The sequence below is a fragment of the Patagioenas fasciata genome, chromosome 1 (genome assembly GCF_037038585.1).
Source record: "Patagioenas fasciata isolate bPatFas1 chromosome 1, bPatFas1.hap1, whole genome shotgun sequence".
In the NCBI taxonomy this organism is placed as follows: Eukaryota; Metazoa; Chordata; class Aves; order Columbiformes; family Columbidae; genus Patagioenas; species Patagioenas fasciata.
This window is the reverse complement of record NC_092520.1, coordinates 175883015-175949202: the sequence shown is the minus strand read 5'-3', so window position 1 is coordinate 175949202 and position 66188 is coordinate 175883015. Positions and strand designations below refer to the sequence as shown.

Sequence of the window (66188 nt, the reverse complement as noted above, 5' to 3'; positions counted from 1 at the left end):
AGCCTGTGACCCTGGTACCCCATTTCCCAACCCTTGTGCAGCTGGAGGAGTGTGAGCAGAGGGACACGATGACCAACAGGCTCTATCTGCCCCTCCAAAATGTCTCCCCTCTTAGGGACACAACTGAGCACACACAGGCTGTAGCATCACATCAGATGACAGGCAAAAGTGTTGACAGGCCCATCTGTTTCTTGATTAATCTTTGTTTGGACAAAGACCCTTCCTACAGTCCCAGCTTTTGGAGTGGAAGTGTTGTGGAGATATCAGGCCAACAGACAGGCAAATGTCTGTGTTGGCGACAGTTAGAGTTAAAAACTGCTGAGACAAAATGTTGCCAAAAGCAAGATGAACAAGACTCCAACATCACCAGTTTGTTTGTTTCTTGTAATCACGTCAAATCTCTTTAATTTTGCTTTCTGGTATTTCAGCTGGTATTTCATGACTTATGAGTCATGTTTTGAAGCTTCTCCCTGCAGCCATGACATCTACAAACACAATTCTATTAAAAAGTTGTTTTTTAAAAAAAAGTTCACGTAATCCCCGGATTCGAGGAGATGAGACTTTCTTTAACGTATCTCAAAATTCAATAAAATCAGATGCTTTTACACAATTGAAACAACCCCATTCCCCCCTCAAAAGCCCCACTGGCCTAAGGCGTTGTACAGACTCCCTTTTGCAGTGACATTTGGCTCTCTCCTGAGGAGATCAGCACTCGCCCACCATTCCCACCCCCCCTGGCAGCAGCTCTCCAGCTCTCTGGAGGGTGCTGGGGGAAGCAAGCTGCTGTTTCCAGCCCTCCTTTAATGCATGTTCTCTCTAACTGCACTACCTCTATTATTTTGCCTTTCCAGCCTGCCTGGGAGTAGCGGCCTATAGGGGAATGAGGAGCACTGGGGCATCTGTGCCCGCGGGCAGCATTGGGCTGAAGTTGCCAGAGGGAGCTGGGGGGAGCTCAGGTTGGAGCTGGGTGAGGCTTTGCAGTGCCACCCCTTCCACCCCCCCTTCCTGTAATGGTCTGTGGTAGAAGCTGGCTTGGTCAGAGACCCTTCTTTTTTTCCATATCACCTCCTGCAGACCTTGCCAAAAATCATGACTTTCCTTTCCAGCCCCAGCCTTCATCAGCAGCAAAACAAGGCAGAAGAAGAAGTTTCTAAACATATTTCACATGTGATCAGTAGAGAGACACTAAATGATGCGATTGCTTCTGCGGAGATCCCGTAATTGCTTCCCATCGTGTACAGTTTCCGAGCACCTACAACAGCCCCGCATGGGGGCTGCTCTGTACTCCCTGCTCCCCATGGCACACTGTTCATTCCTGGTGTTCATTTTTTATCCACTCAGCAGTGACCACGCTTCTTCCTTTTCTACAGAGAAAACATCAGTAAGAACAGGAAGGCAGTAGTACAGCTCGGCACCAGAAATACTGTGTGTATAACCCCTTAGCACTGGGCACAGAGAAGCAATGAGAAGCAATAAATATCAAGAGAGGAAGAAATCAGAAATATGGGAGTTAAACATGAGAGAGGGAGCTGTAGATCTGGTAGTCACTGAGTCATACAATTAACTTATTGGTGCATAGATGATGAGGTTCAGAGACTGATATCCCACCTTCTTGGGGAGATTTTGGCTCCATGAGAATACAGCATGGTAATTAGAGGATTTGCTGAAAGTAAGAAGCATGAATTTTAAAAAGGGAAAAAATAAGGTCAATCAATACAGCCAACAAAAACTGCCGGTGCAGTATTTCATCTTGCAAGTGCTGCATAAAGCTATCAGTCTCATGAAGTGGCACTCCAGGTTCAGTAGCACTTTCCTTTGGAGCACTGTGAAATGCTGGACAAATATTTATTTAGTACTGCAAGCAGCCTCGTTTGGTAAATCTTACTATTCACTTTTTGTAGGCCAAGCAGTTAATTGCCTCACTCAAGGTTAGGGCAGAGGCTCAGTGACAGAACCATAGGACTATCAAGACAGAATCTGGCATAAGTATTTTCACCAAGAGAAAAACACATTTTGCACCAGGTCTGTGTTCCAGTCCAAACAGGCAGGAAAAAAATAAACCAGAATGACAATGATTAGTGACTACCAGATGAAGCCAGACATTTAAATGAGGAACAGGGCACATTTTTAAATACTGCAAGAGATGGCTAGTTATTGTACATACAAACAAGGAAAGTGGCAGCTTTGCTATCTTGTATCTTGAGGAGTTGTTTTGCCCACTCATCCCTCTCTGCCCTTTTGCACTCATGCACAGACCCTGCTCTTGTTCATCTCAAAAGGACTCACTTAGGGATATAAGACGACAGAAGTTACACCTAAATTCCTAGTCCTGCAATGCGATAGATGCTGGCAGTCTCTGAGGACACCTGAAGCTTTGCTGATTTCAGTGGCGCTCTGTGCAAGTACAGGGTCTGCTTGCGTTCATCAAGGTGCATGACTGCAACCTTGAACGGCATTAAATAAGCATAAGCTTCTGCTGCAATGCTGAAAAAGTGACATTGTGTTTTAAAGCTGATAAACCCGCCTGTTGCTTTTTAATGACACGGGCAACGCTGTTCTACGCAGATTTCTGCAGCACCAGGAACTTTCCTTTATGTTGGCAAGAAAACAAATCTTTATTAATACTAAATCTGTCCATCCTACTCTTGATTTTAATGCAGACTGAAGCCCCATTCCTATAATTACTTGTACCCACTCATAGCTTTACCCATGGGAATACTCCAAATGGACATCAGTGAGACAAAGCTTATACAGAAAGCTAAACATGTGGAAGTTTGTTTGTAGACTGAGGTTCTAAATTTAGCATTTTCTTCTATCTTTGGCCAATATAACCTTTTAAAAAAAGTAATTCTGCCTGTGTACCTAAGTCTGCTTGAACGGCTGAATATCTGTGAGCCTTGCGTGAAGAGGAAGTATCTGTAAACTTCATATATTTGAAAGAAAGACATGTAACAAACCAATTGACAAAGGATTTACAGGAAAAGGAGCTGGAATCCTCTTACAGGATCCCCTGCAGCAAAATCCATCATTCCATAGAATTAGGTTAATTAACTGGCAATTATTTCTGAAGTGCACCTGAATCTAATGTATTTGCCACAAAGATGTCATTAAAAGAGTATCAAGCCACTGCTGGAAGTCAAGACTACTTAACACTCCTACCCTCATCACAATCGCACTGCTACGTGACTGAAACTGCAAGTCTCTCATATTGGAGCCCCTTCAGCCTCAATTCACACAGGGAAACACACTCTTCCACAGCCCCCTGCTGCTGCAGCCTGTCTGCCAGCCATCACTAACTCCAAGACATGCCACTCATACACCTGAAGGGTCCTTCCACTGACTTCAAATGTTAAGAAAGCAGTGGGAATGATGCTTGCATCTCCCATCCTGCTCCAACTGAGCTGGTTCAACAGAAACTGTCCCTCCAGAAACAGCTTACCTCAGCCTGGGAAGGTTCTTAAGGAGAAGAATCGGCCATCTCTGGTTTTATTTGCATCATTCAGGCAGGCACACAAGTGATTTTACTGTTGTGCCTGACTGGAGACTACCAAGGACTGCTCCAAACTGCAGTAGGTACTGAGAACCATCAGACTCCTTCCCATTGCTGGGCTGAGGGCATGGTCTCACTATGTTCTTGTGATGGCCTGCAAAAGAGGGTGGGAAAGGGCTGTGGGGTACCTCAGCAGGGGATGGGCTTCAAACTGAGAAAAAACGCTACCTCTTGTGGTGCCTACAGACCAGCAGTGCAGCTGTGAGCTAGCATCTTCAGCTTACCTGGTCTAGGTCTTCCCTAGAGGCTGCACAGAGCACGCTGTGGTGCTAAGAAAAACGTTTCAACACCAGCCCCCCACCACCCGGGCTCTCTGGTGCCCAAGGTGACCTCATTTCACAGGATCCTCACCACCTCTCTCCCCACACTGAAGGCCTCAAGGTAACGAACAGAGCTGCCACCATTCCCCTAGACAAGAAGGAGGGCTGACAACAACAGGAAAGTTTAAAAACATTTAACTTTCGTGGGATTTCCCTCCTCAGGGAGGTGAGCTGACTGCACTCCCTCCGCCAGCCACACAGGCGGGCACTGCAGCACAGGCCTGCAGGGGGGTGCGCCCTTCCCCAGGGCATAATTTCGGGAGCCTCAGAGAGCTCCGCCGCATCTCTCAGGCCGCGTTTTCAAGTGCCCTCAAAGCTCAGACGCCGACGCCTCTTCAAAGTTTGAAAAAAACCAAAGAGCGCGAAGCACCTCGGAACAAACCCCCCAGACCCCGCACGGCGCCGCCGCAGCGCAGGGGGCGGAGCCTCAAGGGTGCGCTCGAGCGCAGCTCACCGCTCTCAGCCATTGGGCGGCGGGGGGAGGAAGGGGGCGGAGCCGACACCGCCGCGGGCGAGGCGGGGAAGGCGGGTTCCTGAGGAGCGGCCGCTCTATCCGGCAGACTCGGCTGCTCTGGAGGAGAAGGGCGGGGGTGGGGGGAAGAGGAGAAGGAGGGGGGTGTCTCTCCTGCTCCAAGATGGCGGCGCAGAGGAGGAGCCTGCTGCAGAGCGTGAGTGGCACCTTCCCCCCCTCCGTGCACACGCACCCCCCCAGGTGGGTGCGAGGGGGGAACCTGGGCCTCCTCCTCGCCCGCTTCCCCACGGCGCCGTGTGGGAAGGGGGAGGCCCGGCGAGAGCGGGGAGCGCGTACTCTCAGTGGGGGGGCGGGGGCTGCCTGAGGGCGGTGGCGCCCAGCCTTGGGGCGGGGGGTGGCCCTGCGTGGTCGTGGATACCCAGCCTGGGCCGGCCAGCCGCGCTGTGGGGCCGAGGGGAGCGGCAGGTGGCCGAGGGGACCGTGCCTGAGCTGCGGGCTTGGGGGCAGCCGGCGTTCGCAGGCCCTGAGTGTGTGTGTGTTTGTGTGTGTGTTTGTGTGTGTGTTTGTGTGTGTGTTTGTGTGTGTGTTTGTGTGTGTGTGTGTGTGTGTGTGTGTGTGTGTGTGTGTGTTTGTCAGTGTGTCTGTCCGTTCGTGTCCTGGCAGAGTGTGTGTCAGTGTGTGTTGAAGAGAAGCTGCTAAATTAACGTACACTGCGATTAAGTTACAAAAGACGTACCCATCGTTAACCAATCGACATGATAAACGGTTTCCGATCACCGGCAAAATGAGGGGATGTTTTTCAAGTTTTCCATCCTTCTGCATGACAAGAGGGAGACAGAAGATTAAGTAATACATTGTTAGAAGCAGAGTGCTTCGTTTATATTTAATAATTAATAGATGTATTGTAAGAGACTAAACAATTGTAACTAACATCATCAATTATTTCTTAGTATAGTTATGTTGTATGTCAAAATTTTCATAAATTGTAATGCATATGTAATAATTATGTGAATATAAGCAATGCAAGAGCATCCAGTCTTTGGAGCACTTATGGAGGATGATCCCCAGTGTTCCCCAGTGCTGATAAAATAAAGAGTGCTGCTTAACAGTATAATTGACTCTGCTGTTAAGTTTATTTCTTTGTTTCAGTGTGTCCCCTGGCAGTGTGTGCCAGGGAGATGGTGGCCCCAGGGCTGCCTCTGGCATTGCTGGTAGCAACAGGGCCCCCGTCCCCTTGTCCTGGTGAGGTACTGCGTTGGGAAGCCAGAGCCTTCCCTACAGTCCTGCGCCATGGGCGCGTGAGGATCTGATTCACCACACAAATGGGTAGTGCTGTGCCGTACCAAGGGTAAAACTCCGGTGCAAAAGGGTTGAGAAGAGGGTAGAGATGAGCTTGTAATCTGTACTGGAGCAGGGTCTTCACTTCAGCCTGCTTAGGGTTTTCATGATCTCTTTCCATCTCCCAGGAACAGCAGCCCAGTTGGACAGATGACTTACCATCCTGCCACCTCTCTGGGGTGGGCTCAGCTCCAAACCGTTCCTACAGTGCAGATGGCAAGGGGACAGAGGGTCACCCCTTGGAAGATAACTGGTTAAAATTGAGGTAAGTGGATTGCACCTGGGATACAGATTCCTTCAGACACTAGGGCAGGTAAAAGTAGCATTTAGTTTGTCAGATAGGGCTTTGAAGAAGAGGGTGGGGTGCAAGCATGCAGGAGGTGTCTGGAGGAACTTGTTACGTATCTAACATCAGACATCATCCCAGGCATTTGTGACCTTTTTGGTCCTGCCCTCTTTGACAGGAGTGAGAACAACTGCTACCTCTATGGTGTCTTCAATGGCTATGATGGCAATCGAGTCACCAACTTTGTGGGTCAGAGGCTCTCTGCAGAATTGCTGCTGGGCCAGCTGCGCGCAGATCACAGTGATGCTGATGTGCGTCGAGTTCTGCTGCAGGTAAAGAAGCTTGGGTTGGGGATGGTTCCTGCTCCTCACGCAACCCACCTCCTCTTTTTGACACCAGGGGAGCAGCATCTGTGGGGCTTGGAAACATCTGTGCTCATCGTGAGCAGCTGTAGTGCTTTGTTTCACTCCCATCTCATACCCATCTGTCCCCCTGGCTCTGTCAGCGTAGTGTTGAGAGCTCTTCAGGAAACTGCAGCTGGTCTTCACTGGGCATGTAGGAACAAGTCAGCCAGTGAAGGAGATGACAATGAGTGAAAGGAGGAAGTTAATGTGTGGGGAGATGGGTTTGTGAGCGTGCTTTCTTGAGTGATAGACAAGTTCTTACCATCAACACGGAAAATCAGATAGGTCTTTGACATTGCTTTGAATGTAATTTTTATGGTTTTGTCTTCTGTTTTGAGTAGCTGCAGATTGTTTTTACAAACTGTTATCTAGCTGCACTAAAATAATTGTGCTTCAGTGTGACACAGCAGTCCTTGAATGTCTGTATGTACAGTGATCAGCCACTAAGAGCCAGTTTTAGGGAGGTGCAGATGGGTAGCCTCCAAGGTCTGTAGGTATTGAATAAGAACTCAATTTCTCTTTATGGCCTTTTTTAGGCTTTTGATGTGGTAGAAAGAAGTTTCCTGGAGTCTATTGATGATGCTTTGGCAGAGAAGGCCAGTCTGCAGTCCCAGCTACCAGAGGTAATGTAGCCTTGAGAATAGTGATTGCTGGAGGTCTCACCTTCCAGACTGCTGGATGAGTCTTGGGCATATGAGTCGTTCTGGTCCACAGGAGGCTGTAACTGAAAATTATTTCTCTGTGTTTCTCTTCTGGGAGCTTGCATAAAGTGGAGCAAGTGTCTTAGTGCATTTCCCAGAGTTCCCACTATTCATAGTGGCACTACTTAGACCCACCATTGGTTATCTTAGTAGGGAACTGAAAATACCATGGAGAGAAGTTCAGTCACAGAATCACAGAATGGTTGGGGTTGGAAGGGACCTCTGGAGACCATCTAGTCCAACCCACCTGCTAAGGCAGGTTCAACTAGAGCAGATTGCTCAGGAACCTGTCCAGGTGGGTTTTGAATGTCTCCAGAGAAGGAGACTCCACAGCCTCTCTGGGCAGCCTGTTCCAGTGCTCTGGCACCCTCAAGGTAAAGAAGTTTTTCCTCATATTCAGATGAAACTTCCTGTGCTTCAGTGTGTGCCTGTTGCCCCTCATCCTATCATTGGGCACCACTGAAAGAAGAATCTGTATATATGGCTCTTTACAAAGCCATATGACGGAGATGAGAGGCAAGGCCTCAAATTTGCACAGCATCTGGGCAGATGTGGATTGCGTTCTTCAGGTGAACTGAACTGTCATCTCCAGAACCTTATTGGAACCATGTCATTTTTTAGGATTGAACAAATAATTGTATATCTTGCACAGTCTTGGCATGAGGCTAAAAAGTGCCAAGATCAGTCCCCTTCCTACAGAATTTTGATTCCAGCTGTAGTTTCTGTGTTATGGGCTGTGTGTTTAAGCTTCTCCCTTGTTTTGGGTTCCAGGGTGTCCCTCACCACCAGCTGCCGCCTCAGTACCAGAAGATTGTGGAGAGACTGAAGGCTGTAGAGCAGGAGATCTCTGGTGGAGCCATGGCTATTGTGGCTGTTGTTCTCAACAACAAGCTCTATATTGCCAATGTGGGTGAGTGTTTTTTTTGTCAGCACCTCAGTCGAGGTGTTCCTGAGGATGGCTGTGGTTCTAGGAAATAATAGAAATTTGAATGTGGGGGAGAGTTTCTTTGCTCTGTGGCCAAGGAGTGATGTGCTTCTTACTTACAGGAGCACTTGAAGCCAGCCCAGCTTTAATCTCTGCAGATGTTGGCTGATGCCATGTGTATGATCAAAGAGTAGAGGGAAAGTGGGCTGAGAGGCAACAGTGCAGGTTCACTGGGAAGGGAAGAGCTTTCTTGTGAGCTACCAGCTCTCAGGCCTGAACGAATAATTGTCTGGCAGGCCTGCTATGCTGCTAGCAAGGCTACTGTTTGGAGATCACGATGGGACAGTATATGAGCCTTTCTTTTCTTTTATGTCTTTATTCCACTCTCCTGTTCCTTTTCCATTTGGATATGTTCTCCCTCTTAACGGCAGAGCTATCTGGTGCCTCATCTCGCTGCTCCCACTGCAGGTACCAATCGGGCACTGCTATGCAAGTCCACAGTGGATGGGCTGCAGGTGACTCAGCTCAACGTGGACCATACGACAGAAAATGAGGATGAACTTTTTCGCTTCTCCCAGTTGGGTGAGTGTTGGGTTTTGTGTTCTTGTCTGAGAACATTGCATGGTTCCATTTATCTGGGGCACCAGGAATGACTCAAGCCACTGGAAGCAATAAATGACCATAAAAAGAAGCTTACTGTGGTTTCTAGTGAGAAGTTTAGCACTGCCTTTTTCTGCATATTTAGCCATTGCGAGGCTATAGAGTAAGTTCAACTCACTGAACTAGCAGAAAACTGTCAGTTTGGGGTTTGTTTTTTTTTTTTTCAAGTTTCAAGAGTTAGTTTTGTGTCTGACTGCCAGACGGACATTGATTTGCCCTCCAGCTGTGTGATTGCTGGAGGTAGTAGGAAGGCAGGAGTGGAAGCACACAGCCAGAGGGTAGATGTGGGATGGACAGTAAATGACTGCTCCTTTGGAGACAAACCGCGGTGATGCTGGGTTTGTTCTGTGTGATGCTGCACCCTCGGGATGATGCATTTCAATATGCCTCTCTACAAGCTGCTGCAAGAAAAGCAGCTTCAGACAGAACTAGACCAAGCACTGGCATTTACTGCTCTCACATCAGTAACTATTGAACTCTAATACTGACATTTTGCTTTAGGCAATTTGCCTTTTCCTTTACAGCATTTCACATTTTCTTTCTTTGTCTAGAACTAGCCTAGACCACTTGTGTGATTGCTAGTACCAGATCCTTCTTACTGAGATACTTATGTTCTGTATCTTTGTTTAGATAGATCTAACTTGGCATTCTTCATTAGGTTCACCTCGCAGATATATTCTTATCTGGTGAGGCTGTTCATGTAACTTTCTACTGCTGGGTCTTGTTTTGTTCCATTTCTCTTCGATATCGTCTTTTACTCATACTCCTGCAGAAGTGGTATGTGCTATGAAACAGAAGACTGAATACAAGGATCCAGGGAAAGAGACCCTTTGACTGGCTTTCTACTGCCAAAAGTGCTCTGCAGATTTTACCTGCCCTCCACAGCAGAAAAGGGATTGGCTAGAAATAGTGGCCTTCTTAACCTGGCACAGCGGTGACTCTGCTGCTGGCAGTTCCAGCAGAAGAGAGAGCATGTGGAACAACTTAGTGTTCACAGGCTGTTTGGGGGGCCCAGAAGAGGTTGTTGTAGGGCTAGGTTGAAGCACAGTGATGAAAAGTAGCGGGGATAGTGTTTGTTATGATGGTGCCTGTGTTGCACCTCTCCTGGGGAAAGGTCTTGTGCCTTCATAGCTCTTCTCCCATTCCACTGCAGCTTGTTCAGTGCTCCAGGGGAGGTGTTGTGATGCAGACGCAACCTCTCTGGTGTTTTGTGAGCCTCCCTGTGTTTGCGTCTGTCGATAGCGTGTATCCCCTGCCAGGAGCTGGCAAATGAGCCAGGCCATGTTGGTGACTCAGCCTTGGTCTGCAGCAGATGGTGGAGTTGTGTCTTATTGCTGGGGTAGGTGCAGAGCCATCTGTGTGGTGAGGCTGGATTTGACTCGAAGAGTTTCAGTTGGACCCCTGCCTTCACCTTGTCCTGAGGGCAGTCATCCCTAGATAAAAATCTCAAAATAACATTTTTTCTGCCTATTAGCTTTAGGTATAGCCAGGAAGGGGGAATTGCCAGAACAGACCAGGTAAGTGGCTCGTCTGCTCTGAGTCCTGCCTCAAATAGTAGCTTCACCCAGATGGTCCCTGTTAGGACCTTCTTCAAGATGGATTTCCTTCCTAGCCCCTGCCAGATTTGAGTTGTACACTGAAGTGGAGGTATATCCCCTTAAGTTTATTGAAATAAGTATTTTTTGGTCATTGTCCTTATTTGAGGAATAGCCAACGCCGATTTGAGCACTTGAGCAAATTCACTGGCTCTTGTTGATAGTTCTCCTGTTCTCCCTCTGCAAACAAGCATATTAGTGAAATCACCAGGTGGAGTTCAGGAGCAGGGATCAATAATAGGTGGAAGAAAAAGCAGAATCCTTCATGTATGTTTTCCTCCTTCCTGCTTTCCTTCTCCCATCACACAGTCCGGAGCTGACAGGCACAGATGTTCCTCTGCCTTTTCAGCGAATGCCTGTGTGCCCAGGACAGCTGCTGCTGGTGGCTTTGGACCGGGATGTGGGCTTTGTCTCAGGGCCAGCCATTGCATTCATGGTGCGAACGTCAGGCTGTGTGCATCTCTCTCTTCTCTCTCCTTCCCGGATTGCAATTAATGAGAGGGCGTCCTTTGGAACAGAGCAAATTACTCTTCCTTTTCTTCTTGATGGGCTCCTGATGATTCTTTGGCATCTCATTTTGGCTTGCAGTTCTCTTTAGATATGGATATTTCTTTTCTTCTGACAGTGTAATCGGAGGAAGTCCTGCTAATTTCTAAGTCACTTAAACTTCTTTCTTTTTCAATCTGGCAGGCTTGGATGCAGGGAAAATAAAACAAGTGGGAACTATTCGTGGGCAGGAAAGCACTCGGCGCATTGGAGACTACAAAGTCAAATACGGCTATACTGATATTGAACTGCTCAGGTCAGAAAAACTCAGCTTTGTGGTTTCTAGCTCTCCTTTTCTTCATGACCTTCCGATTCTAACCTACTATGTCATCATCAAATACTAAATAATACCATCTCTTTCCAGTGCTGCTAAATCAAAGCCCATCATAGCTGAGCCTGAAATCCACGGAGGGCACTCACTGGATGGGGTGACAGGCTTCTTGGTGCTCATGTCTGAAGGGCTCTACAAAGCGTTGGAGGCAGCTCATGGGCCTGGGCAGGCCAACCAGGTGAGCCTGCTTGCTGGGGACATGTTCCCTTGACTTTTGACCTGCTCCAGCAGTGTCAACTACTCTCATACAGATTTTCGTCCTCCTCTGTCCTCTGCCACTCCATTCCAGTCTATAACAATACGGGACCTGCTTTGCCAAGCCATTTCTTCTGGGCAGTTGCCCTGTCCTTCAGGAGTAGCCCATTAAAAGGAATGGGATGATTCAAGGCCCAAGGGCACGTATTGGCATCTGAGACTGGCAAAGTTTGCAGCTGGATGAGTTGCCATAAAAACTTTGAGGTTGGATGGCTGGAAAAGGTTTCCTCCACGTTCTCCTAAACATCTTTTGTTTGTTTGTTTTCATTCTTGGCTCAGGAAATTGCAGCCATGATCGCCACAGAGTTTGCCAAGCAGACGTCTCTGGATGCTGTGGCACAAGCGGTTGTGGACCGGGTTAAGCGGATCCACTGCGACACGTTTGCCAGTGGTGGGGAACGGTCCAAGTTCTGTCCCCGGCATGAAGACATGACACTGCTTGTGAGGAATTTTGGGTACCCCCTGGGTGAGATGAGCCAGCCCACGCTGACACCAACGCAAGGTATGTTGGGGAGAGAAGGAAACAAAATGGAGGATGGGAGATAAAATCCCTTGATCGATCCAGTGCTGACCTAACATTGGGAGAAGGGATAGTCAGAAGGAATTTTCTTATTAAAGGAATTTTTTGCTCATGAGACCTAGAGTCTGTGACAATTCAACAGAATACAGTACAGCATCTAAGAAAGGCAGTTTAATATCAATTCTTGGGTTATTTGACCTTTCTTTGTCACTGTGCACCCTCAGTCAGTCATGTCTCAAGTACATTTTGTAATTCTTGTTTTCTCCCTCTTCAGGAGGCCGTGTCTACCCTGTCTCCGTGCCGTATTCCAGCTCCCAAAGCACAAGCAAGACGAGTGTCACGCTGTCTCTTGTCATGCCTTCTCAAGGCCAGATGGTCAACGGTGCCCACAGCAGCTCAACTCTGGATGAAGCCACCCCCACCCTCACTAAGTAAATGTCCTGCTCTTTTGCTACCCACAGTCTTCCCGTGTGCCTCGCACTGTGCCAAGTGGTTGAAAAGCAGAGAGACAGCTGTCAGTTACCTGTCAGTCATTCTCTTATCTGGAGAATGGCTCTCCTGACTGCAGTTTTGACAGCCAGCACAACATGTTAGCTGGAAAGTAATTCTGTGAGGACCAGGAATGAGTAAAGCAAGCAGCTCTGAAGCCAGCGCTGGGAACGTGCCTGGGGAGCAGCATCTGCTGCTGTTTGCAGAGGCCGCTCTGGCAGCGAGCAGCCCTGCTCTTTGGATCTTGTGTGCCAAGTGTGTTGGGTGCTGTGCCTGGAGGGAGTGTGGGTGCCCTTAATTTTAATAAGGAAGAGGGGCTCTACCGGTTAGGCTGCTGGAGAGGCTGCACTGCACAAGCTGAGGCAGAGGCCAGGGTAGGAAAAACTGTAAAGTTTAGAACTGGATCCTATTTGGATCCACTTTGCAGGATCATACTAGTTGGTGGCTCTGGTTTAGGTTCATCCTTTGGCACAGAGTGGTGTGTGTACACACTGCTAAGTGAAGAAACTCTCTGGTTATTGTGTTCTGGTAGCTCCAGAAACAATGAAGCTGACGCACTAGCACTGCTTTGGCTGCAACGCAGGTCGCGCAATAATAGTTTTCCTTGCTTCCAGGCTTTTCCTGTACGGGTCTGAAGAGGCCAGCAGAGTGCATGCCTCTTTTTTTCTTTTTTTTTTTTTTTTCTGCTTGCTCTGTTCCTCAGATGCCTGGTCACACTTAAGGCCTTCTAGTTAAAGGTGCATCAATATCTTCAGCATTCATTCATTCCAAGCAGTTCTCAAGACTTTGAGTGCTCTCATAGAGCAAGAAACTGCAACTTCTTTTACCTGTTTGTTAAGGACAGCTTGATCTGTGAAGAAGACAGCATTTGTTGTGGCGCTTTTCTTGTCCAAAGCATGAGATTGGGGAAAAATAAAGATGCTTGTGTTCTCTCTCTCCATAGCCAAAGCCCAACTGTAACACTCCAGTCCACGAACACTCACACGCAGAGTAGCAGCTCAAGTTCAGACGGCGGTCTCTTCCGCTCCCGACCCACCCACTCGCTCCAGCCAGATGAAGATGGACGCGTGGAGCCCTATGTAGATTTTGCAGAGTTTTACCGGCTTTGGAACATGGACCATGGTGAGCAGGGAGCACTGACTGTATCCTAACATGGAAAGGTGCCTCTTCCAGCCACCCTGTGCTTGGCTGCCTGAGAAAAGACTGAGGCAAGAAGTGAATGCTCCACCGAGGGCTGTGTTCTGCCAGGAGTTGACTCCTCTCCAGGATGTGCTGAACTCTGGGCTGGGAACGTGAGCAGCGCACACAACACACGTGTTGCCTGTGCCACGCACCCAATCCTGACCAACCTCCTCCCCTTGGAAGCCATGTGAATAGGGGAAGGGGTCTTGAATGCAACTCTCGCTGCAGGTTTTTGCGAATAAAGTTGCAGAGAGGGCTCTGTCTGGATAATGCAAGAGTAGGGGCCTGTACAAAGGCTGTGTGTATGTGTAGGTGTACACGCGTGTGCCTGCGGGTGTGTGTGCTGTCATAATGTTTCCACAACTCGATTCATAATGCTGTGATTCCAGTGTTCAACTCCATAGAAGATACCTCTATTTTCCAGAATAAATAACTTATAGCTACACTCATTGGCACCTGTGTGGCTTGCTCTCTTCCTTATAATGTCATGTGTGGGTGTGACAGCTCTTCCTCCTGAAACCCTTTATTCCTCCAGAATTGGGGGTTGCACCCTGCAGCAGACAAACTGCTGTAGTAAAAGCGGCCTGAGCCCTTGCAGGTGACTTAAAAGTGTCATGTTTTTTCCTATATTTATTTAATGAGTTTTCACGCTGGATTATGGCTTGGAGTTAAACTGTTGAGTTCAGATTATTGTTTTTTGTAGGCAAAATGCACACCATTTCCCTCAATGCAGGCTACCTGCGGAGTTGTAGAGGGCAGGCAGAGTTTACAATGCAGTTTTCCTGTAGAGGCTTCTGGTAGTGCACAGCAGGGACTGAAACTACATTGCAATGCGGCTACTTTGAAGACACAGATGTGCACCCTGGTGTTGGAGCAGAGAGGTGGGCAGTGAGGACAGGAGGGGTCCGACTGGTCTGCTGGCTGCCCATCTCATCAGCTGAGGCCGGGACGAGCTGGCAGAGGCGTTGGGATTGCAGCCATCTGCCTCTTCAGTTCAGGCTTCTGACGGCAGGCGGCAAGCGAGGCTCTTCCCTCCCTGCTCCAGCCTCCTTCCCCTTCAGCCGGCCTTGCTGGGTCCCCGGGGGAAGGAGCCTTTTCCCCGCAAACACGGGGAGGCCTCGGGGTGACCACTGTGCTGCGGCGCCTGGTGCCTCCCTGGGGAGGTGTGATAAAGTGCTGGGCAAAGCCAGGCAAAGGCTGGAGGAGATGACACAGAAAAGGGCCAGTGAGGGAATCAGCTTGGGTTCCTTCCCGGAATTATTTTTGCTTGCAGGCTGGTCACCTTGGGAAGGAACAGGGTAATGGGAAGGGTTCAGGATGAAGTAGCAGAGGATGCTGTAGTCAAGGTCAGTGTGTAGCCAAGCCCTGGTGCCTGCAGGTTCAAGGCACTCATGGTGTGCTAGCTTAGAAAAGAGCAGAGAGGGATTTATCCCTTTGGATAAATCAAACAGCAATGAGTGCCCTGAGGCAAGATCTGAGTTCAGTGAGAAATATGTGGGCAGGATCAGAGCAGTGAGAAACGCCTGTTTCCTCAGAAGGCACGACAGGCATTCCTGGCAGGTAGGTGGGTGACACTGCCACTGCTCCTGCCAGGTCCTGCTAGCACGGCTGTGCCCTGTGGGGTTTTGTGGGAATCATGTGGGGCTGTTGGCTGCTGGGCTGCCTGCAGAAACTCTCCTCTCCTTGCCCTCTTGTTGTTCCCAGGAAGGCTGGGTGGGCTGAACATGGTGGCAGAGGCACCTGATGTTGAGACCCTTTCAGGGATGTGCCATTCAGTGATGGGGAGAGCTGTGAACAGAGCTGTGTGAGGTTTGGTGCTTCATCCCCAGAGCTGACTGAAGCAGGGGATGGTGGTCCCTTCACGCTTGCCTCTGCCCTGCAAGGAACAGGGAGGTCAGGTGTCTGACCCCATCCTGGCCAGGTTGTCCAGGACCACTCCAGAATGTCATTTGACCTGAGATCCCTGTCCATTCCCTCAGGCTGTTCTGTAGCTATTTAATAGGATGGTGGAAACCCAATACAGACTAAAATGGTGTTGAGGAGGTTTTATCCTATTCTGTGTCGCCTAACCTGGCATGGATTTCAATAGCTGTACAAACAAGTCTTTCTTGCTTATTCCCACATCCCATTTATCTATGGTATTTGGTAGCTTATACCAAGAACAGTTCCAATGGGAAATATTCCAGCATGTGGATGCTCCAGATACAAGTTTAAGAATTGCCAAATGCACTTACATAAAGCAGATCACTCAAAACAAACCTACCCTTTGGCATAATTACTAGTTTGGGAAGTATGGAAAAACAAAGTTGGTAGGAGTGAGTGGATTGCACTGCTCTGTGTCTGCACAGCCACTGGGAAAAAAGACAAGGAAAATCAGTTTTCTTTACACGCTATGTGCACAATGGCTTAGGAGCCCAGGTCAAAGAAACAGACTGAATGTTGTTTATGCAGGAAGAAGGCTTGTAAGCGAATGTCGGTATTTAATATTGTCCTTAGGGAGCAATGGGAAGATGCAGGCTGTAACAACAGTGGAAAAACCTCTTCTCCCCTGCCCATTTAAAATGGAGTGGATGGAAGAGGTCGGAACCAGAGTGATCTGGAGAAACAAGAGCAGGGGCCTTTTTGCAGTGTTGTGAAATCCAAAACCACCAGCAAGTCCTAGGCAGAAAGAGAGAAAAACAGTGCAGCTACACACCACAGGACTGCTGGAGAGGAGCCGGCAAATTAAGATCCAAATATGCAGAACAAGTCTGCCGTAAAGGCAGCTAATCTTATTTTTTAAGAGCTGTCCCTCCTTGAGACAAGGGTAGAAATGAGAAGCCCTGTCCTTGGAATGGAAGCAGCCGGGATACCCCATGTGTCCTTGAGCCGCGGGTGCTGGCTGAGGGTGGTTAGAGGTGCTCAGACTGTGGCTGGTGAGACAGGCTGGGAGAAGGTCCCTGGTCCCAGCACTCACGGGCAGCTGAGCTGACGCCGCATGCTGAGGATTTGGCAGGGCCAAAGATGATGCAAAGACTTCGGGTGCTCTTGGGGAGGACCGAAGCCATATGTGCCTTGCTGCACATGAGGAGCATGGGGAAAAGGCAGGAAAGACTGGGCAGAGCTTTGTAGACACCCTGCTGCCACTGAGGACCTCCAGAAAGAGCTGACTGAAAGAGGAGGCCGTGTTGGGGCTGGTCTTAGTGCGGCGCTAGGGCTTGTGTCTTTCTGGAGTTGAAGCAGTGCCTCTGTCCTGAACAATCCTCAAAAGCCTTCTCTAGGCTTGCTCCTCCCCAAACCACTGATACCACCTCACCAAGTGGAGGTGCCTGGGCAGGAGACAGGAGATGCCCCATCATCCCTCCCATCCCTAATTTTCTCTCCCTCCTTGCTTCTGCTCCCCTGAGAGACCCTCCCAACAGCCTGGTGGGAAGCACCCAGTGCCAGTGGAGGGGGCTCGGCCAGTGTTGCCCTTGCTGACAGCTGTCCATAGCTTCTGCCCTGCCCCCCTCCCCCATCTCGCAGTTCCAGGACAAGTAGAGGGGCCTCTGCAGCAGTGGGGAAAGGAGGTTTCCAAAAAATGGTGGTTGTCTATCTCAGCCTGGGGTGGAAATAAGCCATCAGAGGGAGACTGGCAAACTCCTGGGCTTCCTCAGGGTACAGGGTTCTGCAGTCACAGGGGGCCCTTCAGTGCCACCTAAAACTGAGGTCCTCACCATCTCTGCTGCCGAAGGATCACCTTTATTTTAAGCTTTCCATTAGCTAAGCAGCACACCCATTTATAACAAAATCTTTAAGTAGCGGAAGGATGGCTGAGCAGGGTTCATGGCCAGCAGTTCATGCTCGGCTCTGGCACGTGGTCTGTGGGCAAGTCATCCAGGACTTGGGTTTACTTCAGCAGCCCAGGCATCAGCTGAAGCTAACATGGGCTGGTTTGTTCCCATTCACCTCTTACTTTGCATTTGGTTGCTTTTGGCACACCTGGACTTTCCAGTAGGAAGGAGCGGCACCTAGTGCCACCCGTGGTCCCTGAACTGTGCAAGGGGAAAGCAGCATCCTTGACCAGTTTCTGTTCTCTCAGCTGCCATGCTCTGAAGAGGCAGGACTATGTTCCTCTCCCCTCTTCCTTTTTTTTTCACTGCGTTAAGCTTTTGAGAGTGTTAGGAGGTAGCAGGAGGGTTTGTGACACTGCTGAAAAAAAATCCCGCAATTGGCCTCCTGCTGTTGTGGGCCAGAGACAGCTATAGCTGAAGGGTGAAGCTGCCTAAAATATATAAATATTTTTTAACTTGATAGCTAATAGATAGTTGTTTATATATAATAGTTCATTTTTTCCTTCTCTAGAAATTCTGAGGAAGAGCGTTAGAGTAATCCTGTGTAGTTCATCGCTCAAGTGTCTCGCCTTTCTCCGGTTAAGAGCGTCGCTGGCATCCTAAAGCGTCAGTGCTGTTAATATGAGTTGTAAATAAACCACCAGGGATGGGTTAGGTATTTTAAATCCTATAGCTCTTTCTGTAAGTATAGGAATGCTATTGAGAGTATTCTGGCTAAAATTCAGCACAAGTACTTATATTCTGCCAAGTCAAATCCCCTCCTGGAGTTTCAAATGGATACGATATTTATCTTCACTTGCCGTCTTAACTATTGTGTGTTGTCGCTGTAGGTTGCTAAACAACTGCTGTCTCATCGGTGGCTGTATTTTGCTGGCAAATAAAGTGAGCCCCATGTGCATATGAACCATAAAGCTATTTGGAGTCCTTGCGTAAGAACCCCAAGATACATGTAAGCTGTTAATATTTATTATGTGGAGCCGAGAACATCACTGGAGATGGAGGGATTAGAGTAACTGAGTTCAGGCTGTTGAACAGCCCGACAGAATGGAAGAGAAAACAGATGCCCTGGAGGAATAAGAGCAAAAAAAGCATGAGGAATTTTCTGCATGCAGGATTAGACTCCAGTGGAGCATGGAAAGAAAAAGCCTGGGAATGCTCCAGAGAGCCAGGGCGGATAGGATGGATGCGGCATTATGGCTTCTTGCTCAGGGGTGAATCTTACCCTCCCCACTTCCCCCAAACCAGCAGCAGCTGAACCACAGGCTTGTTGGGCTGCCAGCAGCAGAAGCCCTGTGAGAAGGGACCCGGCCAAAGCAGGAGGTTGGGCGGACAAGGTGTTTCCAGGGTGCCTGAGAGAGGACTTTGACTTTTGGGCCATACAATGCTTGAGCCTGGCTCTCTCTCTGCTAGGTGTTTCCGGAATCTCCTAACCTGTTTTCTCTTTTTGACTCATCTCTCGAGAACACCGTGACCTAGAAATTCTGCATTTCTTCTGTGGGTTTTGCCTGAGCCAAGCAAAGAGCTTTTCTCTGCCTTACAAGCAACAGTGGGGAGCGACACCAGCCTCTTTCTGCACAGCAAGATCATCAGCAAAACAGCTGCTTTGGTGTTGCAAGGACTGGTAGCAAGGAAAGGCTCGGAGAGCCAGAGGCTCTGGAAGGCAGGCAACCCTATACCTCTCCGCTTGGGAGCTATGGAAATGTTTCTGCATAGAATCATAGAATCATTTTTGCTGGAGGAGACCCTCAATATTGAGTCCAACCATTAACCCAACATTGTCACTAAACTATGTCCCTCGGAACCTCATCTCTGCATCATTTAAACACCTCCGGGGATGGTGACTCCACCACTTTCCTGGGCAGCCTGTTCCAGTGCTTGACAACCCTTTCTGCGAAGCAATTTTTCCTAATATCCAATCTAAACCTACCCTGGTGCAACTTGAGGCCATTTCCTCTCATCCTATCACTTGTTACTTGGGAAAAGAGATCAGCCCCCTCCATGCTACAACCTCCCTTCAGGTTGTTGTAGAGGGCATGAAGCCCTTCTGGTTACCGTGGCATGAAGGTGGCCAACAGCCACCAAAACATCTTGGGAAGCCACTGTGGTTTGTTTCCAAAAGCAGCCACAAGACCACTCATCCAAAACTGAGGTTCCTCAAGGTAGTTGAGCATTTCCAAACATGCAGCGCAGAGCTCCCAGCCCAAAGCAAAACTGGGCAAACGTGGCAGCCTTCGACCTCTGATGAGAGTTGGTTGCTTTGGAAAATTCAAGACTCTTTTCAAAGTAGGGGGATCAAAGGCAAGCTGTTCGTGGTTTCATGCATCAGCGATTCGGAAAGTCCCTTGCTTCAGCCAAGGGTGAGCGGCAGCCAAAGCAAAGCAGGTAGCCGCTCTCATTTGCCTGTGTGCCGTAGGCTCCTCCTGCCCTCATCAGTGCCTGGTGGCTCAACCCTGTCCTGACTGCAGACCTGCTCAGCTAAACGGCCAAAAAACTGGTGCATCCATCAGCTCCGAGGCAGAAGATGGGTGGCCCCCGTGGCATGGGTGCAAGGACAGAAACAAAAACCTGTCTCTGAACAGGCTTGTCAGGCGCTGCTCGTTGGTTTGGCGCGGAGGCTGGCCCCCGCTGGCCCCAGCTGGCCCTCCTGTGACCCACAGCATTTTTTACCTGCAGCCACATGCTGTATGAAAAGGGAAGAGGCTCTTCCCTCTCTTTGAAGCAAGAAATAAACAGAGAAGCAGCTCCAGAGCTTGTCCTTAAAATGCTTACAGCTCTTAAATGTAAATGAGTGTCAGGCAGTAAGGTAAAATAGCTTTTGGATATGAATTCTTCATCCAGGTAGTTCAATAATTTACTGAATTCCCTCCCTAATCCAAACATATTCTGGAGCCAACTCTGCTTTTCCTTATTGCTCCTTTCATTAGCTCTTCCGTGAGCTCTCAGCTGCTGTGATGAGAAATATCCAAAATAGCTCCACAAGGGACTGCTTGGAGATCTGAACCCTTGAAACAAAAACAGGAAAAAAAAAAAAAAAAAGCTAGATGTGAAATAGTAAAGGTGAGGAGACAAAACCAACAAGCAGTCAATAAAAGCTTCCAGAGAAGAGAGATAAGAGCAACAAAAAGCAGAATGGCTTACCGCGTGCTGAAGGTGTGATGGGAATGAAAAGAGCTTTTGCAAATGTCTGGAGGGGGAAAAGAATTAGAGAAGTGTATCCATTAGTAAATGAGTGTGTGAGTGCATTATTCATGGCTGCAAATATCTAGGCTGCAAAGGTGCAACATTTTTATTTCTATCTGACTTTAGTGGCAAATTTAAGAATTTTGGATAGCAAAGAAGTAATTAAGACCTAGTAAAGCAGCTTGTGCCTGCTGCTGCAAGCGAGGAAGGTGGCAGCATCGCTCCTGACCTCCGCAGGGCTGTTCACCTGGATAAAGTTACTCAGTGCTTGCAGAACTGCAGCTTGTGTCAGCATGAAAACACCCAAACAGATACAACACCTTGGCAGAAATAAGGTACAATATTCAATGATTTAGCTGAGATGCATATCAGCTGGTGCCCTTCACCATAGGACTTCACTTTTGGTAAGTCACTGAGGTCCTGCAGCTGTTTGTCACCAAAGGACCCTCACTGTCACCTCCTCAACCCCTGGCAGTACCCCTTGGAGGGGTGCAAGAGGACGATACTGTGCCTGGAAGCAAGGTGGGCAGCCAAATGCACCTGAGATTTGCAGCTGCCATCACCAATCCTACCACAAAGTGGCTGTTAATTGTTTCGCTTGGCACCTCCAGACAGCCTGGCTACATCTGGTCGGCTGCCTGCCAAGTGTGCGAGCTAATGTGTAGTTCTGGGGAGACACGCTGTCCTGCTGATGGGCTGATGTGGAGCTTTAAGTAGGCTGGGGACCTGCAGCTCCCCAAGCAGGAGAAGCGTTTCTCTCTCCTCTAATTAGACTGATCTCTGGAGCTGGGGCATTGCAGGGGGGCTGTGATTCCTGGAGAAAGAGATGGCTCCGCAGGCTCTTTGCCAAAGCCACTGCGGGCGAAGGGAGGTGACCAAGATGATCAGAGGACTGGAACACCTCTTCTATGAGGACAGGCTGAGAGAGTTGGGATTGTTCAGCCTGGAGAAGAGAAGACTCCGGGGAGACCTTATTGTGGCCTTTCAGTACTTAAAAGGGGCCTATAGGAAAGATGGGGACAGACTTTTTAGCAGGGCCTGTTACCACAGCACAAGGGGTAATGGTTTTAAACTAAAGGAGGGGAGATTCAGGCTGGACATGAGGAAGACATTTTTTCTAATGAGGGTGATGAAACCGTGGCCCAGGTTGCCCAGAGAGGTGGTAGATGCCCCATCCCTGGAGACATTCAAGGCCAGGCTGGACAGGGCTCTGAGCAACGTGATCTAGTTGAAGATGTCCCTGCTCATTGCAGGGGGTTGGACTAGATGAGCTTTGAAGGTCCCTTCCAACCCAAACTATTCTATGATTCTATGATGCTGTGACTTAACCAGACCCCATGCAGGGGACCTCGAGGAACGCTGCCATACCAAGCCTTTTGCTGGTCGGCAGGGAGGCCAGTACCCTGTAACACAAACCAAGACATGGGACAGGAGAGAGATGTGAGGTCTGAGTGTTAGCCAGGCTCCACTTCCACTGGCAAATCCAACTTCATGCCCATAGTGGAGAAATTAGGGCAATTTCCAGAAGAAGAGCAGCCACAGCAAGCGGAGATCAAGGGACGAGAGAACAATATGTTGTGACAAATTTCGTTTGAGAGGTGGCTGATGTTTATTGAAGCACAGGAGTGCGGCAGAGTTGTTGGGAAATTTTGGCAGAGAATATAAGTATTTCTGTATTTCTGGAAAACAAAGAAAATTGGCATAGCTATAAATACAGCCTTGCGCAAGAACGCTGCCTGGAGGACCCAGACCGCAGTGATAAATGACTGCTGAGTGCTATTTAGGGCATGGAGGCCTAAGGAAGTGCCAGTGAACTAAATATCTAGTCAAGTCTTGGCATTGTTACTAATGAGTTCAAAGGAGGATGGCAAAGGGAGCTGCTCCAGGCTCCCTGCTTATCCAGGGCTGGTGAATTCCTGGTGCTGGAAAATAGCTCTGAGAGGCACGAGCTGCAGCAGTGTCACCGCAGAAACTCCTCCAGGCAGCAACATCAGTGTTGTGATGGCCGTATTAGAAGGCACATTCACTGAATGACATTAAGTGGATCATCTTGGGTAGTGATGTGGCCAGGAGGTAGCAGAAAAGGAGTCTGTGCCCTGTGGAGTTGGTGGGGACGACCCTCTGAAATGTTAGAAAAATGTACTGGGCATTGAAACCAAAAGGGTTTGGAAGGACACACCATGTCGGACAGCCTCTGGTGGGAAAGCCCTGTGGAGCTGGGCTGTCCAAGCAGCCTGGTCCATCAGCTGCTCTGTGCCTGTTTCAGTCCCTCCGTTTATTTCTGCTGGCACGATCCAAAAACCAAGCCACGAAGGGTTTTCAAACTGGAATGATTCCCTGGCCAAACACCAACGTAATTTTGACTTTTATCCCTGTCTGGTATGTAAACACAGTTTGAAGGGCTGCAGCGGCAGAGGGGAAGGAATCTCGTCTCCAAGCCAGCTCCTGCTAGCCAGGAGCAGTGGCTGTGCTCCTCAGGCACCAGCCCTTCTGCGGGAAGATGCTGCTTCTGGTCTGAAGAGGGGAACGGAGGAAAGAAACAGCTCTGGAGTTTGGTGTTTGAACTATCCTTGGACAGCTGATGTTGCAGCTTTACCACTGGTAGCCTGAACTCTGCAGCATCCTTGTCCTCCCACCTGCCCACAGGCTGCCATTTGGCTCTTTTGGAGGAACTGGAGGAAACCAGGTTGAGTAGCTGAGCTGGATTAAAAAACAAAGAAACAAACAAACAAACCAGGGAAAACAAAAGAAAAAAGGTAATTTTTTACCCAGATCAGTTCCCCAGCTGGATTTGGTGAATGGACACATGTGGCCAAGCTGCTCATGGTTCTTGGTTTTGGAACCATTCCCACCACGGGGGTTGTACTGAGGACAGCAGGCTGGAGAGGTGTAAGGGGGACCTGGGAAACACAAGGAAGGTGCAGCAAACTGCACTCAGCCTTGCTGAGCTGGTACCTTGCAGGGACTGCTTGCAGGAGGAGGCAGAGTGAGAAACAGATCTCTGAGGATGGCAGGGCGGTGATGTGGGCAAAACTGGATTTTGCTCCCCTGGGAGTAGGAAAGGGCTGAAGAGAGGAGCGTAGAAAGAGACAGCATGGGCACAGAGATCAGAGAGGGCATGGGTGACCGCCTGGGCTGCTTGCCCTGGTCCTGGCCACTCATGGTGGTGGCCAAGATGCCCAGAGTTTCCTGCCATCAAAGGGCTCTGAGAGCCAGTGTGTGCCCCGCAGCCAGCAGCTGGGGAGAGCTTGGCAGGTTGAGGACAATAAAATGAATTCAGTCCCCTTTTAACAGCTGAGACCTGAGGAAAGATGTGCAGATCACCCTATCAGTGGCATCTCTGTTTCTGCACAGCCAAGGATAGGACTCCCTGGTCTCCTGAACTTCTCAGCTCCCATGCACTGGCTGTGTTTGTTCACAGAGATATACAGCAGCATTTCTCTCGTCCCTGGTTCCTTAGCTGTCCTCTCAAATCCCCAGATACCTCTAGTTTATCACTCCAGCAGCAGTGGCATTCCCACAAGGGAGCAAGCGCCATCATTCGCTAATCAAGGCATGTCAGAGAGATGCTTTTGCTCCCCCTTGCTCCAGCTACGCTGAGCGCACGGGCTGGCTGGAAATGAGAGGGACCAGGGGAGATCAGCCCCATGGGGAGCATATCGTCCCCACGGCATTGACCTACCAGCCCTGGGAAGGATGGGCAATGGAGATAGTCAATTCTCCATTATCTACAGCACAGGTTAGGCAGCTGGGGCTTGCGGGGAGCTGGCAGGAAGATGGAGGAGCTGAAGGGATGCAGCAGAATTTGCATTACGATAACTAAATCCATCTAAAATATGAGGCCAAACCATTTATTTATGGTCTGGCTGATGTGCAAAATTTTGACCACGGTGAGTGTGGCTGGAGAGAGACCAGACACTCATAGAAAGGCCACCAGCACAAAACCTCTGCTTGCCACATTCCCCCTACACCAGTGCAAAAGGCCACTACAGCTTTGCAAGAGTGGCACCACTGCACACAAAAGCGTGGCGCAAACGCACAAGGAGGCAAGTGTCAGCAAGGGGAAACGGCGTTCGGAGACCTGCGCTCAGCTGTTTCACAGGAGCCTGAGCCCGTGTGCATGTCCTGCCCTGAAACATCATTGCTTCTTCCAAAACATCTGCAAAACGCCATAACTGGACACTGCATTAAGCAGATACCTGAAGGCAGGAGAGGATGATCTATGTAACAGGGTATGCAGGTGGAATGAGGTAGCCATAAAACCACCAACAACAATAGCATGAATCTTGCTAATTTAACTAAGCCTCTGTATTTATTCATTGATCCATAATGCCTTGATTAGAGATTGGCTAGAAAGACATTTGTTTTAGATTATACGCAGAGAAAATCTTGTGCCTCTGAGAAGGCTCTGCTGTGTATCACTCACAGGTGTTCAAACACCATGAATCAGATCCCTTAATATTCCTGTGTTTGGCTTAAAATAAAAAGAAAATAATACCAGCTCCTTTCCATTTGTGATCTGCTCTTCCAGCCTCCGTGGTGCCTTGAGTAGCTTCTCCAGGTGGTTCTTTGCAACCTCCATGGCCCAAAGCTCCCAGAACAGCAAAAAGGGCAGAGCAGGGAGGCTGCAGACAGGGGATGTCACCTCCTCACCCTCCTACCCAGCTTGGTGCTTTCCCCATCCCACTGATGCTAAAGGCAACTTCACCAGGCCTGAGTTTGTTCTGTCCTTAAGGCCATTTTAAGGTATTCTGGACACATGCATGTTCTTCCCACCCTCCAGTTACTGTGACCCATCTAAATATTTAAAAGGGGCCTATAAGAAAAAAATGGGGACAGACTTCTTAGCAGGGCCTGTTATCACAGCACAAGGGGTAATGGTTTTAAACTAAAGGAAGGGAGATTCAGGCTGGATATGAGGAAGAGTTTTTTTACAATGAGGGTGATGAAACACTGGCACAGGTTGCCCAGAGAGGTGGTAGATGCCCCATCCCTGGAAACATTCCAAGCCAGGCTGGACGGGGCTCTGAGCAACGTGATCTAGTTGAAGATGTCCCTGCTCATTGCAGGGGGGTGGACTGGATGAGCTTTGAAGGTCCCTTCCAACCCAAACTATTCTATGATTCTATGAATGTCTCTCTGCATCTCCACCAGCTGCAACCAGGGAAGCAAGGACTGGAGAAGACCTTTTTAAATAGAGTCTGCTGATCCCTCTTAAACCTGGAGGAAGGCTCCAGTAACATCTAAAACCTGCCTCCTTTCACCTGCGAGGATTGTTCAGTACAGGAAAAACAGGTTTAAATAAGCAAAAAGAAAAATAAAAAAGCACTCAAAAGGGAAATAGTTCTGCAAATTGAGACCCAAAGAATCCCGGAGGTATTTGATGCTTGAACAGCTGAATGAGATGCCATTCTGCAAGGCAAAGCATTCAGACTAATTTATTTATTTAAATTGGCATCGAGACGCTGCTCAAATTTGCTGCCTGCAGCTATCCATCAGCTGGGATCCAGCAGGCTGACAAGGACACCGCGGGCATGGGGAGATGCAAAGCCCTCCTCGCTCAGTGCCTTCCTCGGGAGGGTTTTCTTCCCCAGCAGCGAGGGGAGAAGCAGGGGACCACATGCCCCCCAGCACCCCAGAAATGCATCGCCATGATTGCCCAAGCTGGGTGCCATCACATGGGTGGCTCTGGGGCAACCTGTGGGGACCAGACAATCCTTCACTTCCCTGGGCTGTGACATTTCTGATATCACGTTGGATGGTGTCAAAACCGCCCAACAGCAAGGATAGCAATAATTCGCCGAGGAGTTTGGCCCTCGGCCACCGCTTCATAAGCACACCAGGGAAACCCAGCTCTGTGGTGCCCGTGAGATGGGGCAGCCCATGACAAGTTGCCTCAAATGAATTTGGGAGGGAGAGTTAGCAAAAGGCAGGAGGAGCCTGTCAAACCAGTCCCTCCTGAACGTCTAATAGTGCAGGTAACTCCCATACGTGCCCGGACAAGCCATCAGCAGGCTCTGGGATGGGATGTAGACCCCAAGCAGTGATGTGGGGTTGGGGCTGGTGGCCCAAACACACTCTTGCCTCTCTATGCGGGGTGCACACAGCTTGGGTAACTGCTTTTTCCACTCCATGGAGAGCAGGGATGGAGCAGCTTTGGCCCTGGCACAGGCCAACAGCCAAGGGACAGAGTCAATAGCTCTCCCAAGCATCTTCATCTCCCAGGCACAAGAACCCTTGCTGGGCAGGAGCGCTCCCAACACCAACCTGTAGATGGAAAACGTGCTGGTTTAGAGGGGGGTCCTCCAAATACAGGACCTGCTCAGAGATACCCGCCAGTTGCTCTCCTCCTCCATGACCCAAACACAACCACTGCAGCTGGTGGGGATAAACAGCAGTCGGTCAGGAAACAGCAGGAAATGGGAATTAATTGCATGAGGTTTGATGGGTCTGCATAGGGCCAGACCACTCATTTTTGGCTGCCAGCCTCTTCCTGACTTCTTGCAGCTTAAGATGTATAACACAGCCTGTGGGTTACTGCAGCCTGTCAGGACTGATCTGCAAAAAAATCAGGCAGCTGGGAAAGCAAGGAGAATTTTTTTTACCCTCCCCAGCTGTCCCTGAGTTCACCTGCATTCAGAGGAGAGGTTCGGTGGTTCAAGGTGGAAATAAAGGTGAGATAAACCCAGTCCAGGTTTTGTTTAACCATGTTCTGCTCCTCTCTCTCGGGCTCTGCTGACATTGTATGTTGTTTTCCGGACTAGTGCCAGACATTTTCTGTGGACACATTCCCAAAGGCTTTCCAGATGAAGAGCTGCGATAAAAACCTAACCTGCTACATTGTAGGGCACTTCCTCTTTGCCCTTACAAAAGCAGGGAAGGGTATTTATTTGGGATATTTACTGCTGCAAAGGAATAGCACCTGGGTAGAACAGCTCACCAAACAAAAAGGAAAACCCCACCATTAAAACACAACTAAAGAAAACACGTGAAACACGAGATATGGAACAAATCCCAGCTTGAATCATCTGGTTCCAAGACCTATGTGGAGCCCATTGAACTTGAGCTAATATCTATTCACAACATGCAAGAAGCAAAGACAAATAGGAATGGCCCAGAGCTAAAGTTACACGGTGCTGCATGGGGAGACAATACCAGGCCCCTCTTCTGCTCCAACACCGGCCAAGGCAGTGGCCCTGCTCACCGCATACCTGTCTCTGTGGTGCTGTCACTGAGCTGTCCTTGAACTCCAAAGCCCTTGTCCGGGCAAGGCGGGAGCACCACCAACGGGTGCACAAAGCCCTCTGCAAACTTTTTGGTGACTCAGCCTTGGGCTTGGAGGTACTCCTGGTCCTGTGGCAGCCCAGCAGTGCTGGAGCACATTGCACCCAGGGGCCAGTAGTTGCACAGAGCACTTTCTACTGTCCCAGCTCTGAGCTCATCCCCACCAGGGAGCTGGATGGAGACCCAGCATCTCCCAGCCAGGCATCCCTGCCACAGGAACCAGCTGGAGCAGCACCCACTTAGGTGTTGCTCCCATGGAGATGGACCCGATCATTTAGGTCCCACGTTCCATCTCTGGGTGCGAGATGGAGCGAGCCTGTGTGGACCCTGGCTGCAAGGTTTCACAGTTCTTAATGCCAGGCTCACGGGGTGCTTTCCCTGCACCCTTCCAGCTCTGCTGCAGTACAAAATGAAAGCAGGTTGAACTCATCCTCTTTTTTTGTTCTCCTGTACACCCATGTGGCACTTTGGGGCACACATGCTACTAAGGCCTCCTTTGCAACCCAAACTGACCCACAGGACTCAATCTGTTGGCAGCTGCACCTCAAAAAGAGTCTCTGCTTCCTCCCTCCCCCCGGCCAGGACCATGCTGCTCCCGGCCGCCCTCCCCACGTGCAGCCCTGCCTGCCCCAGCGCAGGCAACGCGAGCTGGGCGAACGAAGGCTGCTTAACAAAACAGTCACAATTAACCTGAGTCACTTGAGCAAAAGGGGTTACAGAGAGGCTGAACCAGTAATTTGGAAAGTGTCTGGGAGGAGTCTGAGCCTGCTGGTGGGGAGGCTGGTAGTGACAGCTCACCAGACTTGGTTACCTTTTAACCTCACCCAGCTGCAGGCAGCTCAGATGTGATCAGACCTTTAGGTGTCATTTCCTTTCCAGGTCTTGTTTTGCTTTCAGAGTGTTTTCCTAATTTTGCATTTCTGGGCTATCAGGAATCCATCCTGGCTTGGAAGATGAGTAAATCTCTGGTGAGCGCTCTGTGCCTGCTCACAGCATCCCATTGAGCTGGATGGGGTAGCGAAGCCCCCACACAGGCACGGGTCGTGGGTCCCCCAAAGAGCGTGCTGTGCCAGGCAGGGCGAGCAGCTTGTGGCAGCGTAACCACATTAACCCTGCAATAAGCTGTCACCCTGAGCAGGGTTTAATGGTTTAGTCAGATTAGTGAGCCTGGGAGAGCCGATCTGGTTCACACCCCAGCCGTGTGGTTCAGTCAGTGCAGCCAGGGTGAGCACAACGGTTAAGGCAACGCAGCCATATTTACCAAATAAGAGGCTGTGGGGTCAGGACAATCTTGCTGATGGTGATCCCACTGGCCTTCCCGCTTGTGCCTGTCACCCCTCCTGTGGCGGTCTGAATGGTTACCTCTGGGATGCGTTGATAAGCCCCTGTATCTCACGGGTACTTCAGAAAAGAGCAATAAAACGAGGGGCTGACAGCACAGGCACACAGGGAAGAGAAAATGACGCACATGTTGTAGTTGCTGCCTGCTGCACGTAGACAACAGCCCCATCCTTGGGGTCCCCTTTGAAGGGACAGGCAGCTATTGTCCCTCCAAGATATCCCACCGCTCCACATCCCCATCTTCTCCCGAGATGGAGGAGACATTAGTGACTCAATATAACCCAGGTGCAAGCAGAGACGAAGCAAGCAGCTCACCAGCATGGCGTGGGACAGACTGAGGTTTCCCTCCTCGTCCTGACCACTGGCCCAGCTCCTCATCACTTGCAGGGGATGTTTTTTGGGTTCTCTAAGTGCTTGCTGGTACCTGACTCCAGCTCTCCTCTGCCAGCAGTGAGGAAGCCATAGCTACAAGACAGGACTTTCCAACATCAATAACTCTTCTCTGCAATGTTATCAAAGGCCTTATCAACGCACGCAGCTGGCGCTGGTTGCAATGAAATTGGTTTCAAGCCTGTTTTCTTTACAATTCCCTGGCTGGACATGCTTGTATCAATCACAGGGGATGGGGAAATCGATCCAACCCCAGCCGAAGCACGTTTTCAGCAGCATTTTAACTCATTCAGCCGCAAACCCCACCTTGCCTTTGCTCATGTTGGAGGTGGGACAAGGGAAGGCAGGGATGGCAGTGCCCACTGTGCTTCAGGGGATGATGGCCACAGTGTGAACCAGCCTCTCCTTGCAGGGGGGGCTACAGTGCTCCTGGCCCTACCCTCATCCCCTCCCCAACTCCACTCGCCCTGTCTCTGCATGGCTGGGTGGGTCAAAGTCCAGCCTGTGGCTCTTTGACAGATATAATCCTGATGAGATGAGGAAAGATGGCAAAAAAGATGCTGAATGAAAGGAGCCTCAGATCAGTATCAACAACTAAGAGGGAAGGAGGAGAAAGCAGCAGGAAGAACTGGACTGGGGCCTCACCTGAGACTGTTGAGGCATGGACGTGGTTTCAGACAGGCTGTGGTGGGAATCAGGCCATGGGGAATATTTAATTGATTCATAGAATCTTAGAATAGTTTGGGTTGGAAGGGACCTTCAAAGCTCATCTAGTCCAACCCCCTGCAATGAGCAGGGACATCTTCAACTAGATCAGGTTGCTCAGAGCCCTGTCCAGCCCAGCCTTGAATGTCTCCAGGGATGGTACATCTACCACCTCTCTGGGCAACCCGGGCCAGGGTTTCACCACCCTCATTATTAAAAATGTCTTCCTCATGTCCAGCCTGAATCTCCCCTCCTTTAGTTTAAAACCATTACTCCTTGTGCTGTGGTAACAGGCCCTGCTAAAAAGTCTGTCCCCATCTTTCTTATAGGCCCCTTTTAAGTACTGAAAGGTCACAATAAGGTCTCCCCAGAGCCTTCTCTTCTCCAGGCTGAACACCCCCAACTCTCTCGGCCTGTCCTCAGAGGAGAGGCAATTTGAAAGTAAACTCCAGAAAACACCATTCCAGGAGGAATTCTGCAAGTGGATGGGAATGGCTGTGGTTTAATGTGGCTCCCCGGCCTCTGACCTGTGGGAGCAAAAGTCACAATTCAGAGGCATTGGGGACATCCCCACGCCGCAGCCAGCCAGAGAAAATCCATCAGCTTTGGTGAGCCTGTGTGGTCCTGGCCAACAGGCCCAGCTCCTGCAGAAAATGCCCCGAATCCTGGGTGCCCCAATGCAAATCCCTCCTGCTCTCTGTGCTGCTGGCAAGCACTTTAAGCCCCTACAGCATGCACCAAACAGTTAAGTGCTGCTTCGCTGTAGGCACAGCTAGCTTACCGTCCTTCCTGGAGCTGCCCAGCCACCCATCCCTCCACCATTTTCTCACCCGCTCGCTGCCCCAATGCCTCTCACGTTCCTCTGACAGCAGACAGAGAGCACCCTGCTCACCATGCGGGGTTTGTGGCTAAACAGCCGAGCTGCAGGTACATGTGAGAGTTTCACTACAACCCAGGCTTCATGTCACGGGGAGGATGTGGGCTCCAGAATTTGGCCATGTTCCATCTGACAGCACCTTCCTGCATTTCTGCAGGTTTCCTTCTTCAGCCCCAGGAGCTATTGGCTGCATTAAACATTGAGATCGGCCCACAGCCCACGGGTCAGACCCTCAGGGATCAGACTCGTGCCCCCTGCAGTGCTGCGGCACCGGAGCTTTTCCTAATGCAGCCAGCATCACCAGCATCGGGGTCACCCCAGAAGCTAACGGAGGTGAAGATTACTCAGGAGTGAGTGGAAATAACAAAATAAAACCCATCTAGACTGCGGCCACCAGGCAAAATGCACCAGCATACCATTTTCCTTCCCTCCCATGCTGGTAAAAAAGATTGTAAGCCATGTCTCAGTACGCCCAAGCACACAGCTGCTGCTGGGCTGAATGGGGCTTTGAAAGAAAAAGGTGTTTCTCAATGTATCCTCATTTTGGCTGTGGTTATTGCCTGAGATCCTGCCAGGGGGGAACAATGTGCCTGGAGACACTGTGTCCGGTGAGTAATGTGACACGGAGATGCTGAAACCCAGGTCTGGAAGAGGCCTCAGGGTGAGGATTAAGGCCAGCAAGGTTGGGGAGAGCATGTGCTGTTCTTGCCTTCCCTCTCAGCATCCCTGTGGGATCAGGGCTTCCTTCTCTGATGTGTAGGCACAGCTCCATTTTAGGGTGAAATTTGGAAACTATACCCAAGCAGCAAATGATAAAAGCCCTCTTTTCTGCATCGTGCTGCTCCTGCTTTCCCCGTGGTACTTCTCAGCCCTCCCTCGGGAGCTCCCACCAGGCCAGAACTGCAGCAAGATGACATGCGAGGGGCACATTAGATGAGGAGACAGTGGGCTTGGAGAAGTGGGGAGGTGGGTCTGCTTGACCTGAGCCTGGTTACATGGGGAGAAATGCAGCACGGGTGTCTGCAACACCACTAGTTGTGATCCAGGGAGGGGTCAGTGGTGACGGCTGAGAAGTGCTGTGTGTGAGGAGGAAAAGTAAATGTGATTCACTTTTCTCCAGGCTATTTTATTCCCCCCTATGTGGTGATAATTTTGTTTGCAAGACTAAATTAACAATCCAAGTGTGAAGAGCAAAACTCCGCCTTGGAAAGGAAGAAGCAAACTGCCTCCCCCCAGGAACAGAGGTCCACAGGTCTGTGCACTGCTGAAGGAGGGCTGCTGCACTCACATCTGTGCACCCAGTATCTTCCCAGGGCCCTTCTACCCCCTTCCACTCATAGAGACATGTTCCTGTTGGCTTCTCCTTTATCTTGTTTCGAACACTTCAGCACATTGCAGGAAAAAAAGAAAACAGTTTATTTGGTTTCCCTGGCCAAGTGGTGATGACTTGTTAACTCATGTGTCCAGCACTGGGAGAGCCGCTAGGTACTGAACTCCCTGCATTCTGGAGGGTGCAGGCTAACCTGAGCTCAAGCAGTGACAAGACCTGGAGAAATGAAGGCAGGTGACGATCTGCTTTTCTGTTTGCTGTTGCTCCTGAGGGGAAGACACCAGAAAGCTCCCAGGCAAGCAGCATTTCTTCTGCCATAAGGGCCTTGCTGTCACACTCAAAAAAGATGATTCAGAGTAAGAGCGCCCAGTGCCACCAGGTCTCCCAGTGCCCTCCACTGCTTATATCTGATTGTGAAATGGAGACATAAACTCAACAGCAGAGTCAATTATACTGTTAAGCAGCATTCTTTATTTTATTAGCACTGGGGAACACTGGGGATCATCCTTCATAAGTGCTCCAAAGACCGGATGCTCTTGCATTGCTTCTATTCACATAATTATTACATATGCATTACAATTTTTAAAAAATTTGACATACAATACATCTATACTAAGAAATAATTGATTTTATTAGTTATAATTGTTTAGTTTCTAACTTACATCTATTAAGCATTAGTTAAATATAAACGAAGCACTCTGGTTCTAAACAATGTATCACTTAATCTGTCTCCCTCTCATCATGCAGAAGGGTCTAAAACTTGAAAAATATCCCCTCGTTTTGCAGGGGCTCAGAAAGCATTTATCTCATGTCAATTGGTTAATGATGGGTATGTCTTTTATAACTTAATCACAGTATACATGAATTTGGCAGCTTCTATTCAAATTGCTGTTAGAGACCTCTTCTTCCTTGCTGCAGAAAGGCCTCTGAAGCCACTTCTGCATGTGCTTTTCCTTGAACGCATAGCGTTTTTTTATCAAATTTATGTAGAGATACAATCTGTCGCTGCCAGGCCAAATTTTTGCTCAGCTTTTCCTTCACCCGCCTTCTGACAAACCACCACTGATATTCTATTATTTATATTTCCTTTGTTCTTAGAGGAAGTGATGGAAGCCCCAGTACATCAACCGGTCTAAAACCACACAGCAAAACATAACCTCATGCTAAAGCGTGTGCAGGCTGGAGAGGCATGGCATGAGCAGGAACAAGTGGCGTGACCTGGGCCAGGTGGGACAGTGGCGGCCACAGACACTCACCTCCACATCCACCACCCTGGGCAACCATGCTGTGGCTCCCACCCTCCTTGGCCCTCCCAGCTGTGGAAAGACTGGATTTTTCCTGCTGCCCAGAGTCACATAGGAGATGAGGATGAAACTCGATTGCTTTGCCTTTAAGATCGCAAACTGAAAAAGAGCCAAACACATTTCAGCAAATAATCCAAGGAGCAGGGCTGCCAGAAACCCCTAAGTTAGCACAAACAACCCTTATCTGGCAAAGTTTTACATTACTTAACACCACCAAGTTTAAAGGCATTTGTTTGTTGCTGTTACATACAAGGCATCTTTTCTGGGTGGTTCCTGTTATTAGAGTTAATCCTTGAGCATTTGTACCTGCACTTGTTCACCTTCCCGCTTGCTTGACTGCAGCTTGATTGCTGGAAATGGTGATTGTCAGTAACTGTATTTTTTTTCAGATCTGAGGCCCTAGAGTGCCCAAGGAGGAGATAAATATCATTGTCTTATGCTGTTTGCTGTGTGATCCACGATAGAAATGTCACTTTGCTGTTTTCCTCCCCTGCCACCAGCGGTGCAAAATGAACAAGGGCATCAGATTTCAAGACTGGTTGGCTCAAAGGAGGACTTTGTTTGCGAAGTCTAGCTGGAAAGGATGTTAAAAAGACTGTAATCCCAAAGAGGTGGAAAAGAGTTGACCTTTTGGTGATCTTCTGGGGAAAGGGCGACAGTGAAAGTTTGGCTTTGTGACCATTAACTCAGCTCTGTAACTCAGTGTGAAGGAGTTAAGCCAATGTCAAATGACTCGCACACAGGGAGCCCGAGAATTGCTTATCAGCAATAGCCACATGGTGAAAACGGGCTGTACAACAGCAATTGAACAGGAAGTGTTTATAATCTCTCTTAGAAAAGGGGCTGGCAGAGTTACCTCTGTCTGTAGCAGCAAACCCTAAGGCACAGCCCCTTGGATGTGAGCCGGGTTCACCCAGAAGTGATGGGGAAGCACCTTTCCACCCCCTGCCTTTGGCTGGCAGGTTGCAGCTACCCGGATCTGCTGAGGTTGATATGCCTGACACCCTGCCCGGAGGCTTTTGCCCATGGCACCCACTTTTGGCACTGCCCAAGAGGAAGAAAATATGGCTGGCCACAAAAACCTGAAAAAAAACAGAGAGGACAATGTTTTGCTTCAAAGCCTCACACCCGGTAAAGCAGTAGCATAGGGTAGGGAGGTGCAAATCATCTCGAGTCTGGGGTGCCAAGTGTTAAGGGGCTGAGGACATCACTAGAGTCCACCTTGGCTTTAGCTGCAAACATAGAAGTGTCTCAGTTAGCAAACAAGCTGAGCAGAGGTCTCAGTTGTGGCTGGGCGGTGTTTTATCTTGCTTCTTCCATCAGAATTCATTTGCATGCAAAGGTTTGGATGTTTAGACCATTTAAGGTTAACTCATTGCAATATGTTGATCGACTGCTTTCCCGGAGGAGCAGCCGGCGGGGGGTTAGGAGCGCCCAGAGCAGAAGTCGCTCTGCTGGCAGTGGGATGATCGACCTCTGCCACATTTTTGCCTGAGGTCACTGCACACCCAGGACATCCCTGCAGCGCGCTCAGCTCCTTCCCAGCCTCACCAGCTCCACACGTTGTGCCCTGAGCTCAACCTCTCTTTCTTGCCCAGGAGAGGGGCGGGAAGCGTCACACACCATGCCAGGAGTGGTGTCCATCTGTCCCACAGGCACACAGGGCCATCCTTCTGCTTTCTCCCTCTCTTCTCTCCCCTATTTCTGCTCGTTGTGGAGCTCATCCGAATCACTTTGCTGCAAGATCTGTTCCTTGCTGTTGGATTCGGTTGAAATTGGCCGGTGGATTTAAACCATATCGTGGGTGGCTGATAGACAGGCAGATAGACAACATGATTGCGAGAGCTTCATTCCTGTAAAAAATCAGGCTAAAAATGATTCCTTATCCCAAGGGAATTTGTCCAGCATGTCTCAGAATGAAGCATGCAAAGCAGAGAGAAAACACTACACAGACAGCAATGGTTAGGGTGCTAATTCAAGACCCACAGTCAAATTTCTCCCCTACCACAGCCTCTCTGTTTGGCCTCCAGCAAATCACATATTTTTTCTAACCCTCTGTTCCTTTTACGTAAAACAGAGCCAAAGGTTTGGGGTTTTTACCTTTTGGAGAGTGTATGATGGCTAAGTAAAGTGGAAATCACGAGGTGCTTAGATATTACATCTAAGCCTACAGTCTCCTCAGTCTGGTGCCATCAAAGCACATAATACCACTGAATTAAAAAAAAAAAAAGAAAAAAAGAAAAAAAGAAAAAAAGAAAAAAGACTTCTGCTGTCTGGGCCCACAAACCCAGAACCACACGGATTTGGAAACAAGGTCACGCTTGGGAGGTGGATACGGCTGTAGTGGGATGAAGGAAGTACCAGTGTGCTGTTGCATCTGGTAATGTACTAGCACATGCTGAAACAACAGCCTGCTGCATCATTTTGCTCCAGGGTTAGCCTGGGGAAGAAGAGCAAAATCTTGTCTTTCTTCACATAGAGACTGAAAGGTGAAGCTAAAATCCCCCCCAAATCTTTGCAGGGTGTAATAGAGGGGCAAACACCCCCAGGGAGGCTGTGGGAGCCTGTTTCTCTAGTATAGGAGTACTCAGCGTGGCAAACGCTGTTTGTCACAGGACAGGGGAGCTGTGGTATTGCAGCTGCCTCTCTGTGCACAGGGATGTTATTCTGCCTATTCTGCCTCTAGATTTGTGAGCTGATGTTCCTGAACATTTACAATCTCTGAGTGAGCCTATAAGCCTTCAGTATTATCACATTAACATGGAAAATTGTTGGCTGTCTTCAAACTGCTCCAGGGATAATATCTGAAGCAAAGGGATACTGTTTTGCAAGCTAAGGAGGTCCGAAATAGCGATGTTTTCTTCCCATTACTGCCAAGCACCCCTTCTGTGATGGGTGTTTGCTGTCTGGGGGAAATGAATTGGTGAGTGCTGCCCATCCCTAATAGCATTTATACTCCCAGAGCTGAAATCATCCACATGAGCAAAGATAATGCTGCCACTTGCCAGCCATCTCTCTCTCAAAAAAAACCCAAAACAAAACAAAACAACACAATCGTGGACTTGATGCAAACTGCCAAATTCCCCCTGGGGATGCAGGAGTTGCGGGCTCCCTTCAAGCCCAGTTTTCTGCTAGGGACCCACGGCTGTCCCAGAGAGCATTGTCCTGTGGGTGAGCGACTTCATCCCTGACCCAGGGAGATGATGATGTTGCTGTCTTGCCAACATGTTCCCTCTGATATTCTATTGCTGTCATTGAGATGGAGCCTTTTGGTGTCCTCAAGGACTTCTGCTGGTGTGATATTGTGTTCTGCCACAAAATTACCTCCTTCATATGGTGAGAACTTCACTTGCTGCATTATTGTCTTCCTCCTCCATCCTCATTCCTTTCCCTCAGTACTTCTGCAATACTCCCGAGGCACTACTGAATCCAGCTGACCCCTGGCTGTCTTTAGTCATCCTTCTGGCTGAGTTTGCAGCACGGAAAATTCCCCTTCACTTATGCTGTCTCTGCCTGAGCTCTGATATAGTCTCCATCTTGGGCCTTAAAACTCAAAATTAGGATGTCCCTTTCCTCCCTGGTGCCAGCTAGGTGAGATGAGGAGAACAGGTGGAATACCAGTTCATAGGGCAGACTCCTGTGCATCCCTGTTAGGTTGCTACAAGCGCTGCTCAAGAGAGCAGGCAGTGGCAGTTTAACAGAGCCGCTTCTCCCCAGCAAGCCAGACAGCTTGCCCATCTGATAAATGGCAGCTTGGAGGGATGTTGGCACCAACGCTTTGTTTTTAATACAGTTTTTCTGAATTCCCGTTAAATCGTGAGGAAGGGTGTACTCTAGTTGGGCTTCCTTTTGACCTCTCGTTAGCTCTTGGCCTCAATAGGTGAGGTCTCACGCTTGAGTGTCAGCATGTTTGTAGCGGTGCCGTTCGGCCAGGAGTGTTGTTTTGGTTTGGTTTGGCTTTGTTTCCCCTTTCAAAGATGAGTCTGATGAGGAAGAAGGCAGGGAAAAGTTGAATTAAGAAAAGGCAGCTTTTGCGGTTGGGGAGCAGGATTGAGAGTCAGCAGATGCAGGTTCTATTTCTGGCACCGCAGCAAAACTTCCTGGATGTCGCACATCTCCACCTCGCCTCGCCTCCCGCCAAACAGCGAATGCTCCTGCCCCCCTGGCCCCCCGGGGCACGGGGAGGGATGCTGCCGGCCGGCGAGGGGCCGGCTCCGCCGTAGGGTTGCGAGGCTGCAGCGCGGCTCTGCCTGGACCCCGCAGCATCCTTGGGGGTGGGGGGCACCGCCTGGCCCGGCACTCGCTACCGCAGCTCGCTCAATAACGCACCCTCGGCCTTGTCAGGGACCGCCGGACCCCCCTTACAAGACGCTCCTTTGTGCGGAGAGGCGGGGGGCGGCCAGGCCGTGCCCCGGGGGGGGCGGGCGGGCGCGCCGGGGGAGGAGACAGGCGGGGAGGGCGGCACAAAAGGGGCTGCTGCAGCCCTGCCCGCCGCTGCCGGCGGGGCTCGGCTGCGCATCGCATCCTTTCCCGCGGCCGGGAGGAGGTGCCGGGCCGCTGCGCTCCGCGGCGGGGAAGGAGGAGCAGGAGGAGGAAGGCGACGGGGGGCTGCGGGCTCGCCTCGCCTCGCCGCGGCCGTCGCCGAGCCATGCCGGGGGGCGGCGGGCGAGCCGGGGGCGAGCGGCAGCCTCGCCCCGCCGGGGGCCCGGCGGGCACCGACGCTGCGCCGGCCGGGGGTGAGTGAGTGAGTGAGCGGGTGGGCGGTGGGGCTGGGGGCGGCGGGGGGGCAGCGCACACCCGCCCTCCCCGCTGGAGCCTCCCCGGGGCGGTGGGCGCTGCGGGCAGCGGCGGCGGGACTCCACTCTGTCCGTACCCCCCTTCCCGCCGCTGTCGCCACCTGCAAGTTGTGCCTCGGCCCGGGGGGTGCGTCGTCATCCCCTGCGGGCACTGCCGGAGAGGCTTCCCCCGCCGAGCCCCCACCTTCCCGCTCTTTATTTATTTATATTAGTGTTTGGTTTTTGTTTTTGTTTTTTTTTCATTTTATCTTCCCCCTCCCCACGCCCCCCCATAATCCCGGCATCCCCTGCTAGGGAGCATCGGCGCTGGGGAGGAGGGAGGCGATGCTGCCAGCCCCTGCCCGCAGATGCGGGCTGACCGGGGATGGAGGCAGCCTCCGGCCGGGGCACTGCAGTTAAGGCCCATCTGCTGCCCATGCTCAGCTTGCGAGGAGGGCATGGGCTGGGGATGCGTGCCAAGCCTGCAGCAAGCGAGGAGGAGTAACAGGAGTGTGTGCGTGGGAGGGAAAACATACATACAAATATATGTGTATGATCATCATCAAACGTCACCTCTCCCCCTGCTCTGTCTCTGTGTCAGGTTGCTACAAGTCCCCCCCACGTTGGGGGCTGGCTACTAAAGGAAGTGAGCACCCAAGTTCTCTCTGCTCTTGCAGGGCTGTTGGGTTGTTTGTGGGCTGTGTATAGCTGTAGGTCCTGCTGGAGTGGCACAGACTGGGGTAGCTCTGTCCTTGTAAGAGTCTTGCTCCCTGGTTGAGTGTGGTAAGGGTGATGGGGAGCACGGCATCTGCTGCAGCTCTAGACTTGCTCAGACAGCTCAGCGACGGAGAGAGTGTGGAGTGGAGAGAGGCTCCTGGTGCCTCAGCCTGTGGTTTTCCTCTGGGGATTTCTGCAGGCTGTGTTTCTGTGAGCATGCCTGGGTTGCTCGGGAGCCTTGCCTGTTTGCCAGCTGGGGTCTTGCACCTCTCCTTTTCACCCTAGGGCAGAGCTTGGGTCAGCAGAGAGCCTGCCCTGTCTGCAGCACATGGTGTGGGTGCTGAGCACCTCCCCTTCTAGAGAATGGCCCTCCAGTTAACTCGAAATCCCTCCCCTTGAGTGGGAAGTTCAACCCTGTGAAAACACTCAGTGACACCAATGCTAACAAATATGACTTGAGTCACTGGAAACCCCCAGCCCTGTGCAAACTGAGTTTCAAATTCTTGCCTACTCCTGCCCCTGTCTCCCCCACCCCAGCAGGCTGTGAGTCAGTGGGAACCTTTCAGGCCCCCTCCCCTAAAGGGTGGCTCCTAAGCTGTGTAAATCCCACCTGCAGAAGTGGCGTTTGAGTCCAGCTGGAGCCTGTGATTTAGGAGTCACTTGCAAGTCCTCATTGCTGAAGCCTGGTTGCTGCCAGCTCCCCTGGGAAGAGCTGAAATTGCGCAGGACCTGCCATTGCTTGACCCTCAGGCAGTGGAGAGCCATCTCAGAGGGCAGGGAAAACCAACGGGGTCCCCACCCCCCAGCACACCTCCAGCTTCCAGAGCCCCCCTAAACACTGTTGTAAAAGCTGTGCTGGCTTTTATTCAGCCTCGGTAGTAGTGCTGGAAACACATCCTCCAAGCTGAGGCGGGAGAAGAGTGATCCTGTGAACTATTCCTGGAGTTCCTCCAGCCCCCCTGTAGCATCATAAAGCAGGCTTTAAATGAAAACCATTACAAACTGCAGAAGAAGAGTGAAGCTGTGACTCTGCCACTTCACGTCATAAAGTCCCTTGAAGATTTATAGCTCCTCTACACCCTCAGGTGATTTTTGCAGTAGTGGTAAGAAATTCACTGCAAGGTATAACATTTGCTCCCTGTAAGGACTCTTGGTGATGCCTGCATAGCTTGTTTATTAGTGCCCTGGATACAGCAATTATATCCTTAGGAGAAGGGCAGGACTCTGGCTAGCTGTGGGTGAGTTTTCTTGCCACACTCCCACTGCAGTGGATCAGCTGCTGCCTTTTGTGTGGGCAGACCTTTGGTCCTAGCTGGTGCTGGGGCTTATCTTCATCAGAGGTGCCCAGAACATGGTGGACCATTTTGAAACTGAGTTCAGGGGCTGAGCCACTACCTGCCTCCCTCCCTCCCTGCAAATGCTGGTGAGATTGGAAAAAGAAAGATTTGTCTGTGTGGCACACAGGGATTGCCTTAGCAGGGAGGAGGTGGAAAATAGTGTGTGTGTTTGCAGGTATATTAGCTTCAGGATGCTCACAACTGTAAACATTTATCTAGGGTACTTGTGCCCAACATGAGACGGGGTAGCGGGTCTGGAGAGTTGCTGGGGGCTGCTCTGTGGTCACACAGCCTGGTTAACCTCAGCCAGGCACACGGCAGCAAGCGCAGATACAGCCGGTGTGTGTTTGCCTGGGCAGCCTACCTGCGAAGTTTGTGTGCTCATGTGTTTCTCATATGCTTTGTGTTTATCTTTCTCCTTCTCCCACACGCAACTGGTTAAGTGTGGTGTGACTTTATGGCCTGCCAGATTGGTGTAACATGCTTATTGCGTGTCTTTAAGGGATGCTTGTGTGACAAACATGGGTGGGTGTTTGCTGGGTGTATGCAATGCACACAGGTCCTGCCAGGTGCATTTATGGAATGTGTGTACTTCTGTAGAGTTTATGCCTGCAATAAGTGTGGTGTGTATAAGCAGTCATGGGTACAGCAGTTCAGGACAGCGTGCGTAGATGTTATTGTGCATGTTCAGTGCATGAAGGACACACCTTAGGACAGACAAGTTTTTCTCTCTGTCCCTCCCTTGCCTTGACCTGTCAGCAAGCAGAAATAACTTTGTTTCATTGCAAGGTTTGTAGCTAAGTTTTCAGCTCGCTGTGTCTGAGCTTCCTCCTGTCTTGAATAGCATCTTTAAGGTGCACTTGCTATCACAAATTGATATATTTCCTCCACCCCTGCTTGGATCATAAAGGTGGAGGAAGGAAGTGGAGGGATTTGGTGATAGATAGATGGAGCAAGCTGGGCCAGCATTCATTTCTAAAGGCTGATTAGGTTTTAGGTGGGGTTAGTTGCTCTAAAATGAGCCCTTTGTACATTGTTGGAATCTGTGACCCAATCAGTGGGATGTAGCTGGAGGAGGTGGTGCTAACGAAGGCTGGTACAGCTGACAATAACTGACAGAAAGGATGGTGGAGGGCGTACTGACTGGCACAAGAGGCATCTTCATATCTCTAGGTTGCTGTAAGGTGCTTGAAAAGACTGGTTCATGTTATCAGACCTCAGTTTAGAAGAGTGTGGATAGTTGTCCCCACTTGCTTTTCCCTACTGTCACTATCACCCATCAGTTCTGCAACAAAAGGTCAGGCTGCATTATATTTGTCCTGACGACAGGATGGCATCCTCTTGTACTACAATGAAGTGTTACAGTGGCATCTAAAATTTGGGGAAGATAGGCACACGGGGCAGTGCAATGCAAGGGGACATGGGGTGCATCTGAGGAATGCCTGCTCTTCCCCATCCTGGATGTTCTTGGAAAGGTGGTGACGCATCTGCAGTGCACATGTGGACTGTGCTATCGGGTTGGTGCTGCAGGCTGGCCTTGAAGAGCCCTGGCAGAGCTGTGTGCAGGGGGCAGCCCTGGGATTATGTGTGGCTCCAGGTCAGGTTTGGGGTGCTTTGATACAGTTAGGCAAGCGTGTTGCTAGGACTGGGCTGTGCAGGTCAGCGTGGTGCCACAGCAGCAATGCCGTGTGCAGTGCCAGGACCAGGGGCTTGTCCCAGGGGCTAGGGCAGAGTTGCAATCACAGAGATGCTGAGTTCCCCCTTCTCCTGGAGGACGTGGGAAGCGATGCTGTGTGCTGAAGCAGTGGTGTAGGGTGCACAAGAGCATTCCATGCCTTCATCCCTGGCTGCAGCTCTCAGGAAAGCAGAAAAAATGATTACTTTCCTTTTCTGACTTTTTTTGTGCTCCCTGCAGTGCAAACCCTTTACTTCCCTCAGGCTCCTCCTGAAGCACAACAGATACCTCCTGCTTTTCAGACCTCTGAACACCCGGAACTGGGCAGGTGTATTTTTGCGCTCAGAAACTTGCCTGGTAGAGCTGATGGGTGAAAGGGAGCGCAGCACTGCACTCCAAGCTTTCATGAGGCAGGCTGAGGGAAGCAGCAGCATGAAGGAAACTGGCTGCCTTACAAAAAGCAAGGGCTTGTTCTTGAGCTGTGATTTAGGAAGTGATTATTCCCTGCTTTGAGACAGGAAAAGTGACCTGAGCTGCTTGCCGCGGGGGCCTTGGCTTTTCATACTGAGAGATCCCCCACTGTTGAATAAGGAGCTTGATGAGCTCAGTTAATACTCCCTGTTTCCCCAACTAGGGGAGGGTCCTGGTCTGTTTCTAAATAGGCTTTTCTTCAAAAAATCAGCCATGGCTTTGGGGTATGATCAAACTGAGATCTGCCAGCAGTCTTTCAGCCTTTAATGCACAAGCTGCAAGCAGCAGGAGAGAGGGATGTGGCTGTTGAGAGGGAGAGAGGCAGTGGAGGCAACTCTTCCTTTTGAGGATCATCTGTGTCTTGAATTTTATGACAAGGTTTCTCTCCAAGGGCCTCAAAGCAACCCATTAAGCTTCTTTTAATTAGGCAAGCCCCTTACGTGGAGTAGAAGAGTGTCTCTCCCATCTCCCACCCAGGAAAACTGAGGCATGGACCAAGCCTGTGATGTGCCCAGGGGCTCAGCAGGAGAGCAGCAACCGAAGTGCAACGATTCCCGTACTTGGTTTGCTGATGTAGCCATCTCAGAAATCCCAGAGAACAGCCAGGTGCAGCTGCTGAGCCAGGGGTTATCGATAACTTTCTAGTCACTGCTTGGATCCTGCTGCCCTTTTCAACAGAGATATCGCCTCCTCCTTGATCTGCCCAATCTATAACCCTAGCTCCCTGCTGCCTTTCCCTTGGAGTGCCATTTTCCCCTTGGTGTGTAAATCCTGACAGGTTGGGCCAGGGTTAGCAAGCAGAATCAGACTCTGCCATCTCTTTATTAGGGCTTTGTGGTAATTTTTATCTCGGGATATTGCTGCATGTGTCTTGCCCGATACCAAAGCTGCAGCGAGCAGATTTGAAGCATACTGTAAGACTAATGCAAATTAGAGGCGCTGCATAACGGCTTCAGCAACTGTGAAACCTGTGATCTGAACGCAGGTATCTGCTACGCTGACTTTATCTGCGCTAGGATCCCCTGTTTTGGCATGCAGATGCTGGAACTGAGCAGAAAACAAGAGAGACAGCGTGGCAAAGAAAGAGACATGAAAGGGAGTCGCTCTCTCTCCTGGCTGCTGAGCCCTTTAAGAAAGAAGGGGAAGGTAAGCTGGAGCCCTGAGATTTTAAGCTGGTTGTGCTGAGCCTGAAGAGAGGGCTATGGCAGTGTTTTCAGTTCCTCTTTCCTCTGGCACAAAATGCTTCTTGCTGGGCAGCAGGGAAAAAGGAGGAGAATGGAGACCCGTGCAGACTGAGTATGTTGGGCACAGATGGACCTCGGAGGCTGCGGGAGCTGGGAAAGGTACGGAATTTGGAAGAAGGGTTTGCCTGCGCAGGGGCTGAGAGCGGATGGTGCTCACTGTGTATGAGAAGCCCTGTGTTCATGGAGCTTGTAGTGTGAGGGCTGGCTCTGAGGCAGAGCAAAGGGCAGGGTGAATTGGGAGAATGGTGCCCTGGAGTGATCAGCGTGAGCTGCACGCTGTTATTTAATGACCCCATTGCTGAGGGAAACCTCGGTGGCCCTGATATTCAGAGAGGCGACATCACCCGAAGGCAAAGGAGTGAGGCAGAAAAGCAGACTGAGATTGTCTGCTTTCAGCTCAGCTTTCCCTGTACAGTATTTGTGCTAGCAAAACTGGTACTTCTTTACTGCCTCTGTAGCATTTTCAGTTCCCTTTTTTCCTTCTCACCTACCCCAGCAGTTCTCTTCTCCCCACCTCGCTGTGCCAGGGCTGTCCAGCTGCAGCTCTCGCCAGCAAACCGCGATCGATGGAGGCAAGATGTACCGAGCAGCCTCACTTGAAGGGAACACCATTTGCTGCTTTTCTTCTGGGGCCATGTGAGGTCTCTGGAGAAGAGGTGGGTTAAAGGAATTGCTGTTTCAGCATCAGTGCTGTGTCCCCAAATACCTCCTGTCGTGCTGTTGTTCGGTGCAGGCCTGGCTGTTAGCAAGTGACTGTTGTGCTCTCAGATATGTGCTCCTGGCACGGAGCCTCTGTGGCCTCGAAATCCCTATCTAGCAGCAACTTTTGGAGCAAGGGTTGGCCACACCTGCATTCAGCTTGGCCAGGGGGACGATGGGATTGCTTTTGCATAATTTAGTAGTCTCTTAAATTATTTATAGTGCAGTTGTGCTCTGGAACAGAGTCTTCTTGCTTCCCGTGAGTGCTTGCGGGGAGGGAAGGGGAGTTTGTCAGGCATCCAGAGTCTGTCACTTAGCAAGAATTGCTGTGGGTTTCCTTTCTGCCCATGTTTGTTTGCATATGCCTTTGTGCAGCTGAACTGCCCTGAAAATCCAGTTCTGGTTTCCATGTCACTCGGGTGTGTGGTACTGTCGAGCATCTCCGTGGCTTGGTACTGTGCGAGGAGTTCCTGAGTTCAGAGCCTTGTCTTCGCAGTAAAGAGACAGTGTCAAGTTGGAGACAGAGAATCTGGTGCAGGGATCATCGGGCCTGCTCTCTAAAACATTCAGATGCTTGAGAGGTTTTTCTTTTTTTTTTTCCCATTCAAAGGCCAATCTTGTTCTGCCAAAGTGTGTTTTTAGCTTTGGCATGACATGGTCCATTGGACTTTACAAGACATCATCGGGACCTGAAAGATCAGGTGGTTCAGTAGCAAACTGTGCAGATGAATTTCCCATCATTTCTCAGTGGTTAAACCCAGAAGAGCAACCATTTGAGGGCAGAGAGAGACTTGGGGTAGTTTTTTACAGGCTCCTGCAGCAGAAGAGGGTTGTGAAGATGAGCTGGGTGGGCTGAGCACCTGCTCCAGCCACATATGAGCTTCATGCTCTTTGGCTCTCTGCCACGCTGTGGCAGGTTGCTGTACGATGGAGACGGGCTGTCCTGCTCCTGTCCTGCTTGTCCTGGCTACTTCAACATGACTGTGGCTTCCATCTTTGCACTACACATCCTTCTTCTTCACCAGCAATTTTCATGGTGGTCTTGCATATTAATTTTGTTATCTTCTCCTTCCTTTCTGACCTGGCTGTGGCAGCTGACTTCTCAGAAACAGTTAGATTTCAATACAAATGTTTATGTTACTGAAAACCTGAAAGGGGAGGGAAAGGGCTGAGGGTGGGGAGGGAAAGGAACTTGGCCTGTAATCAAGTGATTGTGGCAGTAAACTGCTCTGTCTACTGTGTTGCTGAGCAGAAATGCTTGACTTCCCTGTTTTTTATCTGCGCTGTGTCAGTTTGTGGCTTTTGCATTTGGGAATGCATTGGCCAGGCAATCACCAGATGTCCCTTGGACAAGCTATGCTATGCCACCTGGCCCCGGCTTGGTTCTCAGGTTCTTCAGCCTGAAATAAAACCCATTCTTTCATCAAATGGTTTTACCTTTTGTCAGCGATGTCAGCAACTGGCTAAATGCAAAATTCCTCCTCATCCTTCTCAAGAAATAAGGCGATGTGAGGGAAGAATGTGAATCCAAATAGTCCCAAAGCCTGAGTGACGTCCAGGATGGCATTTGATTTCATAGATGAAGACGAGCTCTCTCCCTCTTTCCCCATAGACCTGCTCCCAGTCCTTTCTGCTTGGTTTAATCTGGAGATCAGGGTACTGCTTTGCTTAGTGAAAGGGAATGTTTGTACAGGAGAAGTAAACATATTGTTGAGACCCAGGCCTGCTGCAATGCCTGTAAACAAGATCCAGCCATCTGTGGGAGGCAGAAGAGAGATTTATGTGACCCTGAGTTAAGTGCATTAGGAGGCTTTTGATTTCATTCTGGGAAACTGACCCTTTTCGTGGTACCATATGCCTGTTACCAGCACAGAGCTGTTACTGAAGATTCGGTTTGTATGAGTTTAATCTGAGGGGCTGTGATGCTGCGATCAGAAGCATTACATAAGCAGGGGCTTGTCTCTGAGAGCCCAAGCCCGAGGTGCGCTGCAGAGCCCACGTGCCCTTTGTCCGCCCTGGAGGTGGGAGTCTGGCCTGATTCACTTCTGCCTTGGGGCAAGGCATTGAAGAGCGCTCTGCCTATCAGCGCTTTCTTTCCGAAATAATAACAAAGTGAAGTGGCAGCGGGGGATCCAGGCGGCACTGTGTTGAGGTCTTGCTACGTCTTGAAAGAGGAAATGAAGAACAAAGGCAGAAGAGACAAATAAATGAGGGTCTGTTCTTGGTCCAAGAAAAATTCCCATGAGTTCGTGTAACATTCTCGGGAAGACATGACACTCCCAGGACTGGAGTTGATTTTTGAGAAATAAAAGGAAAGGGGAAAGAGGTGAGAGAAGGCGGGGGGAGGGGTGTTGGGGATGGGGATAAGTGAGGAGAGACACCCTAGAGAAACCTACCAGCATGGAGTCAGGTTTCGCTGGCTCTTCCTGGTGAAGAGGGGTTAATGCTCTTTGCATGGGATTGGCTGGTCACCAGACATTCGGAGGAGAAGAGGGATCTGGGGGCTGCCAAGCAGGACCCCTGTGGCCTGGGAAGAGGGGAAGGGAGAGGCTGGGAACACTCTTCCAAACAGTAATAGATCGGCTACTGTGGGAAAGTGAGCACACTGCCAAACACCAAGTGGTTGGTGATGGATGGGGGAGGAAAGAGGGCAGGGATGGAGGGCCAGCTCTTCCCTGTGGCCCCTAGGATCTTGCTGCTGTTCCATGGTCTCTCTTCATTTATTGTCTTCCTTGGGGTTTAATTACTCCCCTTCTTGATCAATCTCCGAGAGCTTTTTATCCCCGGGGATGCACAAACAACTGCCACCCGCTTCAAAAATAGCTGGAGGCAAGGTGGTGCCTGCCTGCGTGGGTCTGTGCACTCTACCCATCACCATGGTATCAAGCGCTTCTTGCCTCTTTCTTCCTTTAACTGCCTCTCTGGGCCCATGGGGTGCTCACTCCCCTCACCTTCCTCTGGGCTGTCCAAGCTGCCCCTTCCTGTTGTTTGGGCTGTTCATTTGTCTCCAGGAACTGTCCTGCTGTCCTGTCTGCACAGGGCTTATGTGTAAATGTTGATGGTCTGGCATGTGTCTGTTCTTCACCCACGGGCCCTCAGCTCTGAGGGTAATCTTGATTTGTGACTCGTACTCCACTTGCTTGGCACACATGGACTGCCTGCAAGGGTCTGCTTTGGAAGTAGCTACCTGCTGCTGCTGCTTCTTCCAGATCCCTACTTGAAATGTGCTCCTTCCCTGATGCTGCTGAGAGGAGTTAGTGAGCTCATGGTAGCTGAACAGTACTTAAAGCCCTGTGATTTTGAGTATCTGGGGATGTATCTACATGATACCACAGTTCTGATGGGAAGTGAACTGGTGAGGTAATTTAGAAAGTTTCTGCTGGTCAACTGCTGTTCCCATGCCTGGGTGCTTTTTCTTGAAGTTTATTTTTAACCCAGTTAGATCTGCTGATTTGGTGTTACAAAGCAGATTTTCATACGATTGACAACTTGAATTCATAGAACTGACAGCTGAGGGGTGGTGAGCTGTGAAGGTGGTGAGTGAGGGGAGAGAACCTATGAAACAACAGCCTGTGTTACCACACGCCTCACTTGAGGTCTCTGAAAGCGTAATTTTCTTTCATCCTCAGACAAAATGGCTTTGTTCTGTCCCTCTCTGCAAGACACTGAGACTAGCTGGCAGTTATTACATACTTCTTTGCTTACCCTATGGCTTGTCTGAGGATAAAGTTGCTCTTTTTTGTGTGTAGTTTTGTCCCCTTTCCCTTTCCTATTCCTCATCTCATGATGAAGCATTCCTTCTCTGCAAGACACCGCAGTACAGGACCAGAAGAACCAGCCAACTCCATCTTGCACTGCTGTAACTGCTGCATACTTGCAACAGTGAGCAGCAGCAGCAGTGCTGTATTTGGCTGGGAGAAAGCCCTGGCATCCTTGGTGTGTGTGTGTGTGTGTGTGTGTGTGTCCTGCAGAGTGCAATGAGCCATGCCTCAGCTCACCCTGTGTCCTGAGAGACCTGAGCTTGGAGCCAAGAGGTGATGCAATCTCCAGGCCCATCACAGCAGTCTTCATGGAACCAGATGTTTTGAGCAGGGTTGAGCAAGAATCCTTCCAGGAGATCAGGCATAAGTGAAGGAGCGCTTAGAGTGGTGGTGCTAAGAAATTTAAACCGTGGCTTCTGAGAGCATCTGAAGGATCAGTGTGTGCTGAGGCAGCTGTGGAACCATAGAAATTCCTATGGTGAGACTGGCTTTAGCTGAAGAGAGGAGATAAGTTACAAGGGAGCCCTGTACAGCTGAAGGATGCTGAGAAGAATATTTGAAAGATTCCAGTGGAGTTGGAAATCCAGTTTCAAGTTTTCTTTAGCATGTAGTACTGTACCCTTGTGGTGTCCAAGTTCTTGGATAAAATGAAATTGATGTCGCATAGGCCATTATTGGATTTCAGTAGAATTTTCTAGTCTTCTTTGAGCAGATCTTCTTTTAAACCGGGGGCTGGAGAATGATATAATTATGCTGCTATTAGTATATGGTAGTTATAGTAAGAACAATCTGTTCAAGTGGAGGGTTTTTTAATGGACTCTGAAGGTGTTCAGATGCCGGTCTATTCTGCTGACTTCTGGAAGATCAGTCTTGAGCCAAAATCCTGTCAGTAGAGACCAGGTCCCATGTGTTCTTTATGGAGGCTTAAGAGCTGCTTTGTCTCAGAGTGCACAGCTATCTCACTGCAGCTAGAGTTGTGGCATCTAAAATAACTGAGGCTTAGTCCACCAAAGAGCTGGACAAGGCACTTGAGAGAACAGTGGAAACAGTGAAGGCCTGTGGAAAGCATGGAGTCAAAAGTTAATGTGCTTTCAGGAGCTGAAGAGGTGAGCTGCCACAGTACTTAAAAAGCTGTAGGCTTTGTATTGCATCCATCTTAGTTTCTGTATGCAACAGATCATAGCTACTGGCATGGAGCACTTTGTTTTCCTACAAGAGCGTGTGTGAGAAGAGACACCTGTTTTCTTTTTGACCACAGATGCTTCTGGACAGTTGAAGACTAGCAAGTCCTTGCACACCATCCTTAGGCTTGTGGTTGACATTATGTATTATACATCACATGTCTGCCTTCAGTGGGAAGGTGAAGAGAATGCCTTGGCTTCTCAGCTATGCTTTCTCTCTTCCCTGGCCAACTTTGTCATTCATTACCTTGTGTGGATTCACCCTTTAGCTGTCTTTTGTTGTTTGTTGTTTAGTGTTTTTTTTTCTCCATCTGGTTTTCTTCCTGGCTTGATGGCACCCATTAATTAGTGATGTATGGATGGCAGCTGTGGAAGTCAAATGCATGCTGTTGTGACAACCTGTTAAGAGTGGTCACCATATATCTCTGTTCACCTCTCTATTGAAAGGGTGGGAAGGTGCTTAGGACAGAGCCTGGCTCTCCCTTGGCCTCACCTTACTTGAAGAGTATCTGTGCTGGATGACTTGCTCCAGCTGGTTGTATTGGCAGCAAGTCAGTGGCACCTTGTGGTCAGTTGCCTCAAAGCTGCAAAGGAAACACGTAGTATGAGGTATTGCTATTTTGCATTAGTGCTGCGGGCAGTAGCTCTTGATGAAGGTTGCAGAAGAATGTTGTATTCTGTCCTTGAAACTTGAATGGAAGATGATATGGACCTTGTACTGTGACTGCCGGAACTTCCGGCTCATGTCCTCCTTGCTTGCAGTCCCTGAAAACACCGTGGCATCTGTCACGTCAGAGAATTGCTGAGACCCAGCTACCTTCTGGTATATCCTACTTCTCTCCACTTTCCCTGCTGTCCAGCTTTGTAGGATAATCTTCTCTTTCAATCCTTAAGCAAAGCACAGTCCTGCTGTCCCTGAGCTAGTCCCATTTCAGTTGTAGACAGACAGTAGGGATTTTATAGTTTCTCCTTACTTGTGTGGGTGTTTGCAGGACAAAAGTAATTGGAGATATTGGAGTGTTTTGGGGTACTGTGACCCTGATGTGTGTTGTGATGCCCATGCCCTGTGGATGGCAGGTGGACTAGTATAATACTTCAAGGGCGGAGCCTCTTCACTTGCCTCTAGCTGGAGCAGAGAGAGAGGGAGTTTGGCCCTCAGTGTGAAGTGGGGGATCGAGTCATGCTGGATTTTAATATGCTGTGTGAAAGCAATTCTAACTTGAATTGTTGCTTTCTGTTGAAGTGTCTGAGTGATGGGCAAATATGTTACTGCATGGGTGTTATGGGATAACTCCAGGCAGAGGAGATGAGCATCTCTGTATCAGGGAAAAAACAGAAGCTTCTATTCTGACTTGTTTTCCACAGCAGTTTTTCTCCTGTAACTGCAGGAGAGGTCTAGGGAGTCCTGTGCCCTAATGAGATGGAGTGTGGGGTGTCATGCAGCCAGCAGCCTGTTGCATGGCCTCTTGCCAGTGTCCTCCACAAGAGAACATTAGGACTGGTGCATTGCCAGCTCTTAGCACTGCATGTCTTTCTGGCTTCTTGAAAATCAGGATATGATTTCAAGATGGTATAAATCAACTGGTCATTTGATATAATGGCAAAGTAGAATGTTAACAGGTGCTTGGAGATAACTCATGTGCCCACCACTTCTAGCTTTACTCCTCCTCTGAAAACCCTTCCCCTGCATGGTAGGCACATAACTTCTTCAGGCAAGAGATGCCTTACAAAAAGAAGATTTCTTCTTCTCTTGCTGAGGCTGAATGCTGCTGAAGGGGTTTATAACTGCATGTTTCCAAAAGAGCTTTGTCTTAATGGATCTGACTGTCCATACTCCTGGCGTTTTCTCACTGTAGTTTTTAACCTGAGAGTAACTTGGTCACTCTCCCTGAGATCAAGTTGATTTTTTTTTTTTGTTTGGGTTTTTTGTTTGTGTTTTTTTTTTTCTCTCCCTCCTCACTCAATTGTCAGAAGGGAAATAGCTCTTCATGCTGTCTTCTGTGTTCCTGGTAACTGATGCCTGCTTTGTGACAGAGCAGCTGGGCTCTTTTATGACAAGCTGAGATCTCCCTGACTGGTACCTCCGTTCTCCTTTCCACCACATGTAAATGTTCTGGATGAGGAAGGCGGGTAATAACATCTTCCTCCCCTGCTGGCCTTTGTCTCCAATTAGCTGCCACTCAAAGACACATCTTTCACTGCAGCACTGATCAGAGGATATGGGAAGGAATATGTGAGTGATGGATTTCAGCATCTTGGCCCACCCAAGGGTGCAGGAGCTCTCTCCACTCCCTGGCAAAGGAATCCCTGGCATGTGAGAATGGAGGTGGTTCCCAGGGAAGAGGTTTTGAAGAGGACGTGGCTTGCTTCTTGGCTTACCTTCTTTTAGGAGGGGATAAGAAATGTTCTTATTCACTAACAAAGAACTGAGCAGTGAAAGTTGCCTCCTGGGATATGTCTGCAGCAAGACAGCAGAGGGTACTGCAGGGCCAGCTTGCTTTGGCAGAGCTGCAGGGAGGTCTGTGCGCACCAGCCCGGCTCTCCCGGGCGCAGACAGTGTAACCGGGAGGCAGCACAGCCCTGAATGGGCTGAGCTGTGCCAGCGGGTGAAGAGCTGCTGAGCCTGGCAGATACTGATGTATGCAAATGTCAAGTGAGGAAAATAGGCTTTACCTCCTAAAACCATGCATCCTGCTATGTTGACACGACTTACCACACCCCAGGAAAGTGAAGCAGTTTGAATGTCAAGAGTTACGACCTTTTGTCTGGGAATTTCCTGTGGCTCGCACGGTGTCACAGTCAGCTGGGAACAAGATGGAGGTGTGCTTCGTGTGACTCGTTCAGCACCTGGGCTGGCCCAGAGGAACCTGGCTGCCCTGCATTTAAGTGTCCTGTAGGAAATGGAGTGAAACAAGAATTACCTGGCAGCCATTGGAATTGCCTTATTGGAGCAGGCCAGCTGTTTGTCTTGCCCAGGCTTTAGCATCTGAGAGGTACCCAATGTCTGGAGGTAAAACCTCAGAAAGTGCAGAATGCCTGATTGGAGAAAGCTGTACTAATTAACCAGCAAGGGACATTATCTCCTAACAGCCAGTTGCTGCTAATTCAGCATTTTCAGCTTCCTTGTGCCCTTTTCTTCCCCACACTTGAAGAAAGAGCAATAGCTGGTGACATGTAAAGAAAGGCACTGGTTACTCCTCTACCTTGCAAGTGATCTCACCGCTCCAGCAAGACATCAACAGAGTCTTAAGAAAAAATGCCCTGGACACAACGAGGTGCTCTTGGGGGGCTTCTGCAGCCCCTTGTTTTGCCCCCATGAAGAAAGCTTGCCAGCAATCCCCAAGATGGTCCTTTATGGCTTTGAGTGGGAGAACATCCAGCCCCTTCATGGCAGGGCCACCACAAAGATGGCCTCCCACCAGTTGGGCTACAACCAAGCATGTGAGGTTGGGCTGTGGAGCTGTGGCAGGAGGTGAGGGCCTGCCCTGGTGTGGTCTCCTGAGGAGAGCTGCCATTTCTTCCTTCCCTGCCTGACAAGATGGCCTCCTGGGGGCACACAATGCTGGGACGCTGCCCCTCTGCTGACCTGTGTCATGTTGAAGTATATAAAAAAACTGTAATAAACATTAACAAATAGGATCAAGCTCTTTATATATTTGTTTATATATTTGTCTTTATGTATTTGTATATTGTGTGTTGTGGGGATTTTTTTTTCTTCCTATGTCAATGCTGTAACTTTTCCACTAGCTTCAGGCTCAAGTCCCATCCTTCCGAGCCTGACCTGAGACTCCTCACGCTGCCACCCAAGCATGGGGGATGGTGTCAGTGGATGGTGCTTCTCACTTAAAAGGTGACTGCCATGTGCCCAGAAACGCTTGTCACTGAGCTGTAAGGTATAACCGTGGACAACCCCTCTAACAAAGTCCATATCAAAGGCACATGTTGAGAGCCGGATATGTTTTCCTTTGGGTAGTTGCCATCTGTCTGAATGTTTTATGGCTTTCCACTTCAGTATTAAATTCTCTCCAAGTTAATCAGTAAATTTGCTTTGCTGCATTTTACTTGAATACCTTCTGAAGCAGTAGGAGTGGGCTGGGTGCTTCTTCCTTTTGCCCCCATGCCCAGAGTCTGTGTGGCTGCAAGGAGCCCAGGTGTGGGGCTGGTGGCATGGGGTGGCTGCCCTGTGTCCCCCAGGGTTGGGGACAGCCTTGAAGGCATCAATTGCCAGCACCATTGGGCACTGGGTGGAGGGTTTATCAGTGATACCACAGGGTGTATGGTGCCTCCTGGGAACTTTGGCCCCAGAGGGTATGGGGCCGGTCCACAGAACCACTGTGGAGGAGTGTGGTGTGGAGGGGACATAGTGGTGCATGTTGCATGTATGGAGCTTGGAGCGGGTCTCTGCCTCTTCACCCGCTGCTGCGTGAAGGGTTTCATGCTCCTGGGAGGAGAAGAAAGCCTCTGTGTTACAAAGGGCTTTTGCGTGACCTTGTTCCTCTGCTCACCTTTGCACCAGCCTTACTTTCTCTAAGGAGCAGAAGATGAGTGCCTTTTCTTCTTTCCTCAGGTGAGCTTAATTCATTCTTGGTTGGTTGGTTGGTCTTTTTGTCCTCTTCATGGATTATAGTTTTCAATTGCTTCTCTGCCTGACAGCAGCTCTACGCTCCCTGCCGGGGCTGGAGGAGGGCAGGTGGTGTAGGCTGAGGATGAAGGCAATATTTTGTTTGAAAGGAGGAGCTCTGCACAACTGGCTTCTTGCTGGCCTAGCATGGATCTGTCAGGATGTACAGTATTACCAGTGGAGACAGCCAGGCGTTTATTTTAGCCACTTTGATCCAGACGCAAAAAAAACCCTAAGAATCTGGGTTTTTTTTTAAAAAAAAGCAAAGGGCAACATATAGTGGACTGCAAAAGGATAGGAGGAGAATAAAGGTGACAGTCTTAATTGTATTTTTATTTTCCTGTTCACCATGTGAACTTGGGTAGCATTTCCTATGAACAAGAGTGGTTTTTTAGGGTGTGTGTTGAGCAATCACTGAAAAGATCTGGGGAGCGTAGGGTTTTCCTGGCTGTGGCAGCATGGCTAATGATCTCAGTCCTTTAAAACTGCCACTCTGGTCATGTTTCAACCATGTATCCCGTAATCCCTCTCATCCCTCCTACTCCCTCTTCATCTCCCCTCAACCCTCTGGTGATGCAGGGCCTGAGGAGTCCAGTGTTCATTTTGTTTCCATCAATGCGTAGGGACAAGTCTGCCAAGTGTGACAAGTTCACTAGATCATTAGTTCCTGTTATTTTGGATTTCCTGGCTTACTACTCTGTAACCAGTGCTTTTCTTGTCTTTGTGAGTTTATACGACTGTGACTGATCTAGAAGTTCACCTTGGTGTAACCCCACTGGGGCAACAAGTCTACTGAAGATGGCAGGGTTTGGGAGGAGTAGTTCTTGGATTCAAGTCTCGAAAGACGTATGCTGATTTTGGACCAGCTTCCTCTCATCCCCAACCTGTCTTTCAATCAATGGTAAACTTTTTGCACCTTAGTAACTATTGAATGTGACTTTCCTTTTCATGGCTTTTCCACAGGATGAAGATGAGACGCCATAAGCTCTTTCTGACTCTCTGCATGGCTGGTCTCTGCCTTATCTCCTTCTTGCACTTCCTCAAGGCCCTTTCCTATGTCACCTTCCCCCGGGAGTTGGCTTCACTTAGTCCCAACCTCGTCTCCAGCTTCTTCTGGAACAATGCCCCCGTCACACCTCAGGTCAGCCCTGAGCCCGGGGGTGCCGAGTTCCTCCGCACACCCCTCTACTCACACTCCCCCTTGCTCCAGCCCCTGCCTCCCAGCAGAGCCAGCGAAGAGCTGCACAAAGCTGAGTTTGTGCTGTCAGAAGACACAACAGAATATTTTGTCCGTACCAAAGCCGGCGGCGTTTGCTTTAAACCAGGCACCAAGGTGCTGGAGAAGCCACCCGTGGGAGGGCGGCCAGAGGAGCAAGGGGACGGGGCGTCCTCGGGGCGGCCGGTTCGCAAGCCACTGAGCGCCGGCGCGACCAAGCGGCGCAAGTGGGTGGAATGCGTCTGCTTGCCAGGCTGGCACGGCCCCAGCTGCGGGGTCCCTACTGTGGTCCAGTACTCCAACCTGCCCACCAAGGACCGCCTTGTACCGCGGGTGACCCCCCGGAGGGTCATCAACGCTATCAACGTCAACCATGAGTTTGACCTGCTGGATGTCCGCTTCCATGAGCTGGGAGACGTGGTGGATGTCTTTGTGGTGTGCGAGTCGAACTTCACAGCCTACGGAGAGCCGCGGCCCCTCAAGTTCCGCGAGATGCTCCTCAACGGCTCCTTCGACTACATCCGCCACAAGGTGCTCTATGTCTTCCTGGACCACTTCCCCCCTGGCGGCCGCCAGGACGGCTGGATTGCTGATGATTACCTGCGCACCTTTCTCACCCGGGATGGCATCTCTCGCCTCCGCAACATGCGCCCAGATGATGTCTTTGTCATCGATGATGCTGATGAGATCCCAGCCCGTGACGGTGTGCTCTTCCTCAAGCTCTACGATGGCTGGACGGAGCCCTTCGCATTTCACATGCGCAAGTCACTCTATGGCTTCTTCTGGAAGCAACCAGGCACCTTGGAGGTGGTCTCAGGCTGCACCATGGGGATGCTGCAGGCTGTCTACGCTACTGATGGGATCCGTCTGCGACGCCGTGAGTACTACACCATGCCTGGCTTTCGTCAGTACGAGAACAGCACAGGACACATCCTGGTGCAGTGGTCGCTGGGCAGCCCACTCCACTTTGCTGGCTGGCACTGCTCGTGGTGTTTCACCCCAGAGGGGATCTACTTCAAACTGGTTTCAGCTCAGAATGGGGACTTCCCCCGTTGGGGTGACTATGAGGATAAACGAGACCTCAATTATATCCGGGAGCTGATCCGAACTGGTGGGTGGTTCGATGGTACTACACAGGAGTATCCCCCCGCCGACCCCAAGGAGCAGATGTACGCTCCCAAATACCTGCTCAAGAACTACCAGCGTTTCCGCTACTTGTTGGAGAACCCCTACCGAAAAACAGAGGGCACTGGGTGAGAGGCCACCAGGGCTCAGGTGGGAAATCAGAACTTCACGACAAAGGGAAAGAGTCAGATGTTTTCATATGTTCCTTTTATTGTTTTCTTTGGTTGTGGGTGGGGTGTGCCATTCTGGGGTGTCTGCCCTCCTTCCCTTCCGTCTCTTCTTCGCTTCATCCCAGGCTGACCCTAAGTACATAAATTCCTCAGTTGTGTGAGGGGCAGGAGGAGGAGAGATGTTGGGGACCTACTCTGGCAGTAGCATAAAGCCTTTTCTGCCATCTCCCGGACCTCTCCTGCTGGCTGGAGAGAATCTCTGCAGCCAGCTGGTGGATTTTCCTCTGGGGGAGGCTGGGAGGGTCCCAAGGGGAGGGAGGGCAGCTGTTCCCGTCCACCCTCATCCTTTGTGGATCAGAGCAAGCACAGATGTGAGTGTGAGTCAGCAGGCACAAACTGATGTGAGTGGTCACGTGTGCAGATGTGTCGCAGGCATTTTTTGGATGAGTGAATGTGCAAAAGCATCTCAGTATGCATTTATTTTTTTGTATATCTCTATATTAAAAGAGTATTTTGGGGAAGGGAAATCCTTTGCTTCCAAGGTGTTCTCCCCTCCTCCTGCAGGCTTAATGCATCTGTCCTGGGCTGTGTCTTGGCCTGATGCTCTACCAGTCCTGGAGCAGGCACATGGGAAGCAGAGGAAAAAGCTGGGTTTTTATTTTTATTTTTTCTTAAACTCCTTTTCCCCCCCCTGCCCCTGCAACACTGCACTGGCTTGGCCCACAGAAGCTGAAGCACTTTCCCTGCAGTATGTGCTTCTTTTGGGGCTGGGATAAGCTGCAGGGGACTTAGATGGTGGAAGTGTACGTTTACAAGTGCATGGTTTCCTATGTGCATGAGTGCTAACATGCATGGTTTTGGTATGCACGTGGGCGTTTGTTACCAGTATTGGGGGGGAAGGGGACATAGTTGGGCTTGTGTGTGTGCTTTCAGGAAATGGCGGGATCCAGAAGCTGTGATCTGTCTCAGCATGGATGACTTTTTGGGGCATTCACAGGGGAGGGCCAGTGAGAATGTTTGCTCTGCATAGCAGTGCTACACACGTGGGACTGTTGCGTGACTTTAGCTGGCTCTGCAACCCTACAGGCTGTGCCTGTTGCAGGGCTGCTGCTTACATGTGCTGGCTATTCCTTCTTGCCATGGGGTAAAAGGGAGAGGAGAAGGGCAAAGCTCTGAGTCAGAGATGGGTTGTGGGGAAACGCTGAGCACAAGATCCATCTGTCTACTCTTAGGGGGTGAGGGAGCTTGTGGAGAAAGGGGCAGACTCCCCCTGAGACCAAGAGCCTGTTTTAGGATCACCATCCAATCCAGAGAGCATGTGCAGCCTGGGCCGTGCAGAGAAGACCATGCAGAGGAGAGGGAATCTAGGATGACATTATATGCAGCTGGTTGGACCAGTGTTTGCTCAGAGTTTGCCAGTGGTGAGTAGTCAGGATCTGGCCCGTTGTTGCATTGAGTTGATTCAGCTGATTGAGGGGGCAGATCCACGTTTCCACCCTTACCACCCTTCCTTAGCAGATGGCTTGACAGGCTGCCCAGAGCCTGGGCTGTAGTGGGCAGAGGGTGAAAAACATTATGAACTTGCTCTGTTAGCCTCATGTTCCAAGCAGAGAAGTGAGGATCGTGTGATGGAGGAGGAGGAAAATGTTGACATCAGGAAGAGTGACCTTGACATCAGGCCAGCTGTGCTGAAGCAGGAGGGTTTCCATTGCTGTTAACTCAGGGCTCCATATTTCTATGTTCTCCAGCCCATTCCCACCCTTGCGCCTCATTCCTATCTCTGGATCTCTTTTTCTTTCTTCTATTCCCCTCCCTAGAGAAGTGAGAAACGTCAACAAAAATAAGCTGATTGCCTAATAAGACTGAAACTGGAAAAGAATGAAGATGAACATCTTTTTCTGATCAAACTGAGAGGGATTTCATCTTAGCTCCTTCCACATCTCATGTGCCATGATCACTGCTTAGAAGAACTGAAGTACCCTCTTTTTTTGGTTGTTTTGAGTTGTGTTGTTGTTTTATAAATCACTATTCTCACTTCTGCTGTGTCTTCCCTACAGAAAGAAAAGCCCCTTTGAGAACTGAGTGAAGGGAGAAGGTTTAGCAGGCAGAACGCTCTTCCCACGAAGGGAGGGAGTCATGTCACAGTTATGGGGTCCCTGTGCCAAGTGGCTGTATGGAGCTCTTGGGCATAGAGGGATTACAGAGAAATGGGGACCCAGCTGAGAAAGGAGGAACCTGCATTGAGCAAGATGAGAGCAGTGGCATTGAGGCTGCAGTGCAAGGGGAATGCACTTTCCCCAGGGGCAGCTGCAGGAGAGCAGGTGGGTTCAGCTCATGGGATTCAGTAGCAGTAAAGTATGGAAGGAAGAAGCTATTTTTCATTTTTATACTTGGAAGGGAGCCTGAGGTCTGCACTCGGAGATAAGGCAAAGCCAAGGGTCTGTGACATAACGCCACAAGCCCAGTGCCAGGCCTTGCTGAAGACAGGAGAGAACGAGTAGTCGGTCTTTGCATTGGTGCTTCGGCAGCACCAGAGCCCTGTGAATCAGGGGATAAAGTACATGTGTGCTGGGGCTGCACCTCATTATCTTCTACAGAGCAGCCTCTCCCCTGCTAGCAGCCCTTCCTGTGCATGGGTGTTTTGGGGGATTTTTAGCACACTGCAAGTCGTGGTTTCACCACTGAGGTATGGCCCTTGTCTGCTCTGAGTTTCAGATGAGCCCACAGCTGCAATATCTGGATCTCCTACTCCTGAAGTACAGCCTGTTGCCTTATCTCCCTTCTCCTCCATTATTTGCTCTATCTTTCTCTGCCTCTCCCTCTGAATTTCCTCTCCCTTCTGCCCCCTTGGGCAGGAGGAGAAGGTCCTGTTGGAAGAGCAGCACTGGGACTCTTCTGCAGGACTCTGGCCCTGTCCTCCCACTGGACCTACTGATTTCCTTATTCTGAGGGAATTAAATTTAAAACAGACTCTTGTTGTGATGGGAGGAAGGGACTTTACAGAATAAATGCATTCTTTTTTCTTATTTCTCAAGAATCGTTTAAACAATTTTTGATTTAAGGCCAAACCAGTCAATATTTCTGTCTAATTTTTGTCTGACTAACCCTGTGTTTGTCATCCTTAGGGAGCCAGAGTGTTTGTCATTAAAAACCTTCCTTCTTGTCCCTGGAGGGGACGTGGACTAGCAAGTTGACTTTTGCACAGTGATTTCCCGAGGTGGCGGCTTCCCTTGTGCCCAGCCTTGTGTGTACTGCTGTGCTGGGACCTCCACAGCCGGGGGGAACAGCCACTCTCCCAGACAACCTGCACAAGAGGGAACTCAAAAGCATGTGGGTGTGTGGGGTGGTGAGAGAGGCAGAGGAGGAGGCAGGTTTTTTTGTATAACATCCTTATTTCCCAACGTGGAACTCTTTGAGGCGAGCATTGAGGCTCCTTGCTCATGTGTGAACTAGGTACTGAGGTTTGAGAAGGGAAGGACTGAAAAAAGAACACATCCTGCCCCTGGGCTGGAGCTGGGATCACACCACCAGAGCTTGATGTCTGTTGGTTGTTGCAGCCATGAGCAGCAAAGCCGCATGCCCGCTGCCGCTCTGGGAGTGAAGCCGTCTGGTGGAGGGGGGTTAAGCATTGCCAGCCTTTCCCTGCAGCCCTTTTCAGCTCTGTGCATTTTCTTGCCCAAAACTTTTCCACCTTCAAATCAATTGGTGCAAATGAGGGCCACATAGTAGGTGAAGCAGTGTGTAGCATCCCCAAGCCCTGCGCTTCTCTCTTTGCCCATCTCTTGCCTTTCTTTGTGCTTTTCACCTAAAAAAGGGATTGTGTGCCTGTGCATGGCTTTGGGTTGGGGAGCTTATCTTCCTCCTTCACCCCAGGTGAAGGGGAGGATGTGCACTTTGGACCTGCAGCAGGTGAGCTTGCGGAAGCAGAGGGAACAGGGTAGGTCGGCTGTCTCTGCTCCCTCAGAGGACTAGGGGTTATGCTGTACCCAAGTGAGGGACAGAAAAGATGGTGTGGTTTGGTGCCTGTGTAGTTGGTATGAAGGGCGACATGCTCAGGTCCACTCTCACTGTTGCTTTCTCTGATCCCTGTGTCCTGCTGAGGTGTTTGAGGTATTTGCTGTTGTGCAGCTCAGGCCAGCCTGCTCTTTGTGTCTCTGTGGTGGGGAAACGAGGGGACCTTCTGCCGTCTGGGTAATGTATGAGTTGGAGTGGTGGGTGTATGTCAGAGCAGGTGGATATTTGTTCCTCTGTGCCCTCCTTCAGTGTATCCTTGTGGGATGGTGGGGTCTTTTCCTCTCCCAAACATCCCCTGGGCTCTGTCCCCATCTCCCAGCTTGTGCCAGTGAACTCTGTGGCTCCTGCACCTCTGCACTGTGATGACATATGTCTGGGGTCACCCCGGTCTGATTAGTGAACACAGGTGGTGAGGAGGGAAGGGATAGCTTGTCCTGGCTTCACTGACCTCAGACCTTGGTGGGAAAGGAGGGAAGTGAGTGGGAGAATGGTTCCCAAATCCCTCCATCAATGTGTTCTCCCTCATCGCCCCCCCCAAAAAAAAAAAAAAACAAACCCACCTTCCTTCTGATTTCTGAAATGTTGGACAAACTTGCTCTTATTATGAAAACAGGGGGAGCGGGAGGTAAGGGGGTGGCAGGAGGGGCTTGGATCCAGCACCAAGAAAGAAGAGCTGTTTCTAATGCAATACACTGACATTTAAAGCTTTGGGGACTACAGATAACGGCTCAAGAAGGGATCTGGAATACTCTGAGGCTAAGAATTCGAACTGCTGCTTTTTCCTTCCTGTGCGGATGATGATGCAGTATCATCCTGGAGGTGATCCAGCAGCACTTCCATGCCTGGGGTCCACCTGGACCTACTGGTGGTGTGGCCCCAGAACACCCTGCTTTGGCAAAAGAATGTGTGGATTTGCCAAAAATAAAAGAGAAAAAAAAAAAAAAAACGAAATCAGGAGTGTCTGCAAAGCTCCTTTCCACTCTGTAATTTATAAACTGCAAGTAATAATTAACTTTTTGTAAGGATAAATCAAATGTACATTCTGAAATCATTTTCTCTGTAAATGGTTGGATTTCATTTCGCCCTTAAAGGGATGCTTAAAAGGAGGAGATAATAAAAAAATAAATTTACAAAGTATGAAAGGAAACCAAGGTGTGTGTGTGTGTCACAGCTTTTCTTCCTGATCACCTGGTGGAAGGGCTGCTGGAAAACAGAGCAAGGGAAGTTGCTGCTTTCCACCTTGGCAGGACCGTGTTCCTGAGGAGACTGAGGGGGAGCCCAGCTGTTTTGGGGCATGATTCCTGATTTTATGGGCCTGTGTCAGACCCCTAATTTTCTGCATATTAGGTGAGTGTGAGTAGTACAGGCATGGAAGTGGGGAATGATGGCTGCCAAGGGGCTTTCGGAAGAGCTGGTGGAGGTGGGAACCAGCATCACTGCTCATGAAATGGTCCCTTGCTACCTTCTCCCCTCCCTTGGATGCATCCACTTTTTCAAGTAAAGCTGTGGAAACCCTGCAGCCCCAAAATAAACCTTCCCCACTGCAGATATGTCTCTCTGGTAGCTGACTTTATGGCACACTATGTGAGAGAATTTGACCTCCTTGTTTTAGCTTATTTTTAAACCCATCTCATGTAATTTTGGCTGTTCCCATTAGTCCGTGTCAAAGCCTGGTCCTGCTCTGAATTCTCCTAAGCATCTGGCCTCAGACGTGCCTTTGGCAAGGACCTTTTGCAAACTTACGTGATATCTTACAGCTATTTCACTTTTTGCCATTTTAAGTGTCTTACACTTCAGGTTCATTCCTGATCCCATTTAGAGATAGTGACTAAATATCGTAGGTTAGTTTCCTTATAATAATTAGATCCAACAATTTCCTTTTTCTCTTCCACATCAGTCTCAATTCTCTTGTGGAATGGTCTGCCTTAAACTGCAGACTTGCATTGTGCATTGCTTAATGCTGCTTCTGTCTCTGGAACAAAAGGCCTGGAATAAATATTAACAATTAAAATTTGCTATCAAGAATTTTTAGTATTCTTAGTGATTGCCATATTTTTGTGCCTGAATAGGGATAATCTAAAAATAGATGATTGCTAGAATGCCTGAGCTTTCTGTTTTTCAAGAGAGAAAGATAAGGCCAATGGCAATTTAGCAAGACAGTTTAAGAAATGAGAGTTGACTGGGTCAAAGGTTCTTCCATGTATTTTTCTTGCCTCCAACACAAAATCTTCTACTGACATTTATATTATTTTAAGAACTAATATAAATGACATTTCTTCAGTTTCTTGCAAGGTTTTAAAATAAGACGTTGACAGAACCCAGGACCTTTTTCCTGTAATGAGCAGGGACATCTTCAACTAGATCAGGTTGCTCAGAGCCCTGTCCAGCCTTGAATGTCTCCAGGGATGGGGCATCTACCTCATCTCTGGGCAACCTGTGCCTGTGTTTCACCACCCTCACTGGAAAAAATGTATTTCTTCTGATGTCTTGAGACTCTCTCAAGACATCAAAAGGGATCTTGGTATGTGTAGTGTGCATCCTGGGTGTGGAGCCTTAAGTGCCATATCGAATGAGCAGCATGCATCTGAAGCCAAATAAATCCCGTGTGTTTTACAGAATTTCAGGACCCCAACAGGCGTTATGTGAGGAGATGCACCATGGAGGGGCTGTGGCATGACCTGCCTGGAAATAGGCTGTTTCCCCCAAGTTCTTGCTGTTTGTCAGGGATGCTCAGTGCAGCACTGCTCGTTGCCACTGAGGTGGGGTCAGATCCTCCAGCTTCGTGTTAGAGGCTCTCTCTGGCTGATTCCCGACCCATGCCTGCAGCAGGTTTGCTGATTGTGGGTGATGGACATGCTGTTTCCAAGCACTGGGACGCTTGGAAACACAGTGACTTCGATATATAAACTTACAGCACCTTTTAGAAAGCTGGAAAGGGGATACCAAGAGCCTGGCTGTTTGTTTTTGGTGCTTGGATACATTTGTTCCCTGTGTAAGAGCACAGCTTAATATGCTGTTTAGCAGGGACAGTTAATTTTTAATTATTTGTCCAATTTTATATATATATAAATATATATTTAAATCTCACTGCTTTAGCGGCTCAGCTGGGGAAGCAGGAGGTCTCAGCTGGCCGGCTAGCAGCCTGTGGAGCAGCCAGGGCAAGAGAAACCCCAGCCCTGGAGAGTGTCACCAGCAAATGGCTTTGTGCTCGTGTGTCCCAGCTGCAGGTGCTGGCTGCCCTGCTCTCCAGCTCACTGCCACGGAGGGGATTTGGCCACAGCCATGGCCAAAGGGAGGCATCTCCTTGCTCCTGGCAGTGGCACGTGTTTTGGTGGCTCATGAGCACGCTCATCTCCCAGCCGTGCCAAACCTGGGAGCAAGATTTGCAGGGGTTTGCTCTGCGGCTGCAAAATGGCCTCAGAGGAGTGGTGCAAAGCTGTCCCGTGTGGAGAAAGGGCTCCGGGTCACTGAAGTGAGGGGCTGACATGAGGGATATCACCCACGGTTTCTTGGGAGAGGAGCCGGGCTCGGGGCAAGACCGCTGCTTTGCCTTTGTAGCTGCAGCGGGGATGAGCACATCAGGAAAAGGGTAAAGGATCAGCCCACTTCAGCTCGTGTTTGGGACGTTACTGTAAGCATTTCTGAGAACCCCAAACATAAACCCTTACTTGGAATTAAGGAAAATTTGGCAGTCTTGACATTTCCAGCATTTCTGGGTGGGTTTGTTGGTTTGTTTGTTTGCTTGCTTTTTTAGCAAAGTGAGAACAGAAAATAGTCCTTACTCTTTTTTGAAATACATTATAGCTATGTAAGCATACAAATCTTTCACGGCCATATCTCTCCTCACCCTGCCAAATGAAATACAAAATAAAATTCCATTGTTTTACTCTTAGGTTTCCCGTGCCTTACAGCTTGAACCATGGATCCTCTTGGCTGAAGTCCATCCCAGTAACGATTTAATTTGAGAACCACACTTTACCTTTCTAAAAATAAGGAAAACTGAAAAGAAGAGCAACTAAGCTGTGGTGAATAAAGATCTAAAATTACTTCTCCAGGATCTCAAATTAAATATGCTACCCAGAGAATACATAAAATCAAATATTATAAGTCTGCCCCAATGCAGCAAACACTTTCCTGGCATTTTAGCCCTGTTCTACAGTCTGGACACTTTCCAAAGATTGAGCAACTAATCATCAGTCATATATTTTTTCTTTTTTTCCCCCTTCAGACACTTACTAAGAACCAGGCACACATGCAAAAATAAAAGAAGGTAGAAAACATCTACCCACTTCTGTTTGGTTCCCAGTGTTTTTAAAAGCATTTGACTCAAACTGTTACCCAGAAGTGAATGTCAAACTACTGCAAAACCAAAAGCAGACAGATTTCCCCAAATAGGACAGAAATAAATCCACCTAAGGACCCATGACTTAATGGGACAAGATGTGCAATAAGCACCTTCACCTAGAAAAAGGAGGATATGGCAGCTCTGCCCTTCCCAGGTTGTATATATGTACATGGGACCAAATCCCACGTGATGCTGGGAGTCCAGAAGCCCCTTACACAAATCAAAATCCCGTGTTCATGCTGGGAGGACCTCACTGCAGTGGGTGGAGGGTACAGAAAGCCTGGGGTCAGCATGTGCAGCTGTGCTCAGGAGGCCTGGTGTCACCAGCTGCAAGTTCTCAGCTCTCCATGACACTTCTGCAGGAAGCCCATGAGGCCATCAGAATGACGCAAAATTGCAAGGATAATGGTGTTCTCAAAAGCAGGGTCTCTGAATGGCTCTAGAAGCCTTCTGCAGCACACAGCTGGTGCAAAGGGAAAAACGGGACAGGTGGAGGGAATCTTACTAGCCAGATAATTAATAATAATACTAATAAAAAAGTCCCCAACAAGCCAAACGGGGAAATTTGGTTGAAGAAACACGAATCATGCAGAGAAGGAAGGTGTGCATGGACCAAATGCAAAAATACTACAGCAGCATTTTCAGTTTGGTAGGCAATAACACTGAGCATCCTCAGCCACCGCTGGTGCAGACTCTCGCAGCAGCAGCTCTGCATCGCACAGGAGAGCACTCGCCGCTGCCGGCATTTGTAGCCCTCCACGCTGCTTCCACAGCGGCGGGGCTGGGGACTTCTCTTTTCTCTCCCTCATGGCAAAAATATACCCTGAGTGTGGCTCCCTGTAGTTACTCCATCTTTCCAAAACCTGAGTCTTGGCTGTAAATCAGGAATGCTCCTGGACAGGTGGCTGCACACCGGGGGTGTCTCCTCCCTCAGCACCCATCTTCCTTCTCACATGCACTCCAAATCAAAGGTGATGGGGGTTTGGCAAAAGAAGCCACCGGCACCACTCTCTGCACCTCCTGGTTCATTGCAGCCAGAG

General features: G+C 49.7%; 2 protein-coding genes across 4 annotated transcripts; both read left to right on the top strand.

Moving 5' to 3' along the window:
- Positions 1–4469: 4469 nt before the first annotated feature.
- TAB1 (TGF-beta activated kinase 1 (MAP3K7) binding protein 1) lies at positions 4470–14026 on the top strand. Its single transcript, XM_065833594.2, has 11 exons — positions 4470–4538; positions 5809–5945; positions 6145–6298; positions 6907–6993; positions 7843–7981; positions 8465–8578; positions 10942–11053; positions 11162–11306; positions 11663–11885; positions 12178–12334; positions 13336–14026. Exons 1-11 carry the CDS (start codon positions 4506–4508, stop codon positions 13541–13543), a joined length of 1509 nt encoding a protein of 502 aa, XP_065689666.1. The 5' UTR covers positions 4470–4505; the 3' UTR covers positions 13544–14026.
- A 24243-nt stretch (positions 14027–38269) lies between these two features.
- Positions 38270–61754, top strand: MGAT3 (beta-1,4-mannosyl-glycoprotein 4-beta-N-acetylglucosaminyltransferase). Of its 3 annotated transcripts, none has more exons than XM_065838181.2 (2): positions 38270–38533; positions 55242–61754. In XM_065838181.2, exon 2 carries the CDS (start codon positions 55243–55245, stop codon positions 56749–56751), a length of 1509 nt encoding a protein of 502 aa, XP_065694253.1. In that variant the 5' UTR covers positions 38270–38533; position 55242; the 3' UTR covers positions 56752–61754. The 3 variants fall into 3 exon arrangements, with proteins under 3 accessions (XP_065694253.1, XP_071657779.1, XP_071657777.1); XM_071801678.1 differs by lacking the exon at positions 38270–38533 and adding an exon at positions 44516–44672; XM_071801676.1 differs by lacking the exon at positions 38270–38533 and adding an exon at positions 54120–54224.
- The last annotated feature ends 4434 nt before the right edge of the window (positions 61755–66188 follow it).

Bases quoted from the DNA above. Each gene is read 5' to 3' on its own strand.
- MGAT3 (XM_071801676.1), top strand. From the start codon at position 54,199: ATGAGTGCCTTTTCTTCTTTCCTCAG. The intron at 54,225-55,241 runs GTGAGCTTAATT...GCTTTTCCACAG, and splicing joins GCCTTTTCTTCTTTCCTCAG to GATGAAGATGAGACGCCATA.
- TAB1 (XM_065833594.2), top strand. From the start codon at position 4,506: ATGGCGGCGCAGAGGAGGAGCCTGCTGCAGAGC. The intron at 6,994-7,842 runs GTAATGTAGCCT...TTTGGGTTCCAG, and splicing joins TGCAGTCCCAGCTACCAGAG to GGTGTCCCTCACCACCAGCT. The intron at 7,982-8,464 runs GTGAGTGTTTTT...CTCCCACTGCAG, and splicing joins GCTCTATATTGCCAATGTGG to GTACCAATCGGGCACTGCTA.